This window comes from Paramormyrops kingsleyae, chromosome 16, assembly GCF_048594095.1.
Source record: "Paramormyrops kingsleyae isolate MSU_618 chromosome 16, PKINGS_0.4, whole genome shotgun sequence".
Lineage (NCBI taxonomy): Eukaryota > Metazoa > Chordata > Actinopteri > Osteoglossiformes > Mormyridae > Paramormyrops > Paramormyrops kingsleyae.
In genome coordinates, this window is record NC_132812.1 from 24,481,550 (window position 1) to 24,553,423 (window position 71,874).

At 51.6% G+C, this 71,874-nt stretch overlaps 1 protein-coding gene across 4 annotated transcripts; it reads right to left on the reverse strand.

Annotated features, from left to right (window-relative positions):
• Window positions 1-7,561: 7,561 nt before the first annotated feature.
• On the reverse strand, window positions 7,562-55,222 carry LOC111858343 (neuropilin-2-like). Of its 4 annotated transcripts, XM_023840021.2 has the most exons (17): window positions 54,462-55,222; window positions 47,067-47,244; window positions 38,383-38,564; window positions 32,557-32,787; window positions 31,299-31,454; window positions 31,041-31,210; window positions 29,953-30,108; window positions 25,843-25,987; window positions 24,695-25,044; window positions 24,196-24,340; window positions 21,277-21,357; window positions 20,363-20,503; window positions 18,722-18,987; window positions 17,869-17,965; window positions 17,317-17,349; window positions 10,791-10,850; window positions 7,562-9,335 (listed from the first exon to the last, which is right to left on the reverse strand). In XM_023840021.2, exons 1-17 carry the CDS (start codon window positions 54,532-54,534, stop codon window positions 9,031-9,033), a joined length of 2,769 nt encoding a protein of 922 aa, XP_023695789.2. In that variant the 5' UTR covers window positions 54,535-55,222; the 3' UTR covers window positions 7,562-9,030. The 4 variants fall into 4 exon arrangements, with proteins under 4 accessions (XP_023695789.2, XP_023695791.2, XP_072556995.1 ...); XM_023840022.2 differs by lacking the exons at window positions 7,562-9,335; window positions 10,791-10,850 and adding an exon at window positions 10,857-15,832; XM_023840023.2 differs by lacking the exons at window positions 38,383-38,564; window positions 47,067-47,244; window positions 54,462-55,222 and adding an exon at window positions 37,372-37,738.
• Window positions 55,223-71,874: the final 16,652 nt, after the last annotated feature.

The window sequence follows — 71,874 nt, forward strand, 5'->3', positions numbered from 1 at the left end:
AGACACCTTAAGAGACGCACCTGTAGCCAAAGGTGAGTCATCGGCATGGAAACTGTGGGGCTGGCGCTGGAGTCCATTTTGCCGCCCTCTGGCCTCACAAGCCAGAACCCATCCTGGTCCACTTGCAAGCCATTTGACTTTTGCTCCAGCTCCATTTACATCTGTGCATCATTGGACAGGGAGGACAGGGATGAGGGTGGGGTGTAGGGTGTGGGGTGTGGGGCTGTCAGCCAGTCCCGGTGACGACACCGGGTGCGAATCCCGCGCTGAACTCACCGCCGAGCTGCGCTGTCAGAGCGAGATGTCATAATCTGGGTGGGTGGCGTGACATCACAGCATGACATCACCGCGTGATGCATGGCTTTCTGACTGAGCATCCATTTTAATCACAGCAAAAAAACAGCGATGCAGGATTTAGTTTACAGCATAGAGGGGGTTCAGAATGCATCATTTTTATTTAATACAGTTTACTTTTTAAAATCATAGTATCTGTCGTGTTCCATATAAGCACATTATACATTAGCCAGAATGCATTGTCAGGCAAAAAAAAATTTAAAATACTTTGGCATGTATACTGTTATGCTGAAATGCAATGCTAAGAGCTACTCTTTGTGATGATAAGTTCTGGGGTACAGTGGGTTCAGTTACCTACGCCGTGTTCCAGCGATGTTTACTGCACGCGGTGCTCACTCCCGCCTGGCACCAACACATCATCCGGCACACAGATTTCTCCACACAAACAGTCATCTTGTGGCTCATTTTTTCCATTTCAGGGGGTAATGCAACAAAAGCTCGCTTATAATTAAAAAAAACAATCAGCATATCAAAGGAAAAACGATCAATTTGCATTAAACTAGTTAACAACTGAATAAATTATCAACACTAACGAAGGCTGCTGGGGAATACTTCACGGAAAAACAATAAACCACAATAAATCTGCACAATAGATGCACGACAGCATGATGGGCTGTCAGGACACATCTGAGCTGTCGACTTCGCTATCATACACTGGCCTGTGGGTTATCCCCCTTTAGAACGAGCTGGTTATCTCTGTCACACAGAACAATGGTCTGCCGATTGCCTTTCCCATCTGTGGGGCGGCCTAGTCTGACACCACCTCTCTCAAATATCCCTGTGCCTGAAGAACCTTTGCGATGGCAGATCCCAGCTCTGTGACCCTCAACCTCATGGTTCTTGGGCCTCCGGGTGGAGAGCCTCATGGTTCTTGGGCCTCCGCGTGGAGAGTCTGACCTCAGTCTGAAGGTCCTGGACCCTCGTGTGAATTTTACCTACAGAAAAATGGTCTGAGAGCAGAAGGAAAAATGATTGGTTCATGGAGATAATTAGATTGTAGAGGAGGTGGGGCCAAGCAACTAGAGGAAGCTGGACTAAGACATCTGATTGGTTAATCTTGCTTCCTCTAGTTGCTTGGATCCACCTCCTCTACAGCCTGATTAGATATCTCTCTGAACCAATCGTTTTTCGTTCTGCCCTCAGAACATGTTTATGTAAGTAAAACTGCCGTGAGTATCTTGGACAACCTCAGAGCTCAGGAAAGAGTGGGTGTTTGTTAAGCTGAGTTGGAGGAGCTGTACCGTGGCGGCCAGGATCAGCGTCTCCATGCCGGTTGTTGCGAGTCACCCCACCTGTTTTTCATCACGTATGACAATTTTCATCAGCTGTCTGCCACTGTTAATCACTGGTTGATCATCTACACTGAACAGCTTGCATCAAATACCACTAATTAATTATCCTATTTTAGATGTTTGTATTTTTCTAAACACCCTACAGTCAAACATAGAGCACATAAACAAACATGAAAAACAAGGAAAAGACAGAGTGAAATATCATTTGTGTGTTATTATTGTTTAATCCCAGAACTGCATGACTTTCTAAAAACGTAACACAAGATGAAAAACAGATTTTTGATTAAAAAAAATCTATGGCTACTCCCACAATGCACCTGGGGTGATGAGCGCCGTAAGAACTGCAGCTAGACCAATCACAGCAGGACTCCTCTGTGTAGCCAATGTGCTCTAAGTCAGCCGAGACCGAGAGAGGAGGTGGAGTGCAGAGGCCAGAATACAGAGGAGTCTGAGTAAGAGGAACAGCAAGGTGGGGGGGGGATGATGCCCCCCCCAAGACCCATCCAGAAAGAGTGGGGAGGGGCATGTAGAGCAGAACTAGCCCCCATACACCAGCTCACGGCTTCACATGGCAGCACTTACAGAAGGTGAATGTGATAATGACCATTAGCGAAAGACATTTAGGTTTGAGACTCAAGAACAAAATATATTTATGATGTGAGACTTAAACACAGAGGAGCAGTTAGCTTGCTGTCACCTCATACATGAGCATAACTGCACGCTATTCACCCGCACAGCTCAGCGCTGCTAACGATAGAGAGCGTGCAGCCCGTTAGCAGATGCCTCTCCCCCAAAACACTGCGATTCCTCTCTTTCTCTCTGCCGAGGGGTAGAGAGCCTAGTTTAGCTCCGGGGGGTGTAATATTCCAGGGAGAGGTCCCCTAATGGTGTCCGGCCCTCTACGGCATGCGAGATGTGTGCTGGGGGACATCTCCGCACGTTTGGGAGCTTGCCGGTCAGCTCCCGCTCGGATGGAGCAGCCGATGTGTCCCCTAGGCAGCGGGGAGGGCTGGGGAGGGGGGGGAGGTTTACAAATCCATCTCCCTGGAGGGCTGCTGTTGGCTGCAAATAAGCAGCGTGGAGGGAAAAGCAAAGGAACGGTTTCCGGATCACACTAACAGTACGGGGAGTTATAGGGGCCATCCAAGATGTCCCTCACCAGGATCCATCGCCCTCATCTACTGCGGGGTGTTTTCACTGTTTATGAGACTGGGCTCTCCCCTAGGAAAAACCAGCTTCCAGTTCTAGATGTTTCCAGAAGCAGGCAGCTTGGACACATGGCACCGGGTGTGGGCGTGGGGAGCCGATTTGGTGACGAGCCCGTCAGGCGGTCGCCGCGGGAGACGGACGGCTGCTTCCGTGATGCGTGAGAAAGGAAGGTGGGTGACAGACAGCTCCGGGTCGCGGTTCTGAGAGACAGGTGGACTGATGAGCAGGAAAGACGGACCAGGCTGAGATGCAGCCAGGGCTGCAGTGTGTGTGTGTGTGTGTGTGTGTGTGTGAGGGTGTGTGTGTGTGTGTGTGTGTGCGTGAGTGTGTGTGTGCGTGCGTTTCAGGCACTGGAAAAAAGCCTACCATAAACAGAGTCAACCCCAACACGAGCCCCAGGACATAAACATGCCAACCGCACACATCAAAGCCGCAATGTTTGTCACATATCTCTGTAATTAAATGGGTGTGATAACGACCAAGGGCAGTTACTTCTCTCTAACAAGCAATTAGGTCATTTTCTTCAAAATGCTCCGACTGCACTATGATCCAACAGTGGTCGGGCCCTCTCGGAGATCCCCGACTGCCCAAACAGGTCCGAGCGCGCATCCGCGAGGTTCCCATTATGAGGAAATGACGTCTCTGTTTCCAGGCTGTCTGCAGCACATCCCGCACCCGTCGGTAGAATACCTGCAGGTTAATTTTGGGTCAAACTCAGTCATTATTGTTCCATAATGGAGAGTTTTGAAACGGCAGAATGTAGACCAGCCCTGGATAGTAACAGCTCTGCGGTGGATTAAGACTCCTGGGGCCCCCGGAACTGGCTGAACTGTGACATTTCTTGGCGCTTTAATGAACTGCCTGGTGCGACAGGGACCTAGTTGTCCGCGTTATATATCTTTCTAATAAAAGAGGCATGATAACGACAGAGCTCATTAGACGGGCAAATTGTTACACTGCGAGACGCACACAAACAGCACAGAGAAATCAGACCATCTCTCCCCATCCAGGAGGGAGCGCTACGTAGCCCGTTCTCCCGCCGGCCCATCACGAGCGTCACGCCCTCATCTGAGTGGCCGAGAGCGGCCCGTGTTTACCGGCCGACACCCATACAGCGTGTCGACGCGGCAATCTGAAGGACAGCGAGAACCGAACTAATTTGATGTATTGTTCTACTCCATCCATTTGTCTTGGAAGATTGGAATGAATATTTAATGTGTTTTCCAAACCTGAGGGCTCTGATTCATCCCACTGACATGGAGCTGCAACAGACCCAGTGTTTAAAGACAAATATTCGGGCTGCACGCCACGCAGGTCTCCCTAACAAAATGCCCCCCTAAAAACAGCACAGAAACATATGCTTTCCTGAGACTCGACCCCGTCAAGATGCCGCGGAATGGGAGACGCCCCTGGCTTTATCGCGATTCCCGGCGGTGATAATAATTGACTTTCTTTGTTTTTCCAGAAATGCTGCATTACGTCTTTCAAACTCCAGACGACGTCTGGATGAATGCCACGTTCTGTGGTCAATATTCCACAGGACGTCCGTAATCCTGTTTGGCAAAATCCCGTCTGAGGTTCCCGCAACATGAGGAGACTTCAGTTATGGGGCTGTTTTTGGATCTACGATGCAATTATTTGTAGAATGAATCCTGGAGTCCCGGTGTCCAATTAAAGTTAGATTATGCTGTGTATGAATTTATGTAATGAAACATAGATGAATGTGCATTGGGGATTGCAGGAGTGTCGTAATTATTCACAAATGAAAATTTGTCAGGTCAGATTCGGGAAATCGCATCTCACTTTCAGTGGCTTACCGCCATGAACAAACGATAAAACCAGACGGGGAATTTCCTCAAAGGGATCGGATCCCAAGTCAGAGGGAAAGTCCTTCAAAGGATTCAGATTTCAGTGCTGAGAGGTCAGTGCATTCAGGAACAGTGCATCATCACCCATGGAACGCATGAGAAGGTGGCGGGAACAGCAGTCTGCGGTCTGAAGGTTTAAAGCCTGTCTGTGGCTCAGCCACTTTCGGTAGTCACGGCGACGTGGGGGGGTGGGGATGACAGCCGTGTTTACGTTGCCTGAGGGAAGCATCACGCTGCTGATAACTGGAGACAGACGTGAGGAGGAACATTTACTGGTCATTTCATTCCATCGCTGGTGGAAATTGCCCCCCCAAGCAGTGAACCTTGAAATGTCTGCTTTTCATGCAGCTGGATCCAGGCCAAGTACCTTCCTAACAGCATGATCCTAACAGAAGGACCTGCAACCTTAACATCAAGAAGTGTGTCCCTGTCGCACCTCAGCACCTGCAGACAGCCGCATATGTGGACTGGTGGGCCCTAATCACGTAATCAGCCCAGTTGGGGGTATCAGCCGGAGATGTATTCACCACACCCGTGTGCATTGTTTCGATTGTCGTTCAGCGCTCGTGACGAGCTTCTCCTCATTTGTGTACTTGACTCGACTGCACAGAACCTAGCATCAAAAGGGGGCAGATTGTGTTCTGTCCTTCAAGCTGAAATCACGTAGGATGGGCTCTTGTTCAAACATCTGCTGGGACAATTACCACGGCCACGGGACTTTTGACACATCTAGATGGTATTTATAAACCTTTTTCGTTTCATTAAAAGTAATCCAGGAACTCTGGCCCGTGAGATGATCACACTGACCTGGCAGCGGTTTGGATGCGACGCTGGGAGAAATTCAGCTCTTCAGAGTCCCAGGAGCACAACTCTGTTTACCAGTGAACAAAGCTGCCAGTTTTAATAGTACCCATCCACTGGCTGACATTTGGAACAGCAGAGTGGAACAGTACATCTTAAGGTTTCTGAATCACACTGTCACCCATGGTCCAAAAAGACATACCTTAAAGAACTACAGTTTTCAGCTGACTCTGACTGTCCCGTGAGTATCGCCCAAACCCACAGAGAATTATACAATTACTGCTAACTGTAGTTTCTCTGGTTGCAGACAAGCTGCAGTCCTTAGAAGGTCTAATAGTTTTTCTGAGCAGAGTAAGCGGTTTATCTCCTAAGGCAGTGTTTCCCAATCCAGTCCTTGGGGATCCACAGCCAGTCCACGTTTTTGCTCCCTCCTAGCTGCCTGCCAGACAACCCACATTTTTGCTCCTTCCCAGCTACCGGTAGCAGGGAGGGAGCAAAAACATGGACTGTCTGTTGGTCCCCGAGGACTGGATTGGGAAATACTCTCCTAAGGGTTCAAGGCAGAGCTTTTTCTGAAAATCAGTTTAAGTCTGACTGGTTACGCATTCTTCTGACTGTCAGGACCACAGACGACACCTGGTAGGTCACCATTTCTGGGAAGATCCACATTCTGAGCGCCAGCTGTGAGTTAGGAAGAAGTTCTTTCTCTTGGACTGCTGGACATTTAGGCAACAGCAGTGACATAAGGGGCAGAGCCCCAAATCACACAAGAATGTACATTTTCATACATTTTCACATTAATGTTTTCTTTCCAGTTATTTATGTCACCACAGCTGATCCTGGTCGTGCTGAAATAAAAATGCCTCAGAGGGAGAAATGACTCCCTCACGTGTGAATAATTGATAGATTGTTGACTGATGTTATCAGGCAGCTGGGGGGTGTGTGTGTGTGTGATGTGGGGGGGGGGGAGCTCACAAAGCTCCAGTCTGAGTTTGACCCACATAGCTACTTTCAACTCCTGGCAGGCCTGATGGACGGCCCAGTTTTCTGTCCTGGATTCTCAGGATACTTTTGGGGGGGCGGGGGGTGAGGGGGATTGACTGGATGCTGTTGAAAGCGTACCCTGTCCTTGGGGGTGGATGGCATCTTTAGCTCAGTTTGGGGGGGGGGGGGGGTGGTTTCCAGGTGATAGAGCTGCCTTTAAGCTGTATATCAGGGGCTGGTGCCACACTGAGTCTGACACAGTTTGCAAGGCCTCCCAGAACCTCTGGACCAGAGGAGTTTACCCTGCCGAGGGACCTACTCCCAGCCATGGTGATTCTGTCACTGCATAATTTGACAGTTATGATGATGAGTCGCGGACCTGGTCTGTTTCCTCCTGGTGCAAATCCAAGGTCCCGACTCATGCAGTTTAGGATAATGACCAAACCAATCACCACACCCTGTACTGGCAGTCAGTTGTTTTGGTGCTGCTTCGACGGACATTTCTAGACTTGGATTGTGCTTCTTATATCATGGGAGCAACAGGCAACAGCCTCATTCTCTCTCTCTCTCTGGGTTTCTTTTACCTTGGTGCTGCCGTTTGCCAGCGTCTCCATCCAGATTTTTATTGCTGGTCTAACAGGAAGACGAGCAGATGAGCACAACCAGCTGGAGTCTGACCGAAGGCGTGAGATGTTTACCATCACGGCAATGACACTCAATCAGATACCTTGTTCTTGTGGGTATTGTGTTTCCATGGCGATGCCACACATGCATAAGTGCATCCGGTGTTTGCACACATCTTTTAAATATTACGGTAAACCTGGTGACTACCATTAGCCATAGAACACACCTAACAGAGAAATACCATGTGGCCCCTCCCCTAAATGAAGGTGCCAGCCAATGGGAGCTCAGAGATTTATAGTGTGGTGATGGCAGTGCATGTTTGAGTCTTCATGCGCTTCACATTCACCTCATTCGTGGGACCCCCCCCTCGACCCACCGGTTACAAAACCCTCCAAAGACATGTGACCAGGGACCCAAACCAAACACGCCTTTGGTCTTTTATGTGTTACCAACCCTTTATTAAATAATAACAATAATTATAATAATAATTAAAAAAGACATTTCTGTACAAAGTCTACAAACACCGACTGAGCATCTGACCAGTGCCGGAAGCTTCTTCCCACCCTTCCTTCCTTGCTTATTTTGTCCTTGCCCCCTGTCCCAGACAGAAGAGGTAATACTATCTCAGTTCAGTGGGAACTGAGTCAAGTGAAATCCAAGGCACTTGGAAAAGAGTCTACTGAAACCAGCAGGGGGCAGAAGCACGACTCTATCCCCATCAGCCAATCACGGATGTGACCGTGTAGGTGCACCGGGGCCTACTTGCCTCGGCGTGTGCGAGGGTACGGTCTCGGTGATGGTGCACGGGTTTGCGGCTCTCCCCCGTGACGGACGCTGTCACAGGGCTGGACTGGCTGGCGTGGAGGACGCGGAGGCATCTGCCTGGCCAGCGGTAGTTTTCGTTTTGTCTTTAATCCAGGATGCGGTGCTTCGTGATGGCTCTCCTCCAAACACAGTTAGCTTAAGGCTCCTACGTGTGTCCAAAAAAGTGGCTTTCATCCCTCCGCTGCCCTCATCTTCAAGGGCCTCTAACTATGTCCCCGAGGTCTTCTGCACGCAGAGGGGGGTGGTGACCAGGCTTCTTGGGGGTCGTAACCCGTCTCTTCCCATCCTTGACCCACTGGCGGCCACGCTACCCACAATCCTCCTGGCACGTTCCGCCGTCAGCAATCCATAGGTTGCAATGAAGTAAACGTTGCAGGTACATGACGCGTTTAAAAAAAACAAACGGTCCTTTCCAGAAGGGAAGCCCCCCCATAAGACAGTCCTTACGCTAAGCCTAACACACAGCCAGAGAGCTCCCCTTTAATAAGACAGAACCCCCCCCCCCTCCCCCCCCCAACGGGCAACAACGTGGAACAAAAACATTACAAGCTGCAATAAGACCCAAACGTAAGAAAGCGAATGGCCGCGCCGGTCGTCACAGAACAATTACGTCTCAAAGTGGCCCGGATAACAGGGAAAACAGAACAAAGAACATCGCCAAGACACGGGTCTAACACAGGAGAGCATCTAAAAACACGGAGGTGACCGAGATCTCACTCCTCCCCATAGGTTTCTAAGGTCATCCACCTGCTTAAAAAGTCAATCTTTAAAAATCTATATTTATATTTATATATATATATTTCTTTTTTGGATAGGCATTCAAAGTTGATATGTTTTGTATATTTTTTTCAGCATCCAATGAGCAGGCTCCCCTCTGGGTCCTGTGGTTCTGATTCTGCAGTCGGTTCCATTTCAGTAGCAGGTGATTAAGAGCGACATGGTTTCCTTGTGCCCACCCCCTCCCAACCCACTGAGAATGGAAAAGAGGGGTGAGTTTCTAGTGAATGAGCGTGAGGGGGGGGGCTGAGCAGGGACTGGCACTCCCCTCCCCCACCATGCCCCCACCCCTGTCCTCAGGCCTCGGAGCAGCACCTCTGCTGGTTGAGCTTGACCTTGTGCTTGATGCCGTCGTAGAGCTCGAAGTTGTAGTTCTCCAGTGTGGTGGAGCCGCGGGAGCCCAGGCCCCCGTAGGAGCAGGAGCAGTAGAGGAGGAGGCCGGCGCAGACGGCACCCAGCAGCACGCCCAGCGAGCTCATCACGATGATGGTGAGCAGGATGGGGTCCAGCGTGTACAGCCAGGCGCTGTCCTTATCCAGGACGCGAGTCACCGGGGGCTCCAACGTGGGGCCCGGCGTGCTCCACCCCAGGAAGAGGGGGTCTGGGTAGAGAGATGGGGAGTAGGCGGAGTTAATGCAGCGGGGGGGAGGGCATCGTGGCAAAAATACCCAAGGTTCTAGAGCCGTGTTTCCCAATCCGGTGGTTCCCAATTTTGCTCCCTACCAGTCCATATTTTTGCTCCCGCTGTCGGGAGCAAAAATGTGGACTGTCTGTGGGTTGCCAAGGACCGCATTGGGAAACACTGTTCTAGACAACCAGAGATGGGAGACTCTCTGAAGCTCTTATTCTCTACTGCAGGGGTAGGAAATCCATCAGTAGGTTTTCCATCCTATCTGGTCTCTGATGAACCACACCTGCTATCTCAGGCAGATAGTAACTAATCAGGTAGGACAGAAAACCTGCAGGATACTGGCATTCCAGGACCAGGGTTGCCTTCTTCTCATCTATTATATAAATCCACTGGAACAGAGATTAAATGTAAATCAGTAATGAGCTAAGTAATTATCTTTACTTTCAACATTTTCTCCAGTGGACCAAACGGAGAGACCAGGTCTGGAAAGGACCCTGCACAATGGCAACCGCAGATGCATTCACTGTTGCATCATGGGATTGCTCCCGGGTGCCTTAAAGGGCGCTTCTGCGTCTCTGGTGCTCCTCGAACCCTCATCTAGCCTTGGAAAATCTCCACCCGCACTCTCAGTGGGGACCGTTTCACTTGCGTCTGCTTCCCTCCATGTTGGAGTTCGGTCAGAAAACAACGAGCCCCGCCCCCCCCCCCCCCCCCAAACCACTCCACTCCCCGGCGCCGACGCAGCTCCAGACCGAGGGGATAAACGCGGACTCGCGCGGACCGTATCTCCGTCTCCGGCGGAAGTGGCAGAGCGCCGCACCGCCTTAAGCACGTTTCTCGTTATCGGTCCCAAACTAATAAAAATGTCCCAGGCATCTGTTTATCGTTAATTTTGCTCTGGCAACTCCTAATATATGTGTCATCCTGTGATGGTAAGCCAGCAGCAGCATTTCATTATTTTCTTAAAGAAAGAGTGCGTGCCAGGCGCAGTAATGAAAAGCTAGGTGATGAGCAGATTCAGCCTGCTGCTGTAATGACTTTTTTTTCCATACATTCCCTCCATCCTCCGGACAAAGGCTCCCCTATGAAACGGCAGCGACCTGGCAGGTGGGCGATTCTCACATTTACTGCTCGAAAGAATCTAATGTAGCAGAAGAAAAGGCGATCGCTCACGAAGTCTAAGCGCGACTGCACGGGCCTACCCCGGCGGAGCGAACGGGAACCAGTACCGATCTGTGGCCCGTCACGCCACCCCTCGTGTAGGGGAAGGGCGCGGGTCCCGAAACTCTGGGGTGGAACTGATCTCCAGGTTCAAGTCTCAGAACGGGAGCGTCTGTCGTACCCTAAGCCATGCTAACTTTAGGAAATCTGACCTCAGCAACACGCGGCGATTTGGGCGGAGCTTTGAGCGGAGGGGCGTCTCACCTGCCTCGGTGTGGCCAATGGCGAAAGGCCGCTCCTTCTCTATGAATACGGGCCTCCGACCTACAAGAAAGAAGAGAGGGGTGATGCTTTCAGTGTTTCAAAGCGGGGGGACTTAAGCTCACGCTCAGGATAAACCCTGATATTTTTCTCTCTTGCCTCAAGCTGTTCGACTGGACGAAGTCCCCCGTTACCTAACGACCTTGAGCCGAGGCGTAGCCGCGGAACATTCCGGAACGGCGCTCTGCATGAAGCCACATTACACACCATCAGACACGCTCATTCTGTCACTCGCCCCATGGCCCCGAGTCATTAGACCTCCGAAGGGTTTTAGCGTAAGAATCACGAAGGAGGCGTCGCAGACGTGCGTGGGAATAACAGTGATATTAGGACTAATGGCCAGGGGGTGCGTTACGCTCACGGACCGACAGCGAGCGCCGTCTAAGATAAGGGCAACTCCTGGCAGCACATGTTCAAAGGGAAAAATGAGCCTGTTCTCTCTGCATCAAAGGGAAGGGAATCACTGTCTTTAAATGGTTTTTAGACTTCTCTCATTTTCAGTCCCGGACCAACTTTAAAGAAGCATCATCGGCTGCAGGGTTATGGCAGAGATTAGTCCGTCTCATGTAGGAAGACAGAACAGAGTGGATGCAGACAGCACAGACACACAGGCCAGCTTTTGGAAAAATAGCGTTTTATTATTACATTCCACACAACGTTTCCCATAACATTGATTTCCACAGGCTAAAATATGTCTCATTAATTTTTCTGTCTTCTAAACGGGCAAAGTGGAGGTACACAGCATGAACATTGCTCAAAGTGTCTGACGATCACAGTTGAAAATCCTACATTCACAAAAGAGGCAGAAAAGTACAATTGGGAGAAACACGCGGCTGCCATTCAGATCTCATTCGCGGCCAATCCAGATCCTGCTCTGATCCCACCCCAATCCCAAGCAAACAAATGCAGATCTACTGGACATTTTTCAAGTCAGGATCTCTGGATGAAAGAGGATAAGAGAGAAATAAAAAAAACAACAACCAGGAATTTATAGTTTTCTGTCTGAGTACTAAGGTTCCTCTGGGAGATGAACCACCATCCTCCACCTAGCGAAGCCACCAGCAACTGATGTCTCTAACGCAGTGTCTCCCAATACGGTCCTCAGGGACCCACGGACAGTCCACGCTTTTGCTCCCTCCCAGGGAGCAGAGAGGGAGCAAAAATGTGGACAGTCTGGCAGAGAGCTCAGCGGGAGCAAAAACATGGACCGACTTTGGGTTCCCGAGGACCGGATTGGGAGATGGTGCTCTAATGGGATCCAGCCCCCACTAAGGGGGGCCCTGGTCTGTATATCCTTATTCTTTCTCCCACAGACCCTAGAACTGACAGTTGGGTGCGGGGGTAGATTAGGGCGGGGGGTGAGAGTACTGACTTGGCAGGGAGGCTTGATCCACTCTGCCGAGCTCAGGACCCTCTGAGTGCATTTTCTCATTAATATTTCCTTCGGGCACGGCAGCGAGGGGGGAGGAATCGGAGAAATAAGCGTACAGCAGGCTTAATAAATGTTATCTGCTCCATTAACTAATTAAAAAATATTAAGGGCCCGAGACTAATCAGTAGAGAGTGACAGAATGGCAGCACCTGATTTAAAAGTGGCTCGTCTGAGAATCTGAAACTTTATATTTTCCCTAAATGCCTCCTTCCTGATGGGGGTACTTAAGATACCCGGTGGACCGACCCCCCCCCCCCGGTGGACATTAGGATATTATACTGGCCAACAGGTGCATATTTTTGGGTGGAGAGTAAATGCTGACCACAGCAGGATGGGATATGGGGAACCCCACTGAATGACTGTTCTACGGAGGACAAGTGACATTAGCAAAGGCTAATTATGAGCCGGGTTTGACATAATACATATGCACAACACTCAACGGCCCACCAATAACGAGCAGATTTTATGGTGCCTGATGACGCCAAACTGCAGAGGGTTCGCATACAGGAACTGAGAGTTTGCAACCTCCATCAGCATCTACCCACAATGCAACAGGTGAAGCCTGTCAAGAAAGCTGGCTGGATTCTCCATGAGAGCGGGAGAGGCGGGGGTCTAATGCGGTTATGTGCGGTATATGAGATTAGGGAGGGGGAGAGGGATGGAGAACAGGGCAGAGAGAGTGAGAGAGTGAAAAAGGGTGGGAGAGATAGGGGGAGAGAGAAAGCTAGAGAACGAGGGAGAAAGGAACACAGGAGAGAGGGAGAGAGAAGACTAGAGAATGGGAAAGAAGGTGGGAAAGAATGGGGAGAAAAGGAGAGAGGAAGAGAATGGCGGAGAGAGAAAGAGAGAGGGGAGAATGGCAGAGGGAGAAAGAGAGGGAGAGAATGGGGAGAGATGGAGAGACTGGGGACAGAGAGAGAAGGGGAGAGAAGGAGAGAAGAAAAGAGCTAGATAACAAGAAAGAGAAAAACAAAATGGCAGAGGGTGGGAGAGATGGAGAGATCTAAAGAACGAGAGAGCAGGAGAGACAGAGAGAATGGGGGAGAGAGAAGGAGAGAGGGAGAGGATGGGGAATGGAGAAGAAGAAAGGGAGAGACAGAGAGGTACAGTCAGCTGTTATGTGCTTCTGTGCTTCCATCCTGCTCTTCAGAAAAGAAAGCAATTCTCAGTAAGCGACCAGCAGGTCCACCTCACTGCACCCGCCAGGGAGCCTCAGAGCCACGCCAGAAAAAACAGCAGCAGGCTGGGAGGACACTGGAGTTCATGGAAACCCGACAGACTGTCGGCAGTCCCAGAGCCCGGAGCAGACGGGCCGGGCCGGGCCGGGCAGGTCGCGGTCACCCCTTCTCATGCGTGCAGTGTTTCCGTTAGTCTGAACCCCGGTTGAAATGGGATCATTCAGAGTGAAGCAGATAATCTGGTCTGACGACCTTCTGGGAAAAGGTAGCACATCTTCCCTTCACTCAGAGAGAGATCCATCAATCTACACAAAAGCCCCAAAATGAAAGACACATTCAAATACTTGTTATAATCCTAAAATCTTGAAACACACTTGAACTAATAAAACAGTAACGGCAGAAGGCTGAACAGTAATATATAAATGAGGCAAAATCCTGCCCGCTATTCTGTGTGCCGGATGATGAATAAACAGCATAGCAAACACGGGCCCTTTCCCCACAACCCTGGCACTGCAGTCTTTCAGGTGCAATTTCCAGAAGAGGCAGGCGAGGGAGTTTAATTACTGCGAGTGATGGGGGGAAATGAGCCTTCAGAAGCCATGGTGGGAGGGACTGCAGTGCACTGTCAATCACTTTCGTGATCCAATGGGAGGCCAGTCGGTGACTGATAGCAGCCCCGCCCACTGTGGTTTCCGAGTTACAGCACTGCACTACTAAACCAAAACGTATACTGATAATCACACAGTAATAACAAGGGACGGAGATTTCAAAATGTCACTTAGGCGTCTCAAACGGAAGCAGCTATTACACATTAATGCAAGTTAGTCACGGTATAACAGAACATAAATAAGATTAAAGAAATAATCTTTAAAGATAGCCTCCATTGTCGTGATCACGGTGACTCTAATAGTCCAAGCCGCTCCCTTTCCCTGTTTACACACGGTTGATGGCTGCTGATGAATCGCCCCCTACAGGCGGGGAATCAACCAACAGCCACGTCAGGCCTTGTCAAAAAGCACCACAGACCAAACCTGAGCAAATCCACACACTTCGGTAAAATCTGCCCTCCATTTTCCTGTGCGATCCCAAAAAGCAAGATAAGCAGCAGCGGAAAGACTTAAAAACGAAATGACAGGCGCGGAGAAATTCCCCCCTCCCTCCGAAACAGCGGGATAAGGCCAAAGTAACGTGAGGGCTCCCCGGCAACCAGACGTAATAAGGCAGGTTAGGGCTTCCTTTGCATATCGGAGAACAAACACAGCCCCCCGCAGGCATGCAGGATCAGGCACACGGTCCCAGCCTCGCGCTCACGCGCCCCCAGATCTCCGGAAGTGACAGTCACAGGGCGGTGGCACCGGTGTCACACTGAGGAGGTGCAGGACAGCCAATCGTGGCGCAAGATTGTTCTTAACCACAAGCTTGATCGGATATGCTCATGCACCACACCTCCACCCTCACCCCATCGCACGGGGATTCTAGTGAAGTGAGAGATGGAGGGGGAGGGGCTGGATCAGGCTGGATCTGCACTCTGTTTATTCGGGCAGCAAGTCCTCCTGGAACCAAGACACGCACACACATGCACGCAGGCAGACACACAGGAGACCCGCTCATGTGGCGGCGGGCAGGGGGCGTGACCAGTCCTCCGAGCATCATGAAGGCTCCTCCAGTCCGGCCCTGCTCTGCTTGGACACTCTGTGTGGATCCGTTTGAAGCATTCCAGCCAGATGCTAATCGCAACGCCGATGGACAGTCCACCACGACGAGGACCTCAGCCTCGAGACGAGAACCCCATCGGGAGAGTCCCAACGTCTCGCCGTGCGCTGGGAAATGGCACAAAGCTGTCTGGCACCGAAAGGGGGGGGCAGGGTGCCGTTTGGTAAGCAGCCTTCCTCCATCCAGACTTTCCTGCGAAATCATCCCAGAGGCCATATCCACAGCCATGAGCTTCTTTCACATAGTTCTCAGTATGTTTTTTTTTTGTTTGTTTTTTTCTTTTCGGATGTGGCATCCAGAAGCAAACCCCCGCAGAGAGTCTGAGAAGTGGTACGGTCTCTGTGCCCAGGGCCGAGCATCCTGCCTACTCGCCGGCCACTAGGAGCAGCGACCTGCCTTCTCTAGCCTAACGGTGAGCGTGGGCTCCAGCACCGGCCCGTGGGCGGGGCCGCCGGCGAACTGGGAGCTGTGATAGGCCACCGAGTGCTGGGTCTTCTTGGCCGCGACGCGGTAGCGGTGACAGCACAGCGCCAAGACCAGGGCGGCCGAGCCCAGCAGGAGCAAGGCGGCACCGCCGGCCAGTACGTAATACCAGTAGGTGGGAATGGGCTGGACCGACACCGTGTCTACTGTGGGATCACTGCCGTCGGCAAGGGGGCCCTCTGGTGGAGAGACACAGAAGAATCGGCTTGGGTATGGAGGCATGCAGGCTGGAATGGAGCGCTTCGCCGAGGCATCCAGACAGGACAGACAATCGCAGGACAGACAATCGCAGACGTACAGGCATGCTGGCTCCCTGAGGCTGCCTCGCTGCATCAGTCAGCAACTATGTAGGTCTGATCGCACGCATGTATAATTATGTACTAGGTCTTATGCAAGCATGAGGGGCAGTTTTTCACACCAATATTGGATGGTGAAGTGGAGGTGGGGGGGGGGGTCATTTTTCCTGGTGGTCATGTGATCCAACGCCAGCTTCACTAGGACCCTCTTTTGTTGACTTTTCATTTTGGCGGTTAGGCTTGGTGTGAAAAACATGCCCGTTTCTGCCAGAGGGTGGGAGTGGGGAGGGGCGTTTATGGCAGCAAAATCCGGGCACAGCGTTAGGAACAGCGAGCGTCGCAGTGGGGAGCGCGACCCGCGGCCTTCTGGGTAGCCAGTAGCCCTGCACATCCCCCACATACTCTACAGAGTGGGTGGAGCGCGGCCAAAGACTGGCGAGCCCCAAAGACCCCCGAGTGGACAGGTGAGTTCCTACAGCCCGGCACCTTGGGAACAGCTGATGCCGCGACTCTCTGCCCGCCACCAGAGGAACCCAGCCGGACCTGGAGACCCGGCACGCCCAGCCCACGGTAGCAGACCAGCGCGCAGGACCTCAAAGACCTCCGAAGGACCACCACAGCATCTCATCCTAGAAGCTGGACTCGCTGTGACTCTGCCAGCACCCTGATGCACAGCCCTGGGGGAGCGGTTAGGTTATTTATTTTTTGGTGAGCTTCTTCCAAGCCCACGTTGGCTAAAGAGCGGCGACCGTGGGTTGGACCAGGTCCAATTTCCCTTTTTAATTCCAGTGGGGTGAGGCAGCCCTGGACGGCTCCGCAAGGGGCTGAGCTGAGCTGGCAGGAGCGACTGCACACGGTGCCCCACCCGCCACACTAATTGCTGTGTGCCGCCGACGGCAAGTCCCCCCCCCTCACCCACTCGGTCGCTAGCTGCGGCGGCGCGGGGAACGTGGCAGAGACAGATCGCAGGGGCTGGGGCGGTTGGCGTTCTCGCAATACTGCTGCACATGACAAACGTAGCATGCTAGTAGCTAACTCTCTGAGACACGACAGCGGCAGGCTCAGGCCCCCCATGCTGAGGAGCCCGTCGTCATGCCTGTTTATAAATACAACAGCAACAGGGAGCACGGCAACAGGCTGGGTGAAGGGCATGCTGGGAACGAGCGTGAAGCCCAAACGGTGCATCTGGATGCCCGTGACCCGTCACCCATGTCCTGTTGTGTCCGTGAGGTGCCAAGCTGAGGGACAGGCAGTGGGGCTCAGGGTGAAGGGGGGTCAGGGCAGGGAGTGGGGCTGCCCCCCCCCCCCCACCGGGTAGTGCAAGCCGTGCCACACAAAGCAGAAACATTCAGACGCGTGAGACTCACCGGGTACGTCGGGGGGGAAGGCCTCGAACGGCTCTGAAAGAGAGCAGGGGGGGCCGCGTTAGGGTCAGTGTCAGACAGGCGGGGGAGGGACAGCGACAAGGCCTCTGAGGGTCTTTGGTGGAGGGATGTGTCAGAATCGCATTAAGGGCTGCAGCCAACATCTCCCTTCTGTTTTTGTCAAGGAAGAACATTCACTGTGTGTGTGTGTGTGTGTGTGTGTGTGTGCGTGTGTGTGCGTGTGTGTGTGCTCCAGGTATACATTACATTGTAGGGACCAAATGTTGGCACAATGTGAAAAAAATTATATTGACTTTGTGGGGACCATTTTTTCGGGCCCCACAAGGGGAAACTCAATTTCATAAAAATCAATGACTGCAATAAAAAAACTAAGGTTAGGGCTGGGTAGAGGTCAAGATAGTCATTGTTGGGATTAGAGCTTTGCCCACAGAAATGAATGGAGAGTCCCCATAAGGACAGGAATCCTTAGACTGCGCATGTGTGTATGTGTGTGTGTGTGTGTGTGTGTGTGAGGATGCGGACAGGCCCACTTACGGCTGCACTCGTCCAGGGGCGTGCCGGAGCTCATGTGGATGTTATCGATCCAGATGTGACCCCTGCTTGCGTAGTCTAGGGCTCCCTCCATGATGACCTAGGAAGAGGATCATTTACATTAATATTCAGTCACTCACACAGCTGATAACTGCCCTGTGCTCACAGCCGGGAATGAACCATTTCCCAGGGTACAGCAGGGTCCCGTGAAAACCCTGAACCCACCGACTCTGCTACCTGCACCCCCACGCCTGTGCAGGGCAGCCCGAATGATCGTCGATAGCTTCCCCTCCCACACCGTGGCCAATGGATGGAGATAGACCCACGGGACGGCTAATTCTAGCAGCCGAGGCTAAATGGACCGAATCCTGATGCCCGTCCCTCTCCTAGTGCATTATGGGGAACGCAGAGGGGCGTGGCTGTAAGCGTCACGCCGGCTCTCCCCACAACCGCGAACAGCCGCCCTTCATGCGGGAAACGGCCCCCACCATTATCACCAATGCCACGGCCCCCACCATTATCACCAATGCCACGGCCCCCACCATTATCACCAATGCCTTTAATGAACTCACAGCCTCATTAGTCAGTTTCGGCTGCTTGCTACGTCTGTGCAGGAATATCAATTAGGCGTTCGGCTGGGTGGTTTATTTGTAAGTATATAAGCAGTGACTAGTAATTGCCTGTTCGTCGGGGTGTTTCCTGGTTAATCACAGGTGTCTGGATCTCTTCTGCTCGACACCTGTTGCTATGCATATTTTTGATCGTTTTTCCTTACTTGAGGAGGGGGGTCTTCTTGTACAGAACAACCATCTAGCCGCCCGCCCGGATCTACAGCCCTGCCCCCTGCTGAGTATACCTGGTATTGCCTGGGCGAGCGGGGCAGGGTGACTCGGCCCTGTTTCCAAGCGTGTCCTTGGTCTCCCTGCAGCACCCACAGCTGCGTCTCATCGCCGTCGGCGGCACGGAGCAGCACGCGCAGGCTGCCCACGCCCTCGCCCTGCAGCTGATAGGAGAAGAGCAGGCAGAAGGGGCCACGCTCGGGCCCCACCTCGGGGCTCTGCAGTCGGGCCCGCTGGCCGGCCGTCTTGGGGCTGGCCTCCACGGACAGGTAGCTCCCAGATTCTGCACGAGGTGTGGAGCAGAGGCAAGTGTCAGAGAGGACAGAGAAGCACTCAAACGGTACCGATTCCCTGGCTATCTGGGATGCTACCGCCAAGCTACTAAGGGGCCCCCTGTGGGGGCCAGATTGGATCACTAATCGTGTGCCATGTGTGACTTTGACAGCACGGTCACCCTCATGGTTGGATCATTACACCCTCCTCCCAGAATGCTCTGCTCTGTGGCTTGTGGGACCCAAATCTCACTGCAGTGACACAAATGGCTTTTATAGCTAATAAAAGTGATCTCATAAACGGACGCAGTTATATGCGAGCCCCTTAACTACTCTGCGGGTAATAATAAGCTTCTGTTTATAGTCCTTCTGCTGCGTTTGTTAAGGAAGTACGTTGACAGTATGTTACGTTTTTTAAAAATCGTTTCATAATACAGGTTTTGAGCACAGGTATATGCTGTCATGGTTTTTCAGACCATGCCCCCTGAAACATAAAACTGTCTGGCCTCTTTGGAACCTTGTTAGCTGCTTCATGTTGCTTTGAAAACTCATATCAAAGTGCTGATTGTTGAGCCTCTTTTAAGGCCAACACGCACACTGCTGATTGGTATTCAGCCTAATGAATCACCTTGGTAGCTGTTTGCAGCTGCGATTCAGTTACTTTGAAGTCAAAGTACTTTTTTCAAGTGATCTTTCTGTGATTTTGTTCACTCCCCATGCATTCCATAATAAATAACATTTAAATGGTGGTTATTAACCTGAATATCGCGTTAGAGGTGAATGACTTGCATTTCTGTGGCATCCACAGGCAAAGAACTGTTAAATGGTCTGAGAGCCTACAAGCGGCCATTACCACCCTCACCGATAACCAGTTACCCCTCCCAGGACGTCGGCTTTCAGGGAAGAGTCGGACAGCGGAAACTCTCACGCTCCATCTCAACCTGTCTGGAATGGTTCATAAAATCCACTGAAAAGGGCTACAAACCCTTAAAGAAATCTCACCAAGGCCGCTAAATGCTAACTCGCTAACAAAGCAAATTTTTATCCCTGGTTTTTATACCATTAAAAGTTAAAGATTTGTTCAAAGGTCACTCAGCAGAAGGAAATTTTATGGTCAGTGATCAGCCGGGAGAGTAACGGGGGGCACCCCCCCAAATCAAGAAACCAGGCGTGTTTCTGTGTACGAGCGAAGGGGGTAAAGGGTCGTGTTTGGGCCCCCCAGGGGTTAATGCCTGACGTCTTTAAGGCTGTGGACACTGCATTTCCTGTGAAGAGCTCAGACTGCCCCCAGTCCTACGGCATGAAGTAAAACATGGAACGTGCCTCTAATGCAAAGCGGGACGTCGCCTTGGAAACCGCGAGACTGATGGGCTGGGGCACACTTACCGTCAGAGCCTGCAAGGGGATCCCTGCCTCCGGTACCACGCTGGGACCAGTTCAGGCCGGACGATGGGTCGTGGGTCCAGCCGCACAGGCCTCTCTCAAAGTTACACACGTCGCCCAGTGAGGAGGGGGTGGTGGTCGGAGCTGGGGGGTGGGTGATAGGGGGCGTGAGATCAGCCACTGAAAGCTTTATTTCCATCAAACATGGAATGCAGTGCAGGTCTCACTGGGCCAAACTCCCTGCAGAACCTCTGAACCATCTCATGTGGCCTTCAGGGACCACCCAGCTAGTGTGTGAGTGTGTGTGTGTGTGTGTATGTGTGAACATGTGTGTGAGTCAGAGAGGGTAGCCACTGGAATGTGTGAATCACTCCCAGTGCAGCCTGATTCGTACCAAACCCCACGATGAGAGAAACCTCTACTGGACCATACTCATACTGGGAGCACTGGATTACTCTGGAAAAACAGGATCAGTTCAGCTTACAAGTATTACTTTAACTATAACATGTTGGTAACATTGCCAGATTCTCTGCTGTTATTTATCCAATGGGTTTGACAGATTGGGTAGTTGAGACCTTGTGTTATGTTCATATTAAGCTCATGAGTATAGGCATTTAGTGGAGTTCTTATCCCAAGATGGTGCTTATGGGTAGTGGCGTTATCCTCTCTCGTCAGGGCTTATGGGTAGTGGAGTTCGCTTCTCTCGTCAGGGCTTATGGGTAGTGGAGTTCGCTTCTCTCGTCAGGGCTTATGGGTAGTGGAGTTCTCTTCTCTTGTCAGGGTTTATGGGTAGTGGATTTTCCTTCTCTTGTCAGGGCTTATGGGTAGTGGAGTTCCCTTCTCTTGTCAGGGCTTATGGGTAGTGTAGTTCCCTTCTCTTGTCAGGGCTTATGGGTAGCCCAGAGGCCATGACTCACCAGACACTACTCTCTGTGTCGTGCCACTCTCTGCGGGAACGGGTGATGTGGGCGTGATACTGCTGGCCAGTGAAGTGGTTTCTGTGGAGAAACAAGAACGGAGGTTAGTGAGGGCTTGTCCCTGGAGCTCAGGTGGCCTGTGAGCCACTGAAGAATCGGTATCCTGCCGTTTGAGAGCGGAGTTAAACCCCCCTCAGCCAGGCGGGGATTCTCAGGTTTCAGGAGGTAATGCATACAGAAAGGAAGACCTGCGTTTAAGCATTTCGGGGTTTTACAGGGTTGCCGGGCTCCTGCTGTGCAGCCGTGTGTTTATGTCAGCGTCTGTCTGCCTGTGCAGTCACAGGTCAGCTGTTCCGGGCTCTTCTCAGACATATTGCTGTGATCCATCAGGCCTGCCGTGACCTAATCTGGCCCCCATTGTGAGGGGATCCTCACACACCGTGTGAACATTACTTTCCATATCAGCGGGGCCTACGAGCGAAAAAGCTGCATGGGAATTATTCCTCCCCCCGCCCCCGCCAAGGGACATGCAGTAATCAGCCATCAAAAGCATATGGGTACATGCACTCATGTGCCATCACCCCAATCCTGACATGCCCCCGCCCTCCCCCCGGGGGGGAACTGCTGGCTGACTCCCCCTTCCATAAGACGGAACACAGAGTAAACCGGAAATGCTGCTGTGCCCTTTAAACTGTTTTTCAGGAGCACACAGGGCCCGGGAAGGCCAGTGTCACAGCGCCCAGAGACACAGCACACAGGGCCCAGGAAGGCCAGTGTCACAGCGCCCAGAGACACAGCACACAGGGCCCAGGAAGGCCAGTGTCACAGTGCCCAGAGACACAGCACACAGGGCCCGGGAAGGCCAGTGTCACAGCGCCCAGAGACACAGCACACAGGGCCCGGGAAGGCCAGTGTCACAGCGCCCAGAGACACAGCACACAGGGCCCGGGAAGGCCAGTGTCACAGCGCCCAGAGACACAGCACACAGGGACCGGGAAGGCCAGTGTCACAGCGCCCAGAGACACAGCACACAGGGCCCAGGAAGGCCAGTGTCACAGTGCCCAGAGACACAGCACACAGGGCCCGGGAAGGCCAGTGTCACAGCGCCCAGAGACACAGCACACAGGGCCCAGGAAGGCCAGTGTCACAGCGCCCAGAGACACAGCACACAGGGACCGGGAAGGCCAGTGTCACAGCGCCCAGAGACACAGCACACACCTGCCCTGTCCCTCTCTGTGTGTCTGTCTCACCCCCCACCTTGCACTTCCCCGCTTCGTCGTCCCTCTCTCCCTCCCCCACTTTCAGTCTCCCTCTCCCTCTTATGCCCCCCCCCACAGTCTTTCTGCAAAATTAGCATTAGCGGGAAGCTCCTTGTTACACACGGCTCCGTTAAGATTTCTTTGCAGTATATTTAAAGGTCAGTCCCTGACACAGTGTAAACAGGGTGACCTTTCGATGGCACACCAGCTGTCAGAGGTGACATGGGGACTGCTCACGTGCGTCCGTCTGCGTGGGATCATAGCTCGCTTCGGCAGTTACCCTGTCAAGGGTAATTCCAGAGCACCCCCTAGACGGGGGGGCCTCAGTTTGCCTGCCTGGCAGCCACTGAAAGGCGGTCCAGGCCGGGAGCCTGCCACGGCGGCAGGGCGGCTTCCAGTGCTGCCCGGCTCGGCCCGGCCCGGCCCGGCGCTCCCCGAGCCAATGGCCCTGACACAGCACTTTCACGGTGACATGACATTAAAAACAGCTTCAATTATGCAGAAAGCTTTCCTGTAAATCTCACCCTGGCAGAGGGGCTGTGCTACGCCGACGTCTGCCAGCAGCTGTGGGGGGGCAGGGGGGGAGGCACCGTGACATGGTCGCTAAGGATTAGGGGTGTGGAGAGTGGGCCAGAGCAGGAGCCCGCACACACACACACACACACCCTCTCACATTCACACGGGGTCTCTCTCATACACACACACACTCACTCTCTGTCAGTCTCTCTCTCTCTCACGCTATCTCACACTCTCTCGCATCGTCTCCACACTCCCCACTCCAGAGAGCCGAGTCTCCATCGAGGGGATTAATATACCCTCAGCATCTCATTAAAACACGTGCTGTAACGCTCTTCAGGAGAGCAGAACAAAGCTTAGTTTTAAGTAAACCCTTACCCGCGCCAGCCTTCGCTTTTAATTAATCCGGAAAGAAGGTGTAATTACACGGCTAGCAGACTCTCCACGGCAGATCTATGTGATCTGCTCCGTCTCTGGCCTGTCGTACCCACCTCTCAGAAACCAAAATCCCCTCTTTCAGTGTCTGTGTGTGCGTATGACGGCTGGCTTGGTGACCAACAATTAGCCAACAAATGACTGCGATAATCCACACTTGCCTGTATGAATACATACATGACTATTTGAATACAGGTCGGTAGAATGTTTCACGGACAAGATGGAAAAAAAGAGGCAGGGAGGGAGGTGTGGAGGAGGCTGACCCCCCCCATGGGAAAGGAGGGTGGAGAAGCATAGCTGAGATGTTTACTCTGTGAAGAAGGGAGCAGAGCTGCACAGCCTCAGAGAGTGAGCGTGGATCAGTCTTTGGGACTGTGCTTGGGGAGGGGGGGTGGGGGCGGGGGCTGAGGCATGGGGGGGGGGGGGGGGCAAAACTGAAGCATGTAGATACGCTGACACCCCCCTGAGCTCCTGAACACGAACAAACGTGCAGAAAGGAGACAGCTCTGAGGTATGGTGTGTCTGTCTGAGTGTACGGGGTGGGGGGGGGAATGTCTGTCTGACTGACTGTGTGGGTGGGGGGCTGGGGGGAGTCTGTCTGACTGACTGTGTGGGTGGGGGGCTGGGGGGAGTCTGTCTGACTGACTGTGTGGGGTGGGGGGGCTGGGGGGAGTCTGTCTGACTGACTGTGTGGGGTGGGGGGGCTCACCTTGCAGCTCACAGCCGAGCACCTCCATCCTCATCCCGATGCCCGCTGGGGACCACTTCTCAGGGTAGATGCGGACAAACTGGGCAGGAATCTCCTCAAAGCGGCGCACTTCCGGAGCGTCGTAGTGGGTGTTCCCTTCGAAGATCTGTGGGGGGGGGGGGGGGAGGGGCGTGTAAAGACCTATTTCAGAATGGCACATTAACCACCCCCCCCCCCCCACCGAAAGCACCACCTCCCAGTCAACACTGAAACATCACCACTCTTGATATCAAACTACAGGCTCCACCCAAACTTCAGGTTTACCCCCTTAAGAGGAAGCCCCCCCCCCAATTAAGCAATTAATGGCTGATATCCATCCATCCATCCATCCATCCATCTATCCATCATCTTCTAACCACTAATCCTAGTCAGGGTGACTGGGCATCTTCTATTCTGTTCTCCAGAGCGCACCCTGCTGGCTGCACATGGTCCTGCAGGCCACCTTCACCCTTATGCTCACCTTGGGCTGGCTGGTCTTGGTGTCCATGGCAAAGGTCCAGTCCCTGCCGGTCAGACTATGGGCTACCCGGTACTTCCGCACGAAGGCCCGGTTCTCTGCCCCCGAGCCGCCGTCGCCGCCGCGTGCCCCCTGCGTGATGATGCCATGCACCCTGCGGGGGGAGCCCAGGTCCACCTGCAGCCACTCCTGTCCCGCCGGTGGCTGGGTGGAGCTCGGGAACCAGCCGGAGCGGCTGCCCACCAGCCGGGCCTCACCGGGGTTCCAGTGGAGGTCCCGCGTGGAGGAGGCGGAGATCTGCGCCTCGGGGAGCAGGCCAGAGAGCATGCCCTGCATCTCCGAGCAGGGGGCGTCTGTCATGGAGGGGGGAATCAGTCAGGGCGGGTGGAGTCCCGGCTAAAGGAGACTGGCATTTTAAGGTGGCTGGGATGAAGGGCTCAGGGTGACGCCTGGGGATGAATAAGGAAACATGGGCAAGGCAGCGCGGAGCGGTTAACCCCGGACGCGCCAGAAACCCACCGGCATCCAAGCCCCCAATGGGTTAAAGCAAGTCGACCCTGGGAAGGAGAGCAAATGAGCCGAGTCACGCTGCTGAGACTCTGCCAGGCTGATGGGGAGGGACCATGAGGCGAGACAGCTGACGGCCGCAGGAGGCTGCACCGGACACAGGGGGGCGCTAATCACCCAGAGCTGACAACAGCCATTTCACACACACATGTCTGTGGTGGGCGTTCGGGGCCGGTATCGAGAGAAACAGAGCTGCAGGCCAGATTGTGGGCCACCTGCCCCCCCCCCCCCACTGTTCTACTCAGACTGGGCCGCCGAGCGTGACCCACGGGCCCCCTGTCTGCTAATGAGGGCCATTTCAGGCCTTTCATCTATGCTGGGTGCAGTGGGCGGACCCCCCTCCCCGGACAAAAGGGGGTCGCGTAACGTAATATCGGTGGAGTGTGAAGGAGCCATCGATGACGTCAGCGCTCTAGATCACCATTTGGGCCGTCTGCTGGGGGCAGACAAACAGAATTACAGCCCCCCAGGTAACCACAGACAGGCTAAGAATAGACCAAAGCGAATTATCCCTCCCTAAGCGGGCCCGATGAGTGGCATAACGTCGTGCGGCCCATAAGGACAGCGGCGGGGGGGGTACGTACCTGTGATTTGGCAGCCGTAGAGCTCGAAGCGTAGCGCAATCCCGTTCTGCCAGCTCTGTGGCCGGATGCGGACGAATCGGGCCAGAACGGGCTGTGGGATGCGGTTCAGGACCACCTCGGTGGGGTCCGTGTTGGCGTGAAAGATCTACAAGGAGACACATGGAAGGGCCGCATGATGGCGTGACGACGAACCTAGCCGTAGCGCCCTGGGGAAATGCACACGGCTTATTGCAGGGTGCAAACCCAGGGAAAGATTTCAGGAGGCCTCCCACCAGCAGGGGGCAGTCAGCCGAGAGGAGGCTAAGGGGCGGGACTCTTGTGGTGAGGAAAGGGGTGTGGCCAGGGCCTTCCTGAAGGGTGAACAGTGTAAACAGGTGCTGATTAGATCTGCCCCCATGACCCTAAAGCCCTGTGCTCAGGTCATGGAAGAGGGGGTCCTCTCTGCTCCCATCACTGAGCAACACGTGATGGCTCAGCGTAGCCCCTCCCCCACAGCACATGACCATTTATTAATCTATTCAACAAAAACAAACATGGAGGACAGGTGACTCCCCTGTCACTTGAGGTGGGGGGGCATGTTGCTGTGTCACGTTCGGGCCCTCGTGGCCGTCTAAGGTGTTGGGGGTGTTTTTCAAAACTTTCAGTACAATGGGCAGAATTAGGACCAGAGGAGCATCATGTTACTAAGGGTAGGGTATCTGGGGGGGGGGGGGGGACATTCAGGGCAGGCCAGGGGCGAGTCACAGCCTTTTCGAGTTTCGAGATAGGGGGGCTATCATTCTGACAGAGTCGCTGAGATCGTCTGTTAGCTGGAGCAGTATGCCCTTGCCCCTGATGTGGCGCAGCATGTGAGGGAGGGGGGCATGGGGGAGTGGCATTACCAAGACTGAATATGACATTAGAACTGACCCAGGGGGGGTCTGAGTGAGGCATGCAAGCTCTGTTTACATATGACTCCCAAACCATCTGTCCCAGAGCCACCCATCAGCATGTGTCCCCATGCCAAGCACGATGAAACAGGCCCCCGCCCCCCACTGAGCTAGACGGACTGGTGGGGGGGGCAGGAAGCAGGAAGGGAGGACGCCTTTTCGGTGTTCTCACAGCCGGAAGCCTCATGCTGACGGGCCAAACTCAGACTCAGGATCCGTCATCCCTGTAGGGAGCCTGGGGGGTGACACCCGACCCAGTGAGGGGTGAGTCTGGCCTGACTAACCGCTCTTCCCCGTAACCTCTCTGCTCAGGACATGCCGCAGCCTGTATCTGGGGTTTCCTGAGATCGCAGGAGCCATTTCACGGCCCTCTGCTTCCCGGCTCTCGTCAAGGTCCAGATCTAGTTACAATTCTGCTACCCTCCAGCAGGGGGCACCGATGGACTAATTGGCCAGGGGTATGTGGCGTGGCTTTGCTGAGCTGGCGGGTGCCTGTGAGAGATTTCCCCAGCGACCCTTCTGCCAGGCTGCGGAACAGCGATGTGGAGGGACACGGGAAGGACAGCGGGAGCACGGGAATCAGCCGCAGGAACGCAGCGAGAGGGGAGGTGGGTTGGGCATCATGGGAGGATGGAGCAGAGAGTCACGGTGACCCCCCCCATGCAAAGCACTGATGGGAGGCTGTGTGCATTGATGCAGAATGAGAAGCCCCCCCCTGCTGTCAGAGTAGTAGGATCGCGGTCTGGCAAAGACCCAGGCTGCTAACCCTGTCTTTGAAATCTCTCTAAGGGTGTGTGTGTGTGTGTGTGTGTGTGTGTGGGTTGCGGGGGGTAGTTTGCTGGCACAGAGCCATCAGGCCTCACTCTGCCTGAAGCTAACGACCCCGGGGGAGATGGCGTCAGCAGGAAGAGTCCCGCTTGACACCTCCCTGCAGAAGCTGGGCCCGCAGGGAGCATGGTGATAGCTAGGGGGCGCTCATCCAGATTTATTTCTCCACTTTTTGCCCTGTGTGCAGTAACGACATGTGCTCTGAAAGATGCGCTTCTGTTTCCCAGCATGCAAGGCCTGCGAATGTCACACCCCCCCACAGCGCTGCTGTAGAGGGGGCGGGGCCTCAGGAGACTGTGCCCACGTTTATAGGAAGAGCCAACGGGGATCCAGAGAGCATGTAAACGGAGTTTAGCAATACAAAAGATTTAATTCCCTCGACTGGAGTACCGAATACGTGTTAAGCAGCATGTTCGTCCTACACTCTACACGTACATGCACGCGATGCGGATTTCACCAACACACAGCGTGCATTTCAGAAACTGATGAATATGACTATATAATGCTCGACAGAAACTGTAATAAGTCACTGCTGGTAGCGTTTTTTTTTTTTTTATTACATATGGCAGGAAAAAGTGACGTTGAGGAAATTGCCGCATCAATCGAAATGGACATATGTAAACTCAAGACCCGTCATGGTGGAAAAAAATGTGACACGGGGGACTGCTGTCAGAAGCTGGCAAATAAGATGAGAGATGTACTGCAACATCACAGGGACGTCCAGGCTGGAATAAACACAGCGCCTTATTATGACATCACAGCGACTCAGGAGTCTATGATGATTCTGGATCAGGGTGCTTTGCACAGCAGAGCCTGACGGATTGGTCCGATTCCCCTCTCTGTATGGCAGGAAAGGTCGGACAAGCGATGGGCACTGTCAAATCCATGACATCCCAGCCGGGTGAACCGTCACCAGAGCCAATCAGGCATGGATCGGTGCCGCCAAAGGCCAACTCCCTCCACCTTGGACCTGGGATTGGACTGCAGGGGGCGCCAGTTAGAGATTCTTAACCAGGTCACAACAAAAAACAGGTCACCCTGCCACATCTTACCTGCCATGACATGGACGATGTGGCAGCAGAGCTGAATGAGGTTTACAGAGGAGATCTACCGCTGAGCCCGTGAATCATATATGGCCGTGAATCGCATTAATTTTGACCACCCCCTGGGTGGTGTGGGAGGAGACAAAAAGGGAGCCTCTCGCCTTGGAAGACGGCGATGTCCATCTGAAATGCAGGACGTCTCTCGGCGGGGCACTTTTCACGAGCAGTAGGAGGGGGGGAGTGTCCGGCTTGGACTCCGGTCCAAGTGAAACGGGAAATGGTGCCGCTGAGGGCAGAGTCGCACGGAAAGCATGAGCATGGTGCGACACACACACGCACGTGCAAGGGGGGCTCAGAGCCATCGCTCACGATTCACAAAAGACCCCCTGGCAAAGCCAGCTGAGCATTCCTTAATAAATCCAAACAGAGGCACCGTCACGTCTCAAATACAGGGATGCTGACATTCCCCCTGAGACAGCCTGTGCCGCAGTGGGGCCGCCGTCACTCTGCCGGCCTGCCCTCCAGCTGCCGGCCTGCCGTGGGGCTGCCGTCACTCTGCCGGCCTGCCCTCCAGCTGCCGGCCTGCCGTGGGGCTGCCGTCACTCTGCCGGCCTGCCCTCCAGCTGCTGGCATCCTGCACAGCGGATGTGCTCTAAACAGGATTTCCAGCTCTTCTCGGTAATAAAGAAAACAGATTCGGGGCCTGTGACACCGGCAGGTTGCTTTGAAGGCCACTCTTCCCTCAGCGTGCTGTTGATTCAGCATCTCTAATTTATTTCTCCCTTTCCTGTCCCTCCCCCGGTCTGCTAGCGGCTATTCTCTCCCCTGCTCTGTCAGCAGCCCTGCCTCTTTGACCCTGATGCTGCCATTGAAGAGGATGCTCATGGGAAATGTAGTCATCCCACCCCAAGGTTGCCGCTGACCCCCAAAGGCTTTGTCTCTGCTCAATGTTCCCTCCAACCCCCCCACTGCTCCTGTGGTACTCCTCCTCCCGGGACAGTTGGATGCAGCAACGGCAGGACATGGCACCGGATCACGCGATGATCCACCTGGCCCTGCCCTTCCGAGCACGAAGCCTGATATAGTCAACGAGTAAAAGTTTGATGGAAACTGCAGCATCAGCATTTCCAGACCCACACCCCCCTCCCCACACACACATAGCCCCCCCCCACTCAGTTTGGTTACCCACCACAAAATGCCCTTAAGCTTGAGCACCCTGACAGCTTTGCGCGAATGATAAATAGTGGGATTGTATATGCAGCAGGGCCGTTAACCCCCACCCCCCCCCATCCCTGCACCCAGGGGCCCACCTTGTGGTTTTTCCCGTGGCGATACATCATCCAGTCCTCGCCGTTGGTGCTGACCTCCAGCTTGAAGGTGGTAACAAAGTAGGAGGTCTGTGTCTGCTTGGAGATGGCGCCCTGGCTGGCAATGCCGGTCAGCACTTTCAGGAAGTTCAGGTCCACCTGGGCAGGCCGGTGAGGATGACGAGGGGAGAGGAAGAAGGAGGGAAAGCCATGGTTAATTTAGCCGGCTCCATGGAAGGAGGGAGCCCGGTGCTGGGAAGGAGCCTTGGGACGCTCCCCTGGGCTGGCCGATCGATGGGGACGAGGCTGGAGGCCGCTGTTATCTCTGTGGCGGCTGCGGTGATAATTACCGGCAGATTCTGCACGATAGGTGTGATTTTTCACTCAGAGCGAGTTGCGCGTCCGGTGTCGCGCCCGGCGTGCTTCCAGCGAGGCTCTCTCACTCCCGGTTTGCCCGAGCGTGTTCAGAGCCGTGCGGACGCCTCGTTATCCGTCAGAGGGACAGGTGTGGCGTTCGACCACCGCCCCCCACCTACCCCCCTCAATCTGAGCCACGGCCGAGGGAAGACAAACGCACTCGGACACAAAAATCGATAGCCCCGAGGATTCCCGCTAAGTGTTTATTCCGTGGAAAGGACCCTCATCAGTCAGGGGGCAGTTACCAGCAGAGCGCGGGAAAGGCAGCGCGACGGCTGCCATCTTCTAGCCGAGCAAAACCGAAGAAAGTTCTAGAACACAAGCTCGATGTGTGCTGGACGGCTGCTCTGGACTTTCAAAGCGTCCCTCTCGGCTAACCAAGAGCCAGACAGACCCCCACCCCCCACCCCCCACCCCCGACGGTGTGAGAATAAACGGCACACCAGCTGGAGCTGCTTTTAACACCTCTCTGCCGCTGGACCCGTATCAGTCATCGCTCGCTGTTCTATCATTAGATGCCCCCCCCCGACACCTGCCTCCTTACATTAACTGTTTCATTGTCCTAAGTGTCCTGCTCCTGCCTGTTGAGTAGTGGCTTGAAGTTCTCGTGTTTCTCTCCCCTGGCCGTGTGTGTGTGTCGGTGGGGGGGGGCAGGCAGGCATTTGGGGGCCCACCTGGATGTACTCTTTGTTGCTGTCATCGCTGGGCGTCCAGGCGTTGTCATCATTGTTGAGACGCGCCTGGCGGGGTGACCAGCGGCCATCCGTGTAGGAGGAAGAGGCGGTGATCTGCTCGTCCGAGATCTTCTTGGACTCCATGCCGAAAGGTGTGCTGCAGTGGAAGCCTGGGGCGAGGGGAGGGGGGGGGTTCAATGTGACCGAGCACCCCAGGATGGATGGATGGCGAGTAACAGGGAGGGAGGAGGTACTCACTGTTGCTGACTTGCTTTTGCGTCATGTTGTATCGAGCCGAGAAGCCATCCTTGGCCACCGCCATGTCCGTGTGGAAGGTGAGCGACAGCAGGCCCGTGGAGGAGTGGATCTCAGGCGGGGGCTTGGTGCCGCAGTAACGTCCGATCATTGGCCCCACTGCCAACACAGAGCCATCAAGACGCTGAACGGGCTGCACCCCGGACATTTCAAAGCAATCAAATGGCTCCCTGTACTGAACAAGGGGGGGGCCTTCTCTCTCACACAGGAGACCCATCTGCCTCTCCCCCCAGCCCCCCCCAGCTCCCAGACGCCATCTTGTGGATGCTTCTGCTTTCTATCTGGTTTACTGAGACACGTTTTTTTCCTCCATGTAGGCCAAGTGAAGAACATAGTGACCGGGAGGGGTGAGGTGCCCCTCCCCACTCTGTATTAAATGCCCCTGTGGCCCACAGCCCCGCCGAGATTCTGAGGGATGGACGCCGTTAAGGGAGGGTCGAAACAAACGTCGATCGATTCAGGGCATTGATTTTTCTTTTAGGGAGAGTGGGCACTTCAAAGGGCCTCTTGAACAAATGGTCAGAAAAAAACAATCTGACCCATCAACAAGATGGAACCATGGTACCTAATTGAGGGCTCCCCCCGCCCCCCCCCCCCATCAATCAACACGTTCCTCCAGTCTGTCTTCCCTTTTTTGAGTTTACCCTGAGGGAGTGGCCCTTCCTCTGAGGAAGACGAGGTAGAGAGACAGGTGGGGGGGGGCCATGGTGACACACCAGGAAACAGGAAAGTCCCCCCCCCCCGCTAGTTTGGCTCTGCTGTCCCAGCTCTCCCTGGCTTGCCAAGTTCTCTCATTTTGGGAGGGTGTTACATCCTGCACTCTCAGCCTGATAAAAATAAAATATCCTGGTATCTGTGTCCGATTAAACATTAGCACAGCTGCAATCCCCACCCTCGACAAATACCTTAAATAACGGACATAATGGCTTTCTGGCCGGCCTGGTGTAAACCCGGGACTCTGGACTCTGTTCTTGGCCACAGCCGGCAACGTGTCACATGCCAGGGCGCATATAAGCCGCTGCTGCCACTGCTGGGGGGGCATAATGCCCCATGTGTCGTAGCATTTAGTTGCTTACACATGGTGGCACGTGGCCCCGCCCCCCATCTGTTCATTGACCTCCCCGATCTCGAACCAGCAACGCCCCCCCCCCTCGATCCACAACCTGCTGTAACGCTGACGACCCGTCATGTCGGGACTCACCCTGCGGCAGGCCGTCCCACAACTCCAGCCAGTCGTACTTGCAGTCCGACTCGCCGATTATCAGGGGATCGTTTTCCAGGTCAAAGGTCAGGAAGGTGAGGATTATATCCATGCGCGGTGGGGCAACGATGATGAAGTTGCACTCCAGGTTGTGGGGGTACTTGTCGGGGAACCCTGGCGATTCAATCACGCCGGACTGGCTGGTGAAGTTCCGAGAGCAGAAGTCCGAACCTGGAATGATTCATGACACACGTGGCATTTGTGGGGTGGGTAGGATGTGGTGGCCATTTGAAAAACAGCTGTGATCCAGGAAAGATAACGAACAGCAGGAGGACAGGCAGAGGGCAGGGAAAACATAAGAGGCCGATATGCATTCTGAGATACCGTGTGCATTAAAACAAGTTCGCCCTTCAGAGGCAAGAAAAACCCTCCTGTTCTGCTCTAAGAGCAAACTGGAAGGGGCATTTGGCTGTTTTGTTCAGCTGGGATTCACCGGCACCCCCCTTCGCCCCCACCCTCTTCCTGGTTCCTGTAACAAAGGTTACAGGGCACTGCAGAACCTCATTAATGTACATACAGGATGTGAGTATAGGTGACGACAGGGTCCTGTTTCCCGTCTTACTAAAGGTTATGATTTGACGAGTTTAAGTTGTGGCAGCCTGACTGGCACCTAAAAGCAGCTTGCAAATTTTTACCTATTTGTACAAGTCTGGGTTAAGTGTCATCCTGAAGGGTACCGCGGCAAATGGAACGGAAGGCCTGCTTTTACCTCGCGGCACAAGCATCGGCGCTAACAGACCCGAACGAAATCGCTAGAGGAACGCCAACATGCAGAGTCAGCGAAAGCGTGCCTTGCGACCCGATGCCCCTCAATGAGGTCTGCCCGACACGCCTCGGCTCGGATTTTACACCCCGTCTGTTTGGCTGTCAACATCTTAGGAGCTAAACTGAGGTAAAACTGGGTCACGGAGTAAATTCGTAGGGAAAATGCAGAGTGGAAAAGCAAACGAGCACAGAAGCAGACAAACAAGTATATACATAAACAGACTAACAAGTAAAGACAAACAAGCACATACAAAAACAGACTAAAGACAGACAAAAATAGAAAAAGAAACCACCACATGAAAAAGCTAACAAGTAAACAAAACAAAAATACCGACTAACAAGCACAAAAACAAAAAAAGACAAGCACAAGAACAGACAGACAGATGAAAATCAAACTCGAGCAGGCTGATATTCATAAATAAACTTTAAAAAGTTATTTAGCATTCTCAGGAAGGAGTTCAGGCCTCACTTAGACTGCTATTCCAACCCAAACAGAGAGTGTATAAAGTTGCACACAGCACTCTGGGCTTGTGTTTATGATTCCCTAATGGAAAAGCATCTACCACAGCTAGGTGTGATTCCTATCAGTGGCCAAAAATAATGCACGGTTATTTTCTCAGGCATTCCAGTTACCGAGGCTGGGGATGCCACCCGGTCAAACTTCCACCTATAGGAGAGGAGTCATATATCACCTAGAAACGCGAGTCACAACACGGCAGGAAGGACAAACTGCGGACGTAACGGTATTCCACTAAACAAATGGAGTGCAGATGCAGACGCAGGACAGGGGAGTGACACAAGCTCCCTGACTCTCCAGCTCTCCTCAGGACTCCACGCTGCAGCACACGAGACTCTGCGGCTGATGGCTGACACACGTGCAGGGGGGACACGTGCACAAGCGCACATGCATGGGTGGCATCTGACAGGTAATGGACGGCTTCATTTTCACATTCCCGGGATAGGGGCAGCGGGGCTGCTGACATCCTCCGAAATAGGTGCCGTGGGACTGGGGGCCGGCGCAGGGCAGCCGGCCGGGACATACGGCCAATCAGGTGGCGGCGGGCGGCCCGGCAGCCGGGTGACTGCAATTCCGGGCCTATTTATACACACAGCCTCATCTGCTGCGACCTTGGCTGAGGCCAGGCGAGGTCGGCCATGGAAGGGCAGGACGCCACCTGCTCCGGAGGACAAGCACACGCTCAGCACCTCCGCTTTGCTACTCCTCCTGCCCTATTGGTCAGTGGAGATGGTGCCCCGGACCTGTGGGGCTCTACAGAGGTTAAGGGGGGCCCGACTGAGAAGCCTCCATCCCAAATGAAGCCCTCTTTGCACCACTGTTCCTCTTGGCTTGAGGACAGGTGACAGGAGTAAGGTGACAGTGACAGGGCACATGGGACATGCTCCCCAGGGGACAGAGAGATGGCGGCTCCTCTTCACAAACATGCCATTACAAACAATGATGCACGAGCGTCTTTGTTGTGGTGCGCACACCCTGAGCTCCTGTCACTGAGGCCATGGCACTAGTGCCTCCTGGGGGCCAATCAGAGGATGCACAGGTAAATCCAGTGAGCCTTTGCAGTGTCGGCGCAGTGGGCGTGCACCTGCAGGTGGTGTGAACACGAAATCACTTACGGGTGGCGGATCTGTATGTGCGCGTACGTGTCTATGCGTGACGAAAGTCCCACCCCTTCCAATTGGTTCATTCCATTCGATGGCCCCGCCCCCCAATCTGCGATCGCAGCAAGCTGGGACTGGCGAGATGCTTTCTTTCAGGGATAGCTGGCCGGCCGGGTTAATGGGTGTTGCAGTGACTTTCAGGGTGGCTTCACGATCAAGCAGCCTGCCATTGGCCAGCATACACCAACAGCTGCCCCAGCTACGGGCTTGCCGATGCGACAGCTATGTTTTTCACAGGAATATGCTAACTGGCTTAATGCTAAGACCGGCGGCACATCAGCACTGTGCGGCACGTCCGCGGGAGACACCTGGTGCTGGCCGGCTGTCAATCACAGACAGCCATGCTCGCTCCCAACCCAGGAGGACCTGGGGGGGGTGAAGAGGGGCTCCAAATGAGGGTGGTATGGGAGGTGGAATAGGCAGAAAGGAAAGGAGGAAAGGAGAGGTATCTGCATAGGGGCGACAACAATGATGGTGGTACATCAGAGTTTTGGTGGGGGTGCTTCAGAAACACCCCCCCCCCCCCAGCTGGCTCTCCATGTTGCTACCAGTGAAAAGCTGGAAATGCAGCGACTGCATCCAAGTCACAGCCAGCTAAAAGTTAAATGGTGCTGATCTATTAAAGTCCATATGTGCCGGTAAAACCGTGTGGTTTTTGTTTTATTTTTCGGGTCCCTCTTAATCATTCTCCTCCCAATTCACAAAAAGGCCCCTCCCTGAGGAGAGGCCGACATATTTTTAGGCTTCTGGCGGAGTCCTGTTCTACATGGCAGGTCTTTGGAACATAGTGAAAAATCATCCATTCAATAACTTACAGGACAAAGTGTTCTGGCTGAGGGCAACCCGGCCAAATCCCAGAGACACCCAGAGGTACATTGCTGCGGGAGAAAGGCTTGATTTCCTGTTAGACTGAGCCTCCCAGCTGTGTGTGTGTGGAGGGGGGGGGTGTTCCTCTATGTTACATATTTCTGTGTATCGCTTAGAGGGAGTCCCCCCACTCCACACACACACACACACACGCAAACATACACACACATGCAAATACACACACACGCATGGACAGACAGACAGACACAGACACACACACGCATGGACAGACAGACACACACACACACACACGCATGGACAGACAGACAGACACAGACACAGACACAGACACGGACAGACAGACACAGACACACACACACGCATGGACAGACAGACAGACACAGACACGGACAGACAGACACAGACACACACACACACGCATGGACAGACAGACACAGACACACACACACGCATGGACAGACAGACACAGACACACTCACACACACAAAGCACTGCCATACGGGGGCTCCTTACTTGTCTTTTCTGCTTTTTCTTTCCTTTCCCTATTTAATGAGTACACAGCATTTTTGGATGACATGGCAGAGGCCTGGGATGTTAAGCTAATGTGGTGGCTGGAGTAGCGTAAGTGCATGCTGCGTTGCAACACCTCATCTGTCTCTGTCACACTCACACACACACACACACAGGTACTCACAGGAAAACACGCTCACAGACAAAAGCGCTAACATGCTCTCACACACAAATGCCATCACAGGCAAATCTGCTCACAGGCAAACGCATTTACAACAAAGACACTCACAGGCAAACACATTCATTGCAAATGCACTCACAGGCAAAACCTACTCACAGGCAAACACACTCACAGGCAAATGAACTCACAGGCAAATGCACTCATAGCAAACATGCTCACAAGGAAATGCACTCACAGCAAATGTGGTCACAAGAACACACTCACAGCAAACGCACTCACAGGCAAACATGCTCACAGACAAAAGCACTAACACACAAACATGCTTTTAAGCGCACTCACACATAAATGCCTTCACAGGCAAATGCACTCATAAGACCCACTCACAGGCAAATGCACTCACAGGCAAATGCACTCACAGCAAACATGCTCACAGGCAAATGCACTCACAGCAAACACACTCACAGGCAAACACATTCATAGCAAATCCACTCACAGGCAAAACCCACTCACAGGCAAATGCACTAAGAGCAAACACACTCACAGCAAATATGGTCACAGGCAAATGCACCATCCATAGACCCATGCCAGCAGGGGGTTTCTGACATTCCCGTTTTACTGTCATTACCTCTAACCCCAAATCTGATAAAAAAAACACTTCAATTTCTTCTTGTACTTCTTTTAAAAAGGAGATGAAGTTCTTAAAAAGGCATTTATCTTCCTATCAAGCCTGAAGAACCTGTCCCCATGCACACGTTACCTCCCACTCACACCGGCAGCTCAGGGACAACACTCACATTCCGCTCTGAATGACAATTTACGTCTCACTCTGGGTGACAGCCTCCGCCTACAGAGATGGAACATGCCGCTCACACCTGCCACTAGTCCTTGGGGGTGGAGGGTGGTCCGGAAATGGTATCCGTTTTCAGCTGTGAGCTGTTTAAAGCCTCGCTTCCCCTCAGCCCATGCCCCCAAACCACAGAGTATTCGAACGATGCTGGTGGCTGTAACCCCTGCCCCCGGCAGACAGCAAGAGGGCGCCCCGGTGCCGACTCAGTGCAGAACGTGGACCAGCACGAGTGTTGTGTTTGTAACATCAACCGCCGACCCCCCACCCCACCCCCCATGGAGAAGAGATCAAAACTCAATTAGGCGGGCATTTCAGGAATGGTCTCTGAACAGCGACACCTGTGAATGTTACCCCCCCCCCCCCATAACAACAGGACGCCTAGGGCCCTAACAGAGAACATGGCATCATTGTATTCCTCTGGCTTTCAATATACCGTCCCCCTCCCCCGGGCCATGCTGCTGGTACAAGGACAGACCCCACACGGTAACGCCTAGACGACAGGAAGAAACACATTGAAGCTGCTTCCTGTTTTGGTCAAGCTTCCAGTGCTGATCACTGCCGCTTTTATTATTACTCTTTTGCTTAACAGATATCAGTATCCTGGATACTGGTAACAACTTCCCCTCTTCACAATTGAATGCTTCCCCCTTAATTATATAGCTGGATATTTACTGAAGCAATTCGAATCCCTGAAGTAATGCAGAGCCCGTCCTTACTGAGACTGCAACAAGCTCTTCGAGAACAAGGACCTGTTACCTAAGAACCACTTATCTACAGCTCAGGAATGGTTCTGCACCTTGATGACTTAAGCAAGGTGCTTGGGCTGAAGTGTAGCTGTAAAATCACAAGCTGCTTTGCATAAAGGGGTCAGTGAAGTACAGGACATCACCGCAGGAGGTAACACAACGGTCAGAATCCTGACGACCACAATGCGACCGGTGGAGGCTGGGGCACTGACCTGTGCGCAGGATCTCGTAGCGCAGCGAGAAGCCCGCCCCCTGGTGGGCGTAGTCGGAGACAAACTTGATGTGCAGCACAGGCCCAGAGGAGACGATGGGGGGCGGGGCGATGTTGCTACAGTGCTTGCCCAGCAGGTCAGCGGACTCCGAATTCCCATCACGTATCTCAATGAAGTCGTACCTGAGGAGATGGAAGGGGTCAGCAGGAAAGCCTTTGAAGATGCTTGCAGCAGCTGCACAGAACTGCGGACCCATTACCGCCCAGTCCGGGAGCCCTCTGACCCTCCAGCAGAATTTAAAGTGCACCAGTCTCCCTTGGACAGGTGCAGAGAGGGGGACTACAGAACCGACACCAGAACCCAAAATCAGGGTAACAGGCAGGGGTGGTGCTAGACATTTTGGAACCCAAGAAAACATATCATATTGGGCCTCCAACACAGCCCAATGTCCTAAATATTTTAGGGCCCCTTGGAATAGTCCTAACTTTCCCCCTCTTTACGGTACCCATGGTAACAAGCACAGAACTGTTCCGGTCCCAAACGTCGTTCCGTCCCGAAAAAGCCCCTGTCCTGAGGCCCTGACCCTTCTGGGGATCCACCCCCCCTGCCCCCACCCCTGCCGCTGCCGCCCCAAACGAGTCCAATCTAATTTAGCTGTGATGCATATAAATCAGTTATCACAGCGAAGGCTTCGCACCTCCGAGCGGAAACGGACTCTCACAGCAGAAGGAGCAGTGCTGGCTGGCATCATAACGACCCAGCGACGCAGAAAAAACACCAGCTAGCCTCCTATTCAAGGCCCAAATTATTCTTGTCACTTCAGCGACTGAAAGTCAGGCCCTAAAACCTTCCGCAGTAAACAAATAAAGAAGATAACAGGCTACTGGCCCAGTGGGGCAAGACAATGGGGACCAAAGTGATGGCAGAACTGGCCCGACTGGCTAATAAGGCTTGCTCACTCGGCGTGAAACGGACATCAACCTTGCAAGGACGGGCCTGGGCGGAGTCACGGAGCAGGTGGGTCTGGCCTCCAGGCTTCGGATCCAGGTCTCCAGCCCTGGGGACCACACCCAGCTGATGGTAGGATAGTACTATCAGGGGAAAATCATCTGTCACCAGGCTGTGCAGGATGCCTTAGACAGAGCCTTTAACAAGCCAAGTGAGACCATTTTACCCCGGGGGCGGAACGCAGGGAATGCCGTCCACAGCCCTGATGTCCCCAGAGGGCCACTATTTACCCGGTCAGAGTCCTCGTGGAGTTGTGGCGGTCACGACGTTCACCACGCATCTGCGTACGTATGACGTTATGTTTCCGAGCTCCCGCCATTGGCTGGTGAGCACAATGTCAAAAATAAATTGCTCAGCTCTGTGGGGGGGGAGGTGAGGTGACTGACTATTTACCCCTCGCCTCCTGCCTCGCTGCAGTGACAGAGTCATCTGCCACGGATCATGTGACCAGCATTATTGTGCCGAGGTAGGGGGTGTTGGTGGGGGGCAAACAGGCACTCGTCCCTGTGTAACGGAATCCATCAAGTGTCCCGCCATGCCTCCTAACTTCCACCCCTTGCTACAGGGACCGAAAATAGCCTCCCAACCCCCCCCCCATGCCTTGCCCGTCCGTCTGTGTCCTTCCCCTGTTCACTCGGGTCACAGTCCTTCTCGCCCCATCACCTGCCATTCCTATCATGGGAACCCGTTCACTGATATCCTGCCCCGGGTAGAAACGAGCCACCAGCACGAGTAGCTTGGGGGGGCGGGTGTTTGGGGTGCCTTTCTCTGGGTGAAGTATTAGTAAGTTTTCAATAGGCTAATGACAGTACAGACTGAGGCTCCACTGCCCAATCAGGGATATTTATGAGTGACTTCGCCCGGCTGATGTAGTCCTCCACTGTTTCCCGGAGATATGGGCTTAAAATAATGCCGGTGATATTTACTTAACTGATGTGGTCCTGCTGTTACGTAGAGCCAGGGGAGGGGTTCAGTGCAGCAGGGTTTGTCCATTTGGGCGTTTGTTCTGTTACCGTTAAACAAGCTGTTGCATATTCCAGTGAGTGAAGTCCTCTAAGTCTCCATTCATGATGAGCTCTACAACAATCTGAAAATCGTGCCCTTGGCTGCCCACGGGCCCCGAGCCGCTCACCCACCCTCCACGCCTCCCAATGAGTCCCGAGAAGGCGACAGCGTCTATGCTGAAGTTTCTCTGTGTGTGGGGGAATATTTAGGCCTCTCCTTATTTCCAGTGACAGTGGCTCTGGTGTACTGGCATTGGTCGGCTGGACATGCACTGGGAGACTATAAATGACAGCTACAGAACCGGGGATGGGGCTTTCTGGTAGGAACAGTCCCATTCAGGTGAGGAGGTACCTCCCTGTTCGGCTGCCCCACCCCTCTCCACCATAACAAACACTGCATCTCCCATGGGTCTGTCTCACGCCACACCAGTGAGGGACAGCTTGTTTACCAAGCCCTCCCCAATCCCAAGCCACTCTTCCCGCCATCAGCCGTTAATTGTCTTTCGCACATTTGCTGCCTCTCAGCCTGGGAGTTAGTTTCACACCTATATGGTACCCCCCCCGGCACACAAAGCCGTGGTACCACCCAGTCCCCCCCTCACCCTACTCATGGTCTGGCCCACTTCTTGAGCGCACCAGGCCTCAACCCAGATTACCGACAGCATATGAAGGCTACGTTTCGTCATGGAGACCGTGGCTTCCAAAAGGACAGCCGATGTCTTGTGAGGAGTGACAGCAGGGAGCAGGAGAATGTGAAGCCCAACCTGAGTGTGCTTATTGCTGTCCCTGAAGCTTTGGAGTGCGCACTCCACCGGACAGAAGGCTGCCGAGTGCCAAACTGACGGAAAGCACTCGATGAACTTTAGTGAGCTAAACGCTGATTCTCTTCAGAAGCACCGACCGATCTGAGATCTTCAAGGAATACAGGGAGTCAAGGCTCTTTTACTTTAGAACTGACATCAAGAACCTCATCTGGTCACTGCGGAACAGATAAAATGGAGAAATTTTCAGCGCAAGCAGCAGTCAGGGATCAGAGTGAGCATACAGCGATGTATCAACATCAGAAGAATATTCAGGTCAACGCTTGGATGTTTGATATCCAAGGAGCGACAAGCCTGACTTTGGAAGCTCTTATGATGTTCCCGTAGAGCCCTGGGGCATCAAGTGGGCAATGGAGTGGGGTTCCGAGGGAGTTCCTCCTCATGGACAAAGAGCTGATTGCTCACCTGAGTGGTGGGGTCTCTGAACCACAGCACCAAGAGAGATGGGTATTAACGCCACGAGAGCCAGGTTTGGAGTGGCAAAGTGAGGAACTGCCTGGGACACCCTCTGAAAGTCAGTCCTGGCCACATGCCACAGGGGACATGAGAGTAGAGCTTAGATCGGGCCCAAAAAATTAAACCCGACCCTACCCGAGCCCGTGCACCTTGTGTCCGAGCCCGACCCGGTCCGACACATTAACTGTAATTATGAGCCCGAGCCCGATTTAAACCCGACTATTTTTTAATACGTGAGCCGTTGTAACAGACGTTCTCAACTACAATTCTAAGTTGTTTGAACTACAGAAATTAGTTTAGATTTATCTTAATGAAAAATGCAACAATAACGAAGCATGTAAACTGCATTGTTTGTTTATTCAGAATGGATTTTTGAGACACGTTTAGAAGAAAAGCACGTTTTCACTTATCCAGTTCGCTTGCTGCTGGAACCAGTTTGTGTGCTCGGCATCGAACTTTAAGTAAAGGGTTAAGAAAAAGGTTAAATCCTTCCGTAAGCAGCCAACGAGGTATGTGTTAAGTTTTAGTTAAGTTTGTTGTATTTAGCCATGTAAATGTAAATGCTAACTGAGGTTCGTGTTAACTGTATATGAATTCTCTAAGCTGTCTTTATTGTTATTTATGTTTATATTTCATTTGAATTTCAATGTTTGTTAGCTAATATTGTAAGTAAATGTGCTTGATTTTGTGTTTCCGTATCTGTATTTAGTTCTCACGTCTGCCATGATGGTGATAACGAAGCCACTGTCTTTCGAATAAACCGTCGGCTCAGTTAAATGCAAAGCACTCTTGTGCTCGCGTCTTACGGGAGGGAGCTACATTTATAATTATGGCATAGCTCTCCACCCAATTAGGCTAATTAAGTAATGATTTAAAAAAAAAAAAACCACACACAAATGCTTGATCATGGCCCCGCCCGGCCCGGCCCGGCCCGGCCCGAAGATAGTGGCAGGAAATATCGGCCCGACCCGGCCCACGGGTCGGGTCGGGTCGGGTCTGGGCTCGGGCTCGGGCAGAGAATCTAAACTCTACATGAGAGGTGGGTCTCCACATGGCTGGTGCATGTGCTTCCTAGCAGGAGTAGAGAAAAGACCATCCTGGTCCTGCCACACTGACCTTGTTTCTGTTAAGGACCCAGGTAACCATGCGTGACAGCCATCTTAGCGTGAACCTGCACCAGTAGCAGAATACCTGCGGATTTTCCTGAGTGAGACAAATGCTTTGGACATCCGGGGGTCACATCTAAGCCTATATACGTGGGCGGGAGAAAGTTGGCTGTTTAACCCTTTCATGTATTCACCTAGCAAGACTCTGTATTTAAAATGGCCACTCAACGGAATATACCTCTTTAGCTCTGCTAAAATCCTGCTCGTCAATGGCTACACCGTGTACCTAACATCAGCAACAACAAGGGTTACAGTAGCCAACACTAATGAAAGGCAGACTTGATGTAACTACCCCCAGCAGGAGGCAGAGGTGACCTCCCTAGCCTGTGTCTCCACCCCCGAGGCCCACCAGTTCCTCATTAGGAGCCAGGAATCGCCAGTGGCCTCCCTCCATGTTCTCAAACCATACAGATCATTAATTCCTTGATAAAAATGAAAACCAAAACAACAAGTCGTGTGGGAATGCTGGGAACGCCTTCTCACGTCTGCCTGGCAACATAAATTAGGAATGGCGTGTTTCTTGGGCAACGAGACACAACCTGGGGCGACCAGCAGGCATAAACCCCACATTCCATTACTCTGCTCAAGGTCCTCATACCGGGAAACATTCAAACATCCACAAGGATAATCGCTCTCCTAATCTCCGGGGTGAAATTCACCTCCCTCTCTGTTAAAAAGACACAAATGAAGCCAAAAATGCAAAATTCGGTGCTGGGCCAGCAAAACATACCAGGGGATGGCAACACAAATAATCCACAGTGTGGAGATGCTGCCGTTCTGACAGATTCGGGACGAACTGCCTGCTCGCATATCAACAACATCAGGAAATTGGGTGGGGGGGGGGGCAGCCTTTGCAGGAGCCTATCAATAAATAAAAACTATTTCACCGTGGATAATATCAGACCCGGATTAACTGGCTCTCCACCCCTTCTTTTGTGGAGATGCAATTTGCTTGGCCTATGGAGAGCGGGATAAGGAAATCGCACTGTGAGTAATAAGGCCATCCCCACATTTCCGTCGGCGGGGCGATAAAGAAAGGGAGAGTGAGAAAAGAAAGAACGGGCTGGAGATGTAGATCGCCCTGGCGATACATCTTGATGCATCATCCACCTTTCGTTACATTCATAGAGCATCAATCAGTTCATATCCTAGAGGCAGGTGGCATTTTGTGCTGGGCGTATATCTTCTGTAAATTAAATTGTGAATGATAATAATATTCTGGGACCTTTAGCAGCTGGGAAAATGCAAGGAATATCCTAAGGCCTGATGGTTGCCATGGAGGTTTGAATGGAACCGATGTCCTGCGTGGAGAGAGCTCAGGGACCAATGGGAATAAATTCAACACAACTCATAGGCCAATAGGAATAAACTCAATATGACTCATAGACCAATGGGAATAAACTTAATATGACTCATAGACCAAGATAAATGAGCTACAAGAGTATATTGCAGTTGATCTGTATATAGTCAACATGGCTCACAGACTAACAGGACTGAGATCAACAGCATACAGACTAACAACAATAAACTGAACATAGCTCACAGACCAACAGGACTGAGATCAACAGCATACAGACTAACAACAATAAACCGAACACAGCTCACAGACCAACAAGACCGAGATCAACAGCATACAGACTAATAGCTATAAACTCAACACAGCTCACAGATGAACAGGAATAAACTCAAACCAACGTACAGATCAATGATGAGCAAACCTTGAGCACACTGAGATATTCACAACCACAATTTGCTCTATCACATGTGACAGAGAGCAGAGGACTCTACTTAATTTGGGCATTTGTAGGAAACTCGATGGGCTTGTCACCATGATGGGGTAAGAGAGGTCAGTGTGGATGTTTGTCAGTGTGACACAAAGCTCTCCTCTGATACAGCTTCTGAAGTAGGGCTGCACTGACAACCGAGCTTTCTCTTGGCCGTCCTCAGGAGTACCGATGGATCAAACTGCCTTCTGAACTCTCTTCAGTCTGGATTACTCAAATTAAAAAGAATCATAAGGAAATGTGTGTTTCGGCTCCGTGGTGTCACTAACCTTCTGCCAGCCTTCTGCTGTAAAACCCCTCTTCACATTTCAACGACAACGACACATACTGCAGAAGTCTTATCTCGAGGAGATGGAGTGCTTACTCTTAGCCTGAAGGTGGTCGACAGATGCCCCTACTTATATGCTGCTGTTGTGGGGTAGGTGGTCCTGCACAGTGGGTGAGGGGTGACATAGTTTGGAGTCCATGTGGCTTAAGACCTCGTCTTGGGGTGAAGTCTCCAGGTTGGTCTTTCAAACAATAGTGCCCTTAATTCAAGAACAACCCCCCACCAACCTTCACCCTTGCCCTTTGACCTGATCCCATCTCTGTTACTTGATCTCAGAGCCACAAAGGCAGCGTGTCTATCTCTGAGTCACCCACAGAGCCTGTCCTGTTCCCCGCACAAAGACGGGCCTGTCATCTTCAGTGCTCCATCAGAATTTGCTGTCTCAAGGCTGATGAATGAGCACAGCATGGAAGTCTGCGGGTGGCATGGGTAAACATGGTGTGCTGGCACCCTGACATCAAGACAACCGGTGCACTGTTCTGTTGACGTCATCTACCTAGAAATCACTTCTCATTCTAAATTAATATCTCCTCTGCTGACTTTTCCCAATTACCTGCCTTCCCGCCGGAATTGCCTGGCTCAACGCCACACAGGGTTTCAATAAGTTACCGTCTCTCCATCGTGCCTTTCCATCAGCAACACGGGCCATCAAAATCGCTGAGGATCAGCCCCCCGAGAAGGCAAAAGCTGACTCAGAGCCCAGCATCTCCTATAGAGTTCAGAAACCCCCAGAAATGTCTGCATTGATAAATAAATAAAAACATCACAGTGAGATTCTGTTTCTGGCAGGTCTATAAAACGGACCTGCTCTCTGAGTGATCCTTGGCGTGGAAGGATGTCGGATGCAGTTGCATGGTCTACAGGTGTATGTTGCGAAACACATCATGGGGGAGTTTGTAAGAAGATCTACCATGATTGAGATCTAATGCTCAGATCAACAGGGGCAATTCACCGCAGTTCAATGAAGGCAGTTCAGACAGTAAAATATTTATACTGTCAAATCAATAAGAAATCACTGAGGGGAAAAAATCTGAAGAATTGATATATTTGTATATAGCTACTTAATACAAAGAAACCTCAAGCAATGTGCAGGTGAGATGAGAAGCTTGATTCTCTTCCGTCTGACAGCTCAATAGGACCAGAGTCAGTGAGGAAATCACAGTCTGTAGGCACTCTCTGGCAGATACTCTACATTATGTCAGCCTTCCAAAAATACACACATACACACATGAGCACCCGGGCCAGCAATTGTAAGCAAACCACATGCATTCCAAACGCTCCATTGCCGTACCCGAAAAGGACAAAAACCTGAAGACTTCCACAGCTCTACATGTCCACCAGCTCGGAGCATGAAGGTCAATAATCGCCCAAGGCGGGCAGCCCATCTGAAGATTTTATCTACCCTTGTTTCCAAACTCTGTGGCTCTCTGGAACTGATAGCTAAGTAAGAAGGTGCCATTCAACCCATCTGAGCATTGTATGAAACCACCGGGAGGCTGAGATGGGATCTAATGTGGTTTCCTGGCAATAAGTGGTGGAGCTTCTGGATAGGGAAGCACTTCCTTCTTGTACTTGATCTTAGTGACTGGTATCTTTGTCATCGCACTGCAATATGGCTCAGACCGTGTCATGAGATGTAGTTCTCCTGCTGACCAGCAGAGGGTGGTAAAAACAATATTTGCAAAATGTAAAAATATGGTCTGAAATTTTACTTCCTCAAACATGGAATTCTGTTTCTGCACATCTATAGCTTATTAATGGAGTAATGTAAACTAAAACCAAATCCCTGGCTATCCAAATGTTGCTGATTAGCTGAAAACCAGCAGGAATCAGCACATCATTCCAAAAATGAGACTTAGATGCAAAATGCACCACGCAACTGACAGATGGGAAGCAGCATTTCAGATAGGCTTGGAAAATTCAGCATTTCAGAGAGGAAATCGGAGAGAAAACCCTCAGTTTGCCTTGTCCACCTCTGCCTTACCCAACATCCAGCAGCTGTGCTTAGCTAATTACAAAAATCCACAGCTCCCTCCCTGCAAATGCGTCACGCCGATCCAGTTACCTGATCCCCCCCCCCCCCCGCCCCCCATCTCTCCTGGGGTCGGCCACCTCACCTGCAGTCCAGCTTCTCCAGCTCGAAGTGGGGGTTGAAGTTGAGAACGATCCGCTGTGAGGGCTCAGGGGCCGTGATCACCCAGAGGCAGTTCTGGTGGGCTGGGTACTCCAGGGGGTAGCCGGGGGAGGTGATGTACCCGGCATCGCTGGCATCCAGCTGGCCGCCGCACCCGCCGCCTGGGGAGATGGGGAGTCTCCTGTGAATGAGCGTGTCGCCTACGTCCCGCGTCCTCCCACACAGACACACACACACACGTTTGTAACCACATCTTCGTAAGGACTCGTCATTCATTTCAATGGGAAAAAAATTTGAAAATTGAGTTTTCCCTTGTGGAGACTGAAAAAATGGTCCCCACAGCGTCGAAATAACAGGTTTTTATCACAATGCAGCGACATTCACTCTGCACAATATAATGTATACCTGGACCACACACACACACACACACACAGACATGTAGGGTAAACATATCCTTATGGGGACCACTCATTCATTTCAATGGGATAAATGCTAACGCTAACTATGACAACCTTAACCCCTACCCAGCCCTAACCATAACCATAAGTAACCTAACAAAATACAAGAGTTTTTGCATTTTTAGTTTTTTCATAGCAGTCACCGATTTTTATAAAATAGAGTTTTAACTTATGGGGACCAGGAAACCGGTCCCCATAAGGGGAAAAAAATGGATATTTATCATAATGTCCCCATAAGGATATGTAAACCCGCTCACACACACACACAGACCCTAAGAATGGCTTCACATACACACATTTTCAAACCCCTTATCTTGCACAGGTTTGCTGGAGCCCATCCCACCAGGAAGCGCAGAACACAGAACGGGGGGGGGGGGGGCATCCAGGACGGGACGCCAGTCCACCATGGGGCGCACACACACCATCACACACCCCCCATCTTCTAGCTATTTCCCAGTACATGGCAGCAGGACACAGTCACACAGGAAGGGCCATTTAGAGACACCAGTTAAACTAGTTACATGTCTTTGAACTGTGGCAGGAAACTGGAGCATCGGGGGAGAGACTCGGGCTACTGAAGGGGGCAGAGAACTCCACACACACAGAGGGGTTTGGACCTCAGACCCTGAAGGTGTGAGCTGACCCAATAATCATCCTCTTTAGCATCATTGTCTTTACTTGCAGAACAAGGCAAGATACACAGAAGAAGCTCAACTGTAATCTCTTTTTTTAGAAATGCATGAAACAAAACAAGTCGACGGTACATTTAGTGAAGGCACCTCCCAACAGCTGAGATGTTTAATAAAAAGGCAGTCACCAGCTTTCCTTCTACCCTCTGTGACAGCCAGCAGGCCCTTATCTGAGGGTCTAGGAGGACTTAAGGAGACGAACTCGAGTGCCAAGCTTGTTTAAACCTATTTCTTTGACCTGCGATACGTGACCTAATTTCCGACACCCAGTCACTCAGTTCCACTCTCCTTTTCAATGGCAGATGCAAGCTGATCACTGCTGTTACTCTGCTCAAAAATAACCAGGGGGGTGTTCAGCATTCTCCAGTGTCTATCCAGGGTCCTGGCCAACACTTTAAATATTGGGATGGAATTTTGCAATCCCCTCTCTCTGTGGAACGAGGCTTCCCATTGGACAGGACATCTCAGCCAGTAAGTGAAGGTCACCGGAAGTTGCAGATATATAATCTCTAACCGAGAGTTGGTCCTGACAAGGTCCGAAACTATGTACTGGCACTGCCCTTAAACTGCACAAGGACACAAACCAACACACAGTCATAGATGGAAGGAGATCTATCTCTCACCACTCATTTTCTGCAGATGTGTTACAAAGTAAAGCTTTAAGGTTCTTTTACATTTTATGTTAATAATGCTCATATGCAGAGCTTAACCCTGAGCACAGACTGCGCGACCCTCCCCAATAAGTGTTGAGTGATATCTTAAGTATTTCAGTGACACCTTCCTGCAAATGTGTCCAAAAGTAAACCCTTCATCACACACCCAGCCTGCTCCTGAGACTTAACACGAACAAAAATATTTGTGGTGACCTGTAATTAAAAAAGTCTAACCCCAAGCCACAAGAAACACATAAAAACTGAACTCTTATTTTTAAAATAAGCAAATGAAGGGCATTTAGTAGAGCAAGGTCCCTCCAAGTCCACATCTTCATGATGTAGGCAAACATGTCCAAGCAAACATTACCAAAAGGACGGGAGTGGCCCAGTGTTGCATTATGGGAAGGGGACTGACAGGAAGTGAGGTCACATAACTGAGGGCATGGCACTTAGCATCTGCGAGGAAGGCAGTGAGTAATTAGGAGAGGCCATGGCGGACGTATCCCTGCAGGAGCATACAGAACCCCCAGAGGCACATTCACCCGCTACCATTTCAGCTCTTGATTTTCAGAGCCGCTCCTCAGGGCGCCTATGCGGGCGGGGGGGGGGGACACTGACCGCAGGACCCAAACTTCCCTGTCATGAAGAGTGCCTGTCCTTTGAAAGTCTGCCTCCATCGAGATGGAAAAAAGCCAAAAATGTTTTAAATGTGATAGATTTGCAAATGGTGACATTTAAAAAAGTTATTACTGTCTTTTCCCACATATCTTTCAGTTATTGTGGCATTTCAATAGACAACCTACTGCTCTGCACAAGACCTCCAAGAAAGCTTCTGGCGCGTGCACACACACACACACACACACACACACACACACACACACACGCTCGATGCAGGAGTCACGTACCCCCTCCCACTTCAAAGTCGAGGCCCTCACACAGACACCGTCACCAGCCCCTTTAAACTTCGGGGGAGGGGGGGGATGGCTGAATTTATGAAGACATGTTACAAAGGTGATGGAGCCCTGCAAGTGAGATGGTTCCCCAGAAGCCGGACTGAGCGACCGCAGCGACGAGAGACGGCAGGGAGAGAAAGAGCGGAAATATCCCGCAGGAAGTGACAGAGAGAGACGAAACGCAACAGGTATGCAAACATGCCCCCCCTCCGCCACCTGAACCAGCTACACCCCATTACACAGATCAATGTGGAAGCTTTTATGGGGGGGTTGGGGGTCTACATGCCCTTTCCACACAAAAGTTAAGTGATTCTTGCTGATTTCACCAATTAAATCAGAGGAATGAACAATCAATAAATGGATTCACATGCAGATGTATTGAAGCCCCCACCTCTGCCAGCCGTCCTTTTGGGGGGGGCGGGTCTCTACTGATCTCCAGTCCCAGGTTTAGAGAGGGGCGGAGGAGGAAATACTGATTTGTTCCATTGGGGGAATCTCAGCCCGCCTTCCTGTGGGTTTCTAACTCCAGAACCGCCAGGCCCGGCCCGACCCCCCCTCTCCATTCGGGTCACGTATGTCGCCGGTTGCGGTGTTGTGCATTCCGCCTGCAACCGCAGAGGCACCCCGCCCCCCCACCCCATCATAAATAACCCTAAACGGTGCTAAGCTGTGAGGAGAGGAATGAGAATTCAGCTGCATTATTGATGGTCTTAGAGCGCCTTCTGAATCTCTTCCCGATAGCACTGTTTCAGCACTTTCACAACCCCCCCCCCCCCCACCACCACCCCCCAACCAGCGCCTCTCGAGATTAAACTAGTCCTGCGCTAGCCTCGAATGCAAATGGCCGACCTTGATTCCCAAGATTTACAGATTAATTTCCCACAGAGCTGGGGGAGACTTACTGAATCGCGCTGTAAGAAGTGAACTACTTTAGGAGTGCCGCGCGGAGGCATGTCGTTTACACGCCGCACACGCCAGCCGCACACGCCAGCCGCGTCTCTGTCCAAGGCCTTCCAGCATGTTCCATTTGGGTCGCTCTAGTTCAAGGCCTGCTTATAAGGCAAGGCATGCATTCAGGTGGGGGGGGGGGGGGGGCTGACTTTCCCAATTAGTAACGTGAGGTGCTGAACACACACAGCATGTAAAACTGACCCCCCCGCCCCAACTCCATTTGGGCCCTCGGTAGTCATGACCTCTCTGCTGGCTGTCTGACGACCAGTAGCTCTTGGGGGACATCTGACTGGCCCTACTGACCCCAAATCCCCCGCCCCCTCCCCCCCCCAAACACACACACACACAGACACACACACACGTGCACACAGCCAGTGAAGCTCTCTCCTGTCCCACCACTGGCCTGAGAGAAAGTGGAACATAAAGTACTTTGGCAGGCTGGATGCGAGGGGCTGAAGAGCTGCCAAAGACTCACATCTGCCTCTCATCAGCGAGTCGGGTGTCAGCAGAGAGTCCAGCCTCGCCGAGCCCCAGGGATGGCTTTGTGTGTGTGTGTGTGTGTGTGTGTGTGGGGGGGGGGGGGGTCCACCAGGTGACTTGTATTATATATTAAAACAGAGTGGAAAAATTAAACAACAGGAGCACAAAGACTGAGAACTGGACCAAGGAGGCTTCTTCTGACATTAAAAACCACAAACGAGCAAAACGTCTTCTCTGGAAAAATAACTAAGTGATAGATGGAAGGAGATAGCTTAGCCAGTCAGACACTGTGGGGACACGAGTGTTAAGGGAAGTGTTGCTAAAAAAACAGCTTAGAGTGATGTAATGTAATGTAAATATCTGAGCGAGATGAGAGACAGCGCTACTGCTGGTAAGATTACCCGTGGCGGAGAAATGCACCCCTGACCCATCCCCATTCTCTCAGCCCCTCTCCCTGCGACGCAGCCACCGAGAGCCGCGACGACAGCAGTGATCCGGGGGACCTGAAGTGTGTCGCCCCTCCGGCTCCTACGTGTAACTCTCACCGGCTTTCTGCGAGGAACAGGTGGCCCCCGCCGCCCCGAGTCAAAGCCGCAAGCCGGGAACCGAGGGGGTTCGCTGGCACAGACGGGTCCTCTAACAGTGCAAATAATATGTCAGGTGTTCAAACCAATCGGAGAGAGCTACTAATATATATGTGTATATATACGGAGCCTTCAACATCTCCCTCGTTCTTCAGCACCACCTGTGACTGCACATATAAAACGTGCTGCATTTAGAAGTATTTAAAAATATATATTCATTCAGCATCATAATTTACATGCAACAATGTCCTATTATTTCAATGCTGCAAAAAGCCCATAAATAAATACTTCTGGGCATGCAGTTTTAGGCTATAAAGTCCAAAAAAGGTGGGCTTAGGTTGGTGCCAGTTAGCGATTGTCAGGCTGCTTTTTAATCAAAGCAATCGAGTAGAAAGCCCCGCGTTCGGCTGGGTGTAAGAGACTGTTTGCGTCCCTAATGGCATGGAAATGCGACGTGCATATGGTTCAGGAATAAAAGACTCTACTTTCAAATGTAAACGAGTTTATCCAGTAATTAACACAGGTATTACTCGGTAACAATGCTGCAGCATTCGCCTGGGCTACAGCCTGTATAATGAGCTGCTTTGCTTTAATTGAAGTAGCTTATTGACAATTTGTTTCAAACATATAAACGCCACCCAATTAAAGCATTTCTGGTGCCACGTCCAATTTACATGTGACCAGATGTTTTCGAATTTTTCACTCGTCCGCACTAGGTCCTTCTTTCAAAGTGCAATTTACATTGAAAACACACTATTTCACAAGAAAGCTCAAAACGGCATATATTTAAATATCCAGGACGGAATGAGAAAGAAGAAATGGCCAAGGGAGCGCGATTCCACCCGGGTTACACCCTAAGGGCGGCCGGCCGCCGTAAACTTCCTTCGCAATGATACGATTAAAATCAGGCGACGTTTAGCCAGAGGTTAGGCAAAGTGTATCTGTGCAATACATAAACCATTTAAGACCACTAAGTTCATTTTATGTCAATTATAATTAAACACACATTAGTTTTGTTTGCCGGCACACCAGTGCATCTTTTAGAAGTCCAACTAAATAGGAAGATCGCTCTGTCTGTAGAAACCAATGACATAAAATCTAAGAGTCATATAAAAGAAACGAGGCCATTTCAGTTTCCTGGGCTTTGCCGTGTTTTGTGAAACGAAAACGACAGATCGCATTCTGATGAGATGAGACACGTACAGTTTCGTCTCCGAGAGAAATAGGGGACATATAATCACCAGGTAAAAGTTTTACAGCGCGAGTTCGATTTATTTAAATAATCGCTTTAAATATACAGTGTGCGGATGTGTGGTGGTTGTCAGACACGGCACTGAAAGAGCAGTATACTGTAAGTACAGACTTTCACCCACCACAGCTTACCTGATAGACTAGTGTCGAGGTTAATACAGCATCAGGCTAATAAATGAGTAACACTGTGCACTGCATTGTGCTGCTACAGATATGGGAATATGCGCGGCTGTACGACTTACAGAAATACTACTACTACTCATAAAATAATAATAATAATAATATTTATAGTACGAAAATATCGAAACACCAATAAGCAACGGGTGAAGTTGAAACCTGACCAGAAAAATCACAATAATGCTAAGACGTCATGTAGCAAGTTAATATATTAACACTCGATGACAACCATCTGGAAATCAAAATTAGATCTGTTTCCCCAGTCCAGGTGCGCTATTAAAATTACTGTAAATAATCATTTAATAGAAGCAGTTCAGAAATAAACATTATAGAATAAAATTAATGAACACTAAGGCGTGATTGTATATGTTCGGCGCTGGCCAAATTATATATTATTAATAGTTTTAATAATTCTAAATGGCAATGTGGAACAGCACGCTGACAGAAGAGACCGCCTATCACTTTGTGTCTAGAATATAAATTACAACTGTACTGGTCCAACTTCAAATATGTGTCTGTCTTGCTATCTAGAATTTTTTTTTTATTTTTAATCAAGGAACGTAATTCCAGTCATTCGTAAGATATTTAGAAACAACATTGTGTTTTTTGAAAAGAAAAAAAAGGAATGTGTTGAGACTGGAAAAGGAATCCTCCTTCTTCAGAAATATAGCCTCATACAGAGAACAGAAAATAGTTCTTTTTTTTTCTTTTCCCGGCAGATGACTGTTAACGTTCCTGTAAAATAAACTGCGAAACGCCAATCGCCGCTAAGCAGTCTTTGGCTGCAGTTGATCAGCGTCCTCGGCCGCTATATTCAGGCTGGCGGCCGCCGCTGATCGCGGCTCATCGTCCGCAGGACCCGAAAACCAGCCACCAAACACTCCGATGTATCGGAAAACCACGGGGATCACACGCCGAGCTCCTGGCAACGTCATTCAGAGATCAAACCACTTACGTGTTGTATGAGAATGAGTATCATTAACAGAAAAAAAACAACGAAAATAAGATTTTTAAAAGAAAGTGGGACAAAAGAGGTAACGAGGTATGAAGTTCCTAATTTACAGAGATGTTTGTTTTTAGCTGAAACAAAAATCGTTTGCAGTTACGACTAACAAGGAGGCCCGGCTTATTTTATTGTTTCATAAACATAATCGTGAAAAAACAACTCAAAGGAAAACTTACCTTCATTTCCGTGCGCTGTAGACATTAAACACAGAACTAATAGAAATCCAGACCGTGTGGTATATAGATCCATCTTTGCTGGGGATCCTCACCCTTGTGGTGTTGAGCAGAGCTCCCTCTCCTATCTCCTAGTGGCACTAAAACAGATGTTTTCCTTTCCGATCTGCACACTTATCCTCCAAAAAGGACCCCAGCCCCGGGCTCTCAGCGCACCAGTCCTCCTTCTCACTCTCTCACTCTCCCACCTTTATCTTTACTTCTGTAGACGCATCTGAATGCGCTTCTATTTCAGTCCAGCTTTCTTTTTTCTTAATCCACATGAAACATTGACTAGTGAAGCGCCGAGTTGCCGAAAATCACTGGCGGAGATGAGAACGAAGCACCGTGTTCTAACCGGAGCGCTTTGAAAGCACCGCAGATCCGAGCGGCTCCACACTGACGGCGTTGCTCCTCTGATGTATGAAACGAGCGTTTTGGTTACTTCTAAATGCACTGACATGCGATGTTTCCGCGTCTCCCCTCTCTCTCTCTCTCTCTCTCTCTCCTGCTTTTCTCTTCTGCTTTTCAAGTCGCTCCGATTTATGTGCAACAAAATGACAAGCAAAGAGGCGGCCGTGCGGAACCACTGCGCCGATCCTCCGAGGGCTGAATGTGGCTTCAAGTTCGACCGGCGTCAGGCATCAGCCGTGGGGCATGCGGGCTCTGCGGATCGCGGCGTATCCGGCACGCTGTCCTCCGGCTCCGGCGCTACGCGCAGCGCTGCGACGTGTGTGTGTGTGTGTGTGTTACAGATTGCACCTCGGCCCGCCTCCCAGCCGGCGTCCGCTAGCGCTTCTTGCTTAAAAGTTATTCGAAAGCGAGAGTAGGTGAGACGTACAGAAGCACAAGGTATTTTTCAATATTTTTAATACTTCTGGCTACTTGGGGAAGGTTGGAGATTTTGAGATTCAGTCAGGAACGATTAAGATAAGACGAGAAGACAGATATACGATGCTAATATCAAGAGTGGAAAAGGGTGAAGATGGCATGAAAACAATGACTGATTAAAAACAGGACCATCGGCTCCAAGACAGTAAGGAATCAACAGTGATAAAATGATTAGGTTCGTCAGCGATTCAGTAGCGGGAAGTAAACAATGAGAGAAATGAGAATCATCATGACCAGACCCTGGCTGGTTTGTTTTGCAGGCTGCAGGAGCTGTGTTTGCCACCCCACGCAGATCACCAGCTCCTCTGTGGGGGGGGGGGTCGTTTGGGGAAGCAGGCTGATCAGGCAGGCCTCATCAGAGCCGGCCGCCGGCAAAGAAGGACCACTACAGCTAACGTCATCTGAACCCACCCTGAACCCACTGAGCCCGGCCCAAAACCCGGCCTGCAATCAGCCCGTCCTAACTACAGAGACTGAGGATTTAATGACACAGCAACTCCCTGCAGCTCCAAAAATATGTATCCTGGGAATGGCTTTGCTGGGTGGTGCCCATACTTACAGTACAGTATTTATACTACATCTTGTGCAAGATTGGCCGGTTTGCGGGCGCTTATGACAACGGCAATCAGAGGAACTTTGTGTTTGATGTATGGGTGACTAAGCGCACACGGGTCGAGCGGCTGGTGACGCAGTCCCCCTCAGCGGCACTGCAATCGCAAACGGCCTGATTGTGCCCGATTCATACCCACAATCCAATGCTCGCCGGGATCCATGGGAGCGTAGTGCTGCTTTTCGGTGTGGCATGCTCTCCAAAGCGTCCCTCGACCTGCCACTCTGGAACCCACTTGGTGTCTGTCCAGGTGCTTACTGCTGTTGGCAGGGTGTAGACTCCACCCCTGGGGTCAGCACCCTCCTGAGGGTGGTAGTCTCTGTCGGTCTACACTACGGCGCCTCAACAACATTCTAGGCAAATACTGAGTGTCCCCCTAAAGCAGAAAGTGGCTCATTTCCTGTCGCACCCACAGTTTGCAGAGTGTGACTGAGTGTGGCCTTTTCTGGGCCCATCTATGCCCCGCCCCAAATATGCCCATACTACACCCTCAAAAATAGAGACTGATAAACTTCCTGCATGTCTGTTACGTTTTCCATGACCAATGTTTGGTTCCAGGTACCAGGCTGGGTCTTCAGCATCACACTTCCCAGTTACGTTTGTGTAGCAGTCCAGCCCGTCCTCAAGATCCCCCTGCCTGTCACTATTCCTGGCCCACAGAGCTGTTTGGCCGGACGATGGTGTCGCACGTGGTGTCGCACGTGGGGGCCGCCATCTGTGCACGCATGGACAGTTCACACATGCACACCCTCAGATGTGTTTGGATCCGAGCTCTCAGGAGAAACTGTTTGCATATAGAGTTACGGACTATGGAAATAGTGAGTTTCCTATGGAATAGGACTGACTGAAAGGGAGCCATTTTGTCAGGACGTATATGATCTCTGGGCATCTACTTCGTCTTCGAAAGGAAGATGACAGCGTGACACAGCAGTCACGCCAAGACTATCTGATGCACACACTGAAAGGGCATCACCTATTTCAGGCTATCATAGGCAACATTATCATTTGCAAAAATATGTACCCGAATGATATAAACTCCCCCCACATATAAAATGCAGTGAATTGGTGCTTTTTTGAAATCCCCTGAAATACATCACTGAAACATAGCCAGATACTCAAATGCTCACATTTGAATTCTTTCGCTCACTCAGTAATTCAAGTGGAATTTCTAATACTGGTTATTATAGGGAAGTGACCCCCCCCCGCACCACGCGATCAGTACTTCAGGTAAATGGATCACCTGTGGGTCTTTTTGTACGCCCCCCCCCTTCCCCTTCCTGCGTCAGATATCTTGTGCTGACACGAGCAATTTACTCTTCACAGTCAGCTTACAATCTGGGGAAAATGGTCGGTCAGCTTCACACAGAGGCGGGAGGGAAGGTGGGCAACATGTCAGGGAACCGGAAAATACCCTTTACAGTTAACCCCCATCCCGTGTCAGAACACAGAAGCTGTCCTGTTATTAATAACCTCGTATAATCGTGTATTCGTAACCTCGTATAATTTTATGTAGTGTCACGCGAGTTATACATCCATATATTTCAAAGATGCACGCATTTAGGTCTATTAATTGGCAGTTCCAGGGTTACTCTCTCGCAGTCTGCTCTGTTCACCAGCTATATGTCCAGACATGTACTTCAGAGCGGTCTATAGGAGAGCTTCAGGTGGGTGAGCAGCGGTGCGACGCAAAATGACCGCAAGAGGGCGCGTTTTCGCCGAAAACAACCACCGCGCGAACAATCTAATAATAGTCCAATAAACAGAACTTTTAAGTAGCCAAGTAAAATAAACAAATATGAAGTTGTTTAAAGTATTTTTGCACTGGATGCCAGACGAATGTGCGCGTGAGAAGTACATTTTATTTGCCTAACGAATTCATAAACCCTTTAAGGATTGTATTCAGTTAAGTCATCTTGCGAGCAGATAGCGGCGATCCAGGGCTTCAGAGCACTATTTCAAAGGAAGGGCGACTTAGATGCGCTCAGTTGTCGGATATTAAAAAAGCCAGGAAGAATTAGGATAGTGTTACAGTCGGGATAACGAAAGTTTTCTATGATCAGCTCATGGCTTCATTAGACGAGGATGAAAGAACCATCAACTGTTGATCTTTATTTTGTAATTTACTTACCGCGTTTAAATATATGACTTAACAAACGCTATTACCTCATATAATCTTACCGGAACCAAAGTATTTTAAAAGGCCAGTGTATAATCGATCAAAGGAAGTCATTGATGAAAGCGGTAATGATAAGACTATCGATTTTTTTGTCCATGACAGAAGCACGAGTTGGTTTTCACTGTAAATACTACTTAAGTAATGCATTTGCTAGTCGAAGACTGGTAAACTGATTAGGGATATAATTGGTCCAATTTCTCCAACGATCTAATTCTCAATAACGGTCTCATAGATCAATGTAACGACTGACTAAATTGGACTTCTCAGAATTAGCTCATAAACAGTTATATATCTTTATTTTTTTTAATGTAGCCGTGAAGTGGTGTCGTGATACTTAAACTTTGGGTTTAAGGCCGCTGTTGCTTAGGGCGACAGACAGACACGGATCCCCCCCCCCCCCCCATTCTGTGATGTCTCCTTTCACCACTGGCTGTGATCAGTGATAAGGCCGGAGTCGGGGGGGCTAACACAAATAAAGGAGTCTCTAGGCACCTACAGTGCCCCCCTCCCTGACAGGGCCAGCATTGATTAAGATCAGAGTGCACGTGGCAGGACATGGGGGGGTGACAGGGCTATGATCAAACACCTGGAGGGCCTCCTTTAACACCCCCCCTCCCCCCATTCACGGTGACCCCTCCCAGGCCCATCCCAGTCCTACCACAATGCCCAGGTCTTCCTCCTACATCAATGTCACTCCTTTGCCTGATTACAAGAGCAGGCCGCTCGCTGCTTATTTACTGTAAGCCTCCCCCCCCCCCCCATGATTCAGGGGACTAACTTTGTCCATCTCCTGGTAAATCTTCCCCCCATCACCTGAAAACAGATACTGGGCTTAATGAACAGTTAGTCACTCGAGAACGGCAGCTCATCCAACAGAGGCGAGTCAGTGGGTGTCTGGGGGTGCCCGCTCGCGTCACGCTGTGTCATTTTCCAAAGGGAAATGGGCATCGGTATTGGGGGGGGCTGTTTACCATGAGCCACCAAGCTGGGTGGTGCAGTCAACCCCACGTGGGACACTAGTGTGCCCTTAAAACTGGGACCCCCCTGAATACTGGGACACCCCTGAATACTGGGACCCCCTCGATACTGGGACCCCCATTAATACTGGGACCCCCTCGATACTGGGACCCCCTCAATACTGGGAACCCCCTCAATACCACCACCACACTACAAAATCAAAAGCACCCAACCCCCCCATTCCACAGTCTCACCAAAGGTGGGGGAAGGGGGTATTACTGCCATACAATGGCCTCCATTCACATAAAAATGATAAGTGATAAATCCTTATTTGCCATTTGCACAAGTACAAGTACCAGTACACTGGAATGCTTCTCTAGGCTGACCCCATCTTGCTCTTCATTGCTCGGGCTTCACTGCTCAGGGTCAGCCTACATGTGACACCCCCAGACCTGGGGGTTAAGGGCCTCGCTCAAGGGGCCATGGACACGCGACCCTTCTGCCGAAGCCGGGGCTCCAACCTTGATGGGCTACAAAGGCACACGGAGACTGAGAAACGGGAGGGACTACAAAACCCTGTGTGCTCTTACACGTATGTCTGTGCAAGTGCACGACTGTGTGGCTGCACAGGCATTTTGTAGTTACCTACAGAGTTTGAGGGATCTGATGAAGTAATATGCCACTATATATGAAGTACACACTGATAATGCATTTAAATGTCTTTCATATTACAAGAGGATCTGAGTATTCACTCTGAAGTCAATCAAAACAGGCAGAGAATCAGCAGGCTGTGTGTACCAGCCATACCACAGCTCTGGAGTGGAAATTAAATCATGCAGTGCAATACAGGGGATCGAGGACCCCCCCGGCCCCTTTCATGCTCTGTCCTCTGTCACAGTCCTCTCTCTATGCTAAATCAGTCCTCAGCAAACTGTGAGGAGATAACAAGCACCTGTTAACGTCTCCAGAAAGCGAACAAATCAGCAGATACTTTTGTTTAAGCTTAAGGACCAGCTGATTGCTTTGTCTGGCTAGGAAAGAGACAGATGAAGAGGATGTAGAGGAGATGGGCAGGCCTAGACCTTTTCTTATAAAGAGTGACCTTTGGGTGAGTTCTGCTTATGTCAGCGCGCCGGGAGAGATAGGAATGATCGGACAGACATGGGGGGGGGGCTTTGGGATTCGGGGCTGGATCGGCACGGCGAGGATGAGGAGGTCGCCACCAGGGTCTATGTCTCCGCGTCATTTGGAGAAGGGTCTCCAGCAGCCAGACGACCACAGTAACCTAGTCTGAGGAACAGAAGCAGGTGTCTGCGTGCAGGAATGTGAGATGAGGACCAGGTGGATAGCAGGTCTGATCCCATGCTGCTCATCAGGTAGGATGGGCGCTGACCTACTAACCCAAGGGATGCTAATGGACACTACATCTAGGAACTGTCAGAGAAAAAGTACCAATTTGTACCATTAAGGGTACAATCACTTGTCACTGGGGCTGTACCCTGAAGGGTCTGCCTGCTGTACCCTGAAGGGTCTGCCAGCTGTACCCTGAAGGGTCTGCCAGCTGTACCCTCAAAGGTCTGCCAGCTGTACCCTGAAGGGTCTGCCAGCTGTACCCTCAAAGGTCTGCCAGCTGTACCCTGAAGGGTCTGCCTGCTGTATCCTGAAGGGTCTGCCAGCTGTACCCTCAAAGGTCTGCCAGCTGTACCCTGAAGGGTCTGCCTGCTGCACCCTGAAGGGTCTGCCAGCTGTACCCTCAAAGGTCTGCCAGCTGTACCCTGAAGGGTCTGCCTGCTGTATCCTGAAGGGTCTGCCAGCTGTACCCTCAAAGGTCTGCCAGCTGTACCCTGAAGGGTCTGCCTGCTGTACCCTGAAGGGTCTGCCAGCTGTACCCTCAAAGGTCTGCCAGCTGTACCCTGAAGGGTCTGCCTGCTGTATCCTGAAGGGTCTGCCAGCTGTACCCTCAAAGGTCTGCCAGCTGTACCCTGAAGGGTCTGCCTGCTGTACCCTGAAGGGTCTGCCAGCTGTACCCTCAAAGGTCTGCCAGCTGTACCCTGAAGGGTCTGCCTGCTGTATCCTGAAGGGTCTGCCAGCTGTACCCTCAAAGGTCTGCCAGCTGTACCCTGAAGGGTCTGCCTGCTGTACCCTGAAGGGTCTGCCAGCTGTACCCTCAAAGGTCTGCCAGCTGTACGCTAGCTGCAGGTGAATCACAAGCATAAACTATGGGGGAGTTACCCCCCAGTAATCAAAACCAGCTAATACACCCCCCTGGACCCACTTAAGTGGGTGGAGACCTCAACCCCCCCATTGTTCAACACAAAGTTATGCCTTTGAGGTAAATGTACCTCTTAAGGCATAGAAATTGATTCTGAGGAACATTTTTGTATCATCGGGGAAGTAAGCAAATGCATGCATCATGGGACAGGACCCCCCCGGGCCAATACCCCCCCACCCTTCTGCCAAAATCCATCACGGCTTGGCGAGGATGGTAAGGGGAGGGGGGGGTCACAGAGATCCAGAGGCTTGACAAGAGTCACCACACCCCTCACATTCCCATCCCCAACCCTCCCCCCCCATCCTCATCAGGAGGAAGAGCACTGGCTGTCCTTCCTGGTGACTGGCACTGCAGAGGGGATGAGCACTGTCTGTGCAGTGATGCAAAAAGCCCCCTCTCCCCCGCTTCCCTCACCCCGATGAGCTCGCCGGCTGCAGGGAGGCGCGCTGATGAGCTATAATATTATTTCTGTCAGAAATAGAATATTATTACATGGAGGCGGCAGAGATTACCACTGTCAGTCAGAGCAGTAGAGCGCCAGGGGAATCGTCGTGGCACAGAGCCCCGCCTGCCCATCCAGGTCCGGATTTCATGGTCCCATGTCTGTCTCTTAAATTCTATTTGCCTTGAGGAGGTCAGAAACAAACAAGTAATTAATAATCATTGGCTGAGGAGGGGGCCACACAGTGGGGGAATGGGCATGGCTTATTCGAGTAAAACACCTAGATGCCGGTATCGTCGTGACAACACGAGCGTCTGCCAAGCGGGATTATGGGATTCCTTGACACAATAGCCGCCCCCCCAGCTCCCTCTTAGGGTGACTCCCCAGACCACATCTACCTATTTGCTCCACAAAGGGCTGAGATCTCGACGAGCGGCACTGTCTGCCTCCCGGACAGATCCCCGATACGCCACTGCCTAATCCTCGGCTTAATTTCCCCCCTCTCTGTTAGTCTAATAGCCAACTGCAGAAGTGCTGTTTTGGGTGAGAGGTTGGTTGGGGGGGGGGGCTCCTGATTGCTGTCACCATGACAACGGGTGTCACAATAAAGGCTGTGTTCCACGCCTGTCCGTGTGCTGCGGGGCTCTCTCCGTTAGTTCCCTTCCTTTACGGAATAAATGGTTTTAAAAGTGGCCCTGCAGTGACAGGTAGGCCATACCTGTGTGACTTCACTCAAGGGGGGGGGGCATTTTCCCAGAATGCCATGCTCCTTCTTTGGACTGTGCCTTTTCAATTCGTTCCCAGGGCATTATGGGTAAGCGTTCGTTCCCACGGTTAACCAGACACCGCCGCCTCCTTAATGAAATCCTCCCCTCCTTAATCCGCGCTGCTAGATAAGCAAAATGCGATATCGCATCATTCACGAAAATGAAATTAATTTGCTGATGGATGCCCTCGGCCTGCCGTCCCTGCAGAGCGGCCTAAGTAAGCGTGGGGAGGCTGATGAAGGCTGGCGTACTCAAGCGCGGTCGGCTCACCACCAAACCCCACAGCCTGCACGCTATACTGCATGGTTTATGGTGTCATTTAAGATGTAGACAAAAGGCTATTCGGCCTGCGCTGGGGGGTCGTTAGAGGAGCAAAGATCCCAGCTAAGAAACCGGCTACAAGGGAGGGGGTGTGATTACACCCCCAAGTGAAGGCAAGCCTGCTCACCGCCACACCTCTGCTTAGCGTCGGTCTGTTAGCGGAGTCCTAGGATCGGCATGGCAGCGGCCGGTTTGCTATAAGTCGGCTGCAATAGAAAAACAGGGGGGGGGAGATTGTGTCTGAAGGGAAACACGAGGCCAAACATTTGGAGTCGCCCCCCTACTCTGGTTTTGTGGGTAAAAAAAACAAGTCAGAGTCTTATCAGCAATCAGTCAGATAAGCCAGCCCCCTCCCCATTCCTCGCAGTAATTGGGGAAAGTAACACCATCCACACCAGCCCCCACAGCAAAAATACAAGACGCATGCCGACAGTTCGAGGACAATGTGGGGGGGCATCCGGGGGCCAGGAGGGGCTGCCAAAGACAGCGATCAGATCGGCATGCATTTCGGTATCAAGTGAGCGCTGCTGTCCCGTCTCAGTGTAGACTCATGCTCATCGTCTAACTTATATATTTTTTTAAAGAGCTCTGACCTTTAACCTCTGTTCCACTCCTTGGAATTTGAGTTGTCTATCACACACACACACACACACACACACGGGTTTGAATTCATATCTATGTGGGGACTCTCCATTCATTTCTATGGGAAAAACCCCTAATCCCAACAATGACACCCCTAACCCCCACCCAGCCCAACCTTAACCAAAAGTAACCAAACAAAGACTTCTGGCATTTTTAGTGTTTTGATGGCAGTCACAGATTTTTATAAATCTGAGTTTCCCCTTGTGGGAATTGAAAAAATGGTCCCCATCAAGTCAAAATAACAGGTTTTTTTATGTCCTCTCATACACACACACACACACACACACACACACACAAACATGTAGGGTAAACATATCCTTATCATTCATTTCAATGGGAAAAATGCTAACGCTAACTATGACAACCTTAACCCCTACCCTGCCCTAACCATAACCATAAGTAACCTAACAAAATACAAGAGTTTTTGCATTTTTAGTTTTTTCATAGCAGTCACCGATTTTTATAAAATATAGTTTTCCCTTATGGGGACCAGGAAACCGGTCCCCGTAAGGGAAAAAAAACGGATATTTATCACGTTATGGGGACATTATGTCCCCATAAGGATAGGTAAACCCGCTCGCACACACGCACACACACACACACACACACACACACACACAGACATGCACCCATCTTGTCTCTGTTATGGGCCTTGTGTGCTGATTCTAAAAGGCCCTTAATTGATGCGTACAATCCTTTTGTTTAATAATTTAAAAGCCCATGTCATTACTCTGCCATTCTGAGTTGTGAGTACATTTTAAGTGTAATAAACCAATCCTCTGAGTGTTGTAAACGGTCCCTGTAATTGCCCCAGGTTCCCTGAGTGAGTGTATGTGCCTGTATATCCTGTGCTGTGCAACCACTGACTCTTCTGGAGAGCGTGCAGTAACGGTAAAGGCAGCACCTGCGCAGGCAGCGCAGCAGCTCTCCGGGGGGGGGGGGCTGTGACCTCACACCTCCAGAGCCAGGCCTGAAATCCCACCCCCTTCGGTGTTTTTGCAGTTTGCACGTGAGTGTGTGTTTGCACCCCGCGATGGACTGGCATCCTGTGTGGGTCTGCCCTGCGCTTCCTGGGACGGGCTCCAAACTCACTGTGACCCCAATGACGCATGGCAGTGCATCGCAGTTGCACTTTGAAAATAGAAAAACTGCGCCTTGATGTCAGTGCATCCCTTGCGCTGAGCAGCAGGTCACAGAGGCACCAGCATCAGCTGGCTGCCAGTGGTGGTAAGTGGATCCCCCCCCCCCCCAAGACACGAGGCGCAAAGCTCGACCATTAGACCATAAAGGTACAGTTTATGGGTCTGGCAGAGCAATCCGAGGTGGCACTGCTGCTGGGCCCAGCCGGGGGTGGGGGGGGGGGAGCAAAGCGATGAGGACCCTGATGACCAAACCCACCATTTAACTCAATGGAGCCACTGCTATCTATCTATCTATCTATCTATCTATCTATCTATCTATCTATCTATCTATCTATCTGTCTGTCTGTCTGTCTGTCTGTCTGTCTGTCATTTTCTGTTATTGAACCATTCAATAATTTACAATTAGTTATTTTCAACAGAATGACTAAGGTAGCACTTGTAAGACACTTTAAAAGACACATGATTCAGAAGCATGCAGCATCTTCTTATCGCTTTCACAGGAGTGGCCATCGCGTATATCTGCGGCATCGGCGAGTGCGTGCGGAACGGGCCTGGGTCCTCGGGCGCCACAAAGCGGGGGGCTTACCGCTGTCAGACGGAGCCCCTCGAGGTGCGTGACCCCGGCAGGCGAGCGTCACGAAGAACTGACAGAAACTCTAACGAGTCAATTACAGCGGTGCTCGGGAAAATGTCACGGATGCGTTCCCCCCCGAGCGGCGAAGACGAGCACCGCCGTCCCGCCGGCCGCGTCAATACGCACTTGACATTCGGCTGATCTCCCGCGATTCAATGAGAGACAGAGAGGAAGAGGGAAGGAGGGAGAGAGAGACACACACAAGCGTGGTTCTTCCTATGAGGAAACGCTGCAAGCGGACGGCTGGGCGGCGAGTGATCGATCCGTGTGGCTGAAACACATCTGGTAAACAAATACGGACACAAACACACAAATTAGTGCAGAGTGATCTATATTTTTGTGCTTGGGAGCCAAAACCCGGCAAATTCACCCTGCAGCAGCTTTGCCGAGAGGTTTTCAAGTGCGGCGAGGAGTCATACCTGTGTGTGTGTGTGTGTGTGTGTGTGTGCGATGCACCTGACTGACTCTGCCTGAAGCCGGCACCTACACACTATCATCGGCGTATGAATGACATGCTGTCTGCGACGAGCTCCAAGGACCAGCTATTTACTCAGCAGAGACTTTAAACCACCTTGGAAAATGTCACAGAGAGCAGCAGGAGATGGGGGATAAAAGCCATGAAGAAGTTCCACTGCAGGACCAGCAGGGATCAGGCTTCCAGTGTCAGGTGTTACTTTTTTGCGATGGGACCCACATGGCTGCTGGGATGGGATCGCGGTCAGTGTGGGACTTGGGGACGGGAACACGGAACAGGGACTCGTGGGGTCCAGTGGATTTATCAGGACAGGAAGGAGGATGGACCCACCGGGGTCACGAAGGGGGGAGCATTCTAGAATGTCACTCTTAACGATGCCCGTTTCCAGAAGTGAGTCCTCGAGAGAAGCGCCAAGGTGGATGTTCGATAAAAGCCAGAAAAAGCCAATTTGACGGCACGGCGAAGACAAAACGATTCCCTGACCCCTCGCAAAGAGGGGCGACGGAGAAAATCTCCGGGAAACAGGGGCCTTGACTGTAAGAGTCAAGGATTGCAGAGTGTTTTAAAGAACATGCCAGAATGGGAACCATAACCTGCGGTGTCTAGGGGCCGCTGACCTCTGCCAAGTGCCAGGCCTGCAGGGGGCGCTAGCAGAGGCCCGGCGAGAGAAGGGCTGTGTGTGTGCGTCAACTGCTCATCTCTAGGGGGTGGCAAACTGTGTAATTATTCATGCATAAATCAGCCAATAGGATACAGGAGAATGATTTCAAAACTCCCTCCCCCTGAAGTCCATTGGAGACGAATTTCTTAACCACCAATTTGCAGAAGGCAAGAAAACGTTTGAGGAACTGAAATCCAGATCACTGGTAGCCTTGACTGCAGTCCAGCATGACAGCCATCACTGTTGTACCTTTAGTGAAACCGTTTATTATTTATTTAGCAGATACCGTGGGGGGGCCACTCAGGACCCTTTACACAAATGTCAATGTGAAATATTGGTGGGGGGGGGGACCAGGGCGACCTGCTGCATGCCTTCGGTTGCAAACATATGGGTACTTCCCCAAACTAATACGTCTAATTTTAACACTGGGATATCTGCAGAGAGAGAGAGAGAGAGAGACCCAGCTGAGAGAAGGAAAGATCTCTCTCTCAGAGAGAAATAATTCTTCTCTAGCACCAACATTTTAATAAAGTCTTCAACCTTAATTCCAGTATAAGGTAAAAAAAAAATGTTCTTTGATCATATATGAAATTAGCCCCCAGTTTTTCGGGAAAAACATTTCAAAAGTTTGCTCCACTCATCCTGAGATAAATAAAACCAGGCTGGTTCTGTGTATTGCAAACCCTTTGCCTCTAGAAAGCCCTTAATAACGTAGTAAGAATGACTTTCGATTGTTGCCTGTGGCGGATGGAAAATGAGATCGTGTTAAAACAAGGACAGTTTTGGTGCTGGTTGCCTGACAGACCTATGAGGAGGAAATGTGGTCACCATCCACCGGGAAAGGAGATGCGAGCGGGTAAAGACAGTGACAGTCTTCACCTACAGCACTGTGCCACTATGTGACACCTCCCAGGCCTCTTCCAGATGGAGGTCACTGTTCCAAAACAAGCCCGTGACTCAGCGTGTCGGACTCGAGGTACCGGCAAAGCCTGGGGACAGTTCCTTCCCTGCTTGTGATATATTATTAACCCAGACTAGGCTCAGCACAAAGAGTCTCTGTAGAGGCACATTTAGCAAGAGAGGAAATGATGTAATCTACCAAACAATTATTGCCATGTCTGCTGGACTCTCTGTCAGTGAGGAGGTGGTGAATCAGTGTAAGATCACCATGTTCTTACAGGAGATAAACCCACAGAACGGGAGCCTTCGGGGAACCGGCGGTGTGGGTGGACCGTAGCCAATCAATCCTGTCTGACGGACCCGGGAAAACATTCAGGGTCATTCACCCAGGAATGGTGGGGCTGGTGGTTACATCTGAACCCAAAGCCGAATCGCTTGGGATTGATTGTGACGGCGACCGCAGTGAACCGCGTTTCCAGCTGAGTGCCACCCGACTGTATTTCCTGGGAGGTGGACAGGAACTTGGAACCGGGAACCAGGTTCCTGAACTTCATTGGGATAGCGCCTCCACCTCAAGGCCATTGGTGTGGTTCCAGCAGTGGTAGCGACCAAATCAGCCCCAAACCCGCCACCCCCACAAACGCACACGGTACTCCCACAGTATTGGTAGGTACCTATGCTGCATACCCATATTTACACCTTTGCTCCACCCACTCTCCAATTTCTTGGCCATTTTAAAAGCAGCCCCCCCCCCCCCCCCCCCCAGGTTTGTGCAATGGGAGCTCTCCACCCCCCCGGTATCCAAGCTAGAGCCCAGCTTTCTCCCGTCAATCAGCACCACTGTGCCAGGTGGAGGACCCGTCACGCTTTTGGCCAGGAGGTGACAGATCGAGGTGGAGAGGTGAAGCTGCACTTTAGCTGAAATGATTACACTTGGGGAAGCTTTAAAACAAGGCACCCATGAAGCACATACCTTTACAATACACTGCCTGTCACTCCTGCTCTTTTGTTTGATTGATTTTCTTCCGCCATGAAATAAACACTCAGCCAGCAACACTAACACTGGGTCAGAGTGAGGGCCCCAACATCCCCCTGGTGGACAGAAGCGGGACTGCAGGTCCAAGGCGTCTCCCACACATTTTTTGCAGCTTTGCTGCAAAGCAGACCCTTACACCCAAAGAAATGCGCATATTATGCTGCCATGCTGAGGTTAAATGGTTCACTAAGTGGCACAACGGCAATCCTTCAGGTTAGGAACCCTGACTCGTAATCAACATGTCATGCGCTCCTGTGCCTACTACACTGATGGTGCTCCGGGTGCATCCGGAACCTTCTCCTCTATACGGAGCTCATCCTGCCTTTTTATCTCTCACTTCAGGCCGACCGTTAGTCCAGCCATGAGGGATAAGGGAAGCAGCTATGGGTAAATTACATTCAGGGATCTGCCATCGCCGCAGCATGGCTAAAGTTTTTCTTTTTTATCTAAACTCTGGGTCTCAATTAAGTCTAATTGGTTGCCTCACCGAAAGTGACATGTTTTTTTTTCCACTCTAATGAGTCTCTCAGAAGTGACGGTGCTTCACAGGACGACAAGCCCGTCCATCTCCGCCATCGAGACTTACCTCCGAATGGTTCTCATTCCTGCATGAGTTTGTTTAAAATTCTGCGTCTGGCACGCATCAGCGACTTCAGAAATGGACTCTAAAGTAATCGTACACCAGAAACGGGGGTTGGGGGGGGGGGTGGGGGGGGTGGAAAGCTTGGGAATTTGAGAAGAACTGTAGGGACTTGGGGAACTCCACCGGAATGTGTTATGCAGTTCATGAAGATCTTGGGCTGAATGAATTAGAAACATCGCAGTTTTGCAGCATGTGCCTTGTGGCGTGATCTCACACTAAGTTTCAGGGAAAGTCCTGACAAGGGAACTATTTTTTCACAAATTCTGATATGGAAATTCCGTCTGCGGCGTAATGTGGTTTTGCTGTCTGCCAGCTGCAACGAGCTGAAATCGACACCCAGCTTGGAATACAGATAACATTAACTTACAACTAGGTCAACGGGACCCCTGGAGATTAGCAAGTCAGAAGCACGTCGATCCGGTTTATTGGTGACACAGACCCTTCACAGGGGAACGGTCTGGCTAGGGCTCATGGAAGAGCCTGACATCACACGGCGGGAAGGGGACCTGAGAGGTTAACCCGGAAGGAGAGGTGCGAGGCGAGGGCCCCCCAGGCCCCCGAAAGTGTACTGCTTACCCCGCCCTGGACAGAAACCTGGCTCACACTCCTGTCGCACCCTGGCTGAGATCTGGAGCCAGGCTGAAAAGAAGATGGATGAGCGCCGAACTGCTGGAATCTGTCCGGGTTCTCCAACACAAACCATCGGCATACTAGTCCATTACCCATAATCCCTCCCATGCTCAGACAAACAACGTTTAGACGTCCCATATCACTCTTGATATATATCAGGATATATCTGGCTTCCTAGTCTGGGGCGCAGTGAAAGGCAGAAGGACACCCTGCACGGGATGCCAGTCCGTCACAGGGCACACAGACTGGGGTACACCCTGCACCGGATGCCAGTCCGTCACAGGGCACACAGACTGGGGTACACCCTGTACAGGATGCCAGTCCGTCACAGGGCACACAGACTGGGGTACACCCTGTACAAGGCAAACCCTCACACAATGGATGATTCAGAGACAGCATACCTATCTGCATGTATTTTGGATTGTCAGTAGAGAGTGGGGCATCAAACAAAAGGAAGGATATGTAAATCCACAAACACAGGTATGGGAGTCGAACCCACGGCCATGGAGATGATGGGGGCATAGAGTGCTGCCCATCGACCTACGGTGCCACCGCCACCACATTATGTTTTCTGGGGAAGGCAATTTGCAGGTGTAATCAGAAGGATGGCAGGCCTCGTCATTACGGAGGCCTGATGGCTGAAACGCCCACAGGGCCTCCGTTCAGCTACAGAGGCACGACACACAGCTGCAGCCCCAGAGAGTCATTCACCGTATCTGCAGGCCTGACGCCTCCACAGAACAGATGCTGCCGGTGTGGGAGGTACATCAAGCAAGAGACAAGTCGCTCCTCAATGTGATTAAACACCACTCACCCCCAAAACGATCTAAAGTGTTCCACAGGCCTGGCAGACATTTCAATTCCTAGCCGAGGGGCCATTTCAGCCCCTTTGGAGGGCGATCCTGAATAGCTTCCCTGTCAAATCGCCTTGGTTGGAGACTCCGGGGATTTGCGGATCTCCAGCCTCCTAAACCGAACGCATTTTAACCATCAGCATATGTCTGCATGCACCGCCGACTGCGACTGTCAAAAAACGCGACGCGCTTCGGGAAGAATTTCACATCGTTAAACATCCCTTCCCGTAAATCTATATGCTGCCATGGGGGGGCCACTAAAGCGGGTCCCAGCTGGCTTAAAGCGCTCCACGGAGTTTAAAGGAACCAGAACCATGGCGATGGAGGAAGGTCCGTGTCGGAATGGCATCATACTGACAACCGAATGCCTTGAAAAGACAAAAACGCATTCCGGCCCCAAGCTCAACCTCAAAAAGAGACCATTACGCCGAAGAACAGAAACACAAATATGCTGTGCTGTTCATCCACCCATATTCCAACCGCATGAACTGGGTTGCTTGGATCCTCCCCCAGGCAGCACAGGGCATGAGAGTGGGGTGTATCCATGCTGTTCTGGACCACTCATAGTGAATGAATTCAATGAAAATAACAGCTAGTTATTGTAATAAAAACAGAGTAACCTGAGTCTCACCCAAGTTATTTAAATCAGGGAAACTCACACTTGGAAACTGGTACTGGGTTTGAAGAGTGACAAGAGCTACTTTTGGCGTGATTGATTCCAGTCACTGTGGCGTCTGAGCAGGAAGCAGCACGAGCCTGTGAATCATCAGGCCTGAGGTCTCACTTAGCTACAGAAACAGGACGTCGCAGCCGTGGGATCCACAGCGGATTTTTCATGAATACAGATTGAGTTTGGGTACAGGCTGCATGGCAGACTGCGCTATTGTGATTCAGAAGCAGTGCACCTCTGTAGGTCTGGGGGAAGCCAAGTGTGGAAATCGTGCGGAGAAAAGTTTAGGAACCAACGCAGAAGGGAGGCAGGAGTGCGAGTTGGGGGCCCAAGTTCGGCCCCCACTCTGGGCACGCTTTCTCTTCTCATGCAGATGGGCGAAACACAGCACAGGTCTGCTCCCTTTGACAGGCTAACGGTAACAATCGGAGACGTGACACAGGGCATCGTGGGAGCCGGAGTTCTACAGAATGCCAGGGAAAACGAAGGGGGGGAACTTGGCGGAGAATTTACATACTTCCTTTTTATGAGGCGGAAATTAATGAGAACATCTCGAAATCGTGTCTCCTGAGATCATACATGAATGTAAGAAGCACAAAACCGGATAATGTATGCGGCTTCTCTCCTCATCCCGTCTGCGAAAACACGGTAATC

Coding starts and splice junctions, on each gene's coding strand:
- LOC111858343 (XM_023840021.2), bottom strand. CDS start 54,534: ATGGATCTATATACCACACGGTCTGGATTTCTATTAGTTCTGTGTTTA. Junction 31,211..31,298: donor GCAAAAGCAAGTCAGCAACA/GTGAGTACCTCC, acceptor CCCTCGCCCCAG/GCTTCCACTGCAGCACACCT. Junction 9,336..10,790: donor CATTGGCCACACCGAGGCAG/GTGAGACGCCCC, acceptor CTCTCTACCCAG/ACCCCCTCTTCCTGGGGTGG.